The following is a 72,089-nucleotide window of genomic DNA, read 5'->3' on the forward strand; positions in this document are numbered from 1 at the left end:
AGAATAGAAGACCACCTGGTGTTATGTGTCATCCTTCAGATGGAGAAGCTTGGAAACACTTTGATAGGACATATCCAGATTTTGCTAGTGAACCAAGGAACATTCAGTTAGGTCTGTGTGCGGATGGCTTCACGCCTTTTTCTATATCTGCGACACCATATTCATGTTGGCCTGTCTTTCTTACACCTTATAATCTACCATCTGAGTTGTGTAGACTAGTCCATATATATTCTTAAATTGTATTATCCCCGGTCCACGTAATCCGAAAAGGATGATTGATGTATATTTGCAACCTTTGATTGATGAGCTAGAACAATTGTGGTATGATGGTGTTGAAACATATGACATATCAACCAAGCAGAATTTCAATTTGCGTGCTAATTTAATGTGGACTATTAATGATTTTCCTGCGTATGGAATGTTGTCTGGGTGGATGACTGCTGGGAAGCTAGCTTGTCCTTACTGCATGGAAAATAGTAAAGCGTTCACTTTGAAACATGGCCGAAAGCAATCATGGTTTGATTGTCACTGTCAATTCTTACGTGATGATCATGAGTTTAGAAGGATGAAAAATGCATTCAAAAAGAATAAAGTGGAATATGATTCTCCACCTCCGATACTTTCAGGTGAGGAAATTTGGGAGAGGGTCCAGAACTTCAGTAAAGTTACTGAGGCTCCACCTTATAGATTCCCCGGATATGGTGTTAATCATAATTGGACGAAACAGAGTATATTTTGGGAGTTGCCTTATTGGAAGGATAATCTTCTCCGACACAACCTTGATGTCATGCATATTGAGAAGAATTATTTTGATAATTTGTTCAACACAGTGATGGATGTTAAAGGTAAGACAAAAGATAACCCGAAGGCTAGAATGGACTTACAAGAATATTGTAGGCGGCATGAATTATACTTGCAGACAGCAAACAATGGTAAGGTGTTCAAGCCCAAAGCAAGTTACACATTCACTTTGGAGGAAAGATGACAAATTTGTGATTGGGTTACGAAATTGAAGATGCCTGAGGGTTATGCGTTGAATCTTGGAAAAAAAGTAGATATGGAGGTAGGGAAGTTGAGCCATTTGAAAAGTCATGACTGCCATGTTTTCATGGAGACCTTAGTGCCTATTGCATTTTGTGGTTTGCCTGAAAAAATCTGGAAACCCATCACAGAGATTAGTTTGTTTTTCAAAGACTTGTGTTCTACCACATTAAGGGAAGAAAACCTACTTCGGATGGACCAGAACATCCGTGTAATTTCTAGTAAGATGGAAAAAATATTCCCATGTAGTTTTTTTAATGTGATGGAACACCTTTCAATACACCTTGTACACGAGGCACGACTTGGAGGGCCTGTTCAATGCAGATGGATGTATCCCTTTGAGAGGTAATATTATAAGTTTGATGTACTATTCTATTTTATTTGAATGTTATTGGCTAACATGAGATTATGTAGGACAATTGGCAAATGCAAACAATTTGTTAAGCAGAGGAATAAGATTGAAGGATCTATATGCGAAGCCTATCTTGCAAAGGAAACTGCACATTTTTGTTCTTATTATTTTGAGAGTAACGTGCCATGTTCTAGGAATAGGCCCAATAGGCACACAGTCGAATGTGTGAATGATCCATTATATCCACCAATGTCCATATTCAATCAAACAGGCCGATATTCTAAGGATGTTAGAAAGAGAAGTTTGAGTGGTATGGAGTACAAGTCAGCTACACTTCATGTGTTGCTAAATTGTCCCGAAGTTGTACCATTTCTCAAGTAAGTATTGATTTATTAGTTATCAAAATGTAAAATTTATTGTGACTACATATTGATGCAACTACTAAAAATATTTGATATGTCACAGTCACTTCGTGGGTCAATTTGGCTATGATGCTGTATATACGAGATTTGATACGTGGTTCAAACAGTTTGTAAGTATGTGTGTATATATATATATATATATATATATATATATATATATATATATATATGTATGTAGTGAATGTATAAAAATTGATTCATAAGTTGTGCTAACTTATGAATTTTTTTAACACTATGTAGGTAAATAATCCAAATAATGGTGTAAATTAATTTTTGAAAGATATATCTTGGGGACCTGGGCTTCAGGTCATAACAATATCTAAGTACGTATTGAATGGTTATAAGTTTCATACAGAGGATTGCTCTAAAAATAAAAATAGCAACAACAGCGGGGTGTGGGTTCAAGGTGGTAATGGCAACCAAGTTGGAGATATTGATTATTATGGTGTGATCAAAGAAATATTACAACTAGAATATACAGGTTGGCTATATAAGAAATTGATACTCTTTAGATGCAAGTGGTTTGACCCAAATCCAACAAGAGGTACAAGAGTACACAACCAATACAACATAATTGAGGTTAATCATACGAGGGAGTATGATTGCTATGATCCTTTCATAACTGCACATAACGTTAGGCAAGTGTATTATGCTCCTTATCCATTGCGCCGGAATAAGTCCGATTGGTGGATTGTAATAAAAACTAAGCCTGTAGGTAGGGTGGAAGTCGAGAATATGTTAGATGTTGCATATCAAAACGATATCTCCAATGTTCACCAAATAGTGGACGATCAGTTAGAAAATGATTTGGAACATCCTGAACACATATTGGAAGAAGTTAATATAAATGAAGTAACAATTATAGAAAATGAGGACGAAGAATCAACTGATGAAGCTTAAACAAGTGAGGACGAAGAATTCTCGGACGAGGAACAATACGTCGATGAGGATTAAAAAGTTGGTTTTTTAAAGCACTCTCGTTTTATAGCTAGTTTCTTATATGTTTCAATCTAAATGTGTATTATATTACGCAGATGGCAGGCACGGGTCAAGGTAACAATGACCCTACTAGTTCTCGGAGTCAAGAAAAGGGTAGGAAGGGAAAGAGGAGAGTAGAAAATAATACTCCCTCTTGTCCACCCTTTTCAGAGATGCCTATGTCTTATCCTCCACCACACGGCTATATTGAGCTGCCACAGAATCACGAGCCGTACACCTTCATTCAGACACCAAGTCTTCCATCACAGGGCCATATGACTATACGTCCGACATACAGTCCAGCTGCCTCACAGCCATCTGCATCGCAGCCATCTACATCACATTCACATGGATCACATCCCTACATATCACAGCCACATGGATCGCATCCATCCATGTCACAGCCATCGGTATCACATCCACTTGGGTCGCATCCAGCTATGTCGTAGTCACAAGGATCACAACCATCTTCATCATCGACTCCATCTATTGCAGGCCTTCGCCTGCAAGGCAGTAGCTCTAACCCGCCTACACCGTCTTTACATGCCTCTGACACACATGCTTCGGATGGTGATGACGAGGTAGTGCATTATGATCGATATGGCAGGATCATCATAGTCCCTGAGGGTGATGGGTAAGTGTTATTCATTATTTTTGCGTTTATTGATTTGTAACATTTTTACTAAGATATTAATGTATTTTTATTGTTAAATTGCAGGTTCAGGCCGGGTAATAAGACTACGAAGATAATCACCAATGCCATCAGAAAGCTTTATGATGGCCCTTATGCGACTTGGACTGATTGCCCATTCTCACTGAAGGAGCAAATTTTTAATCAATTTAAGGTATAAATGTTCTTTTAAACAGTTTAATAATTTATATTTATGATGTTTCCATCTAATATTTAACTTTTGAAATACAGAGCAAGTGTGTATGGGAAGACCGCTATAGCGCGGAAGTGGCTGCAAATTTTCATCATAAAGCTCGCAAGAGATTGGCGGATGCTAGAAAGAAGAACAAGAGGCCTTGCTAGTTACTTGAGAATTTGTGGAATGATTTGCAAAGGCAATGGCTTACCGCAGAGTTCTTAGAGAGGAGCTAAAAAAGAAAGAAAGCTCGCGCATCCGAGAAGGGAGGCTCCTTGCACACTGGAGGTGCGATCAGCCTAGGGACAATAAAAAGAAGATTGGTACGTAATTACTTAAATTATTTTACTTTTCTAAGTATATATATTTTGTTTATTAACTAAATTAATTTATTTTCAGGAAAAGAAGTATGGGCGTCCAATGAGTCATGATGAGCTATTCAAGGAGACGCATATTGTGAAGAAGAAGAAGAAAGAGGGGGATCAAGATAGGTGGGTCGAGGATCAGGCCTCGACTGCATATGTAAGCTTTCAATTTTCTTTAAGTATTATAATTTACTTTTATAAAAAATTTGAAATACTGATTTAATTTAAAATAATATAGGGTCGCTACCAAAATAACGTGGAGGAATTCATCCGTAGTCATCCAGCTGGTGAATCGGGTGAGCCAACCCAACCTTCGGACGAGGATGCTGAAAGAATATGGTTGGAGTCTGTTGGCGGTCCAAAATGGGGGAAGGTATACGGGCTTCCTACTAAAAACTTCCATCGCTATAAGTGTGGAATGCGAGGAATAGGGACTTCCTCGCAAGGCGAGCAACTTAATAGGGAGAGCCTCTCCGCTATGCGGAAGACAATGACAAAGCTCACATCCGAGCTAGAAGCGGTCAAGGAAAGAGAAAGGCTTAGAGATGCTCAATTCCTTGGCATGCAAGCTCAGATCAGAACTCTCCTATCTAGTGGAGCTTTTCCGTTGCCCCGATCTCGTGAGTCATCTCCAGAGGATCGACCTCCACGTGATCGTTCCTCCCGTCCTGCTCATGATCGTTCCTCCCGTCCTCCCCGTGATCGTACTTCCCGTCCTCCACAAGACCGTTCTCTATATCGTCTTGTAAATGAAAGTTCATTAGACAGTGATGATGATGTTGTAGAAAATACCCCTTGACTTTTATATACTTTGAACTAGACAAATAGAACCAGTTTTGAACTAGTTGTAATTAGTTTTAACTTGGTTTTGGATTTTTATGTTCAATTGAACTTTAATTTGTTAGTTTTAAAGTATATATTGAATGTTTTGGTTGTTGTTGTTGTTGTGTTGTTGTTGTTGTTGTTGTTGTTGTTATTGTTGTTGTTATGTTGTTGTTGTTGTTGTGTTGTTGTTGTTGTTGTTGTTGTTGTTGTTGTTGTTGTTGTTGTTGTTGTTGTTGTTGTGTTGTTGTTGTTATTAGGTGTATTGGTATGCTGGCAGGTGGTGTAGCTGCCAAAACAGGTATTTTATGCCAAAAATTAAACCTAGAAAAACCAACTAAAGTTGGTCGGTTTTTAATTAAAAAAATAAATTATTCCAAAATACCAACCAAAGTTGGTCGGTTAATGAACATTGAATTCCCAGAATTCAACATTACCGACCAATGGTCGGTATTTTGCCTGCACTGTTGAGATTACCGACCATAGTTGGTCGATAATGTTTAATTTTAATTATTTTAAAAAAATATATATTTTCAATTACCGACCAAAGTTGGTCGGTTTTTTTAAATTTTAATAATTAATAAAAAAAATATAATTTAGTTAAACCGACCAATTTTGATCGAATTTTTTGATCGATTTTTAGCGAATTTCTAGTAGTGTGTCCTAGTAGACAAGCTAGGACATATATCAAATAGTATATGCGCTTGATAGCTAAAATGTCCTAAGTGGCATTTCTATGGCATGTAATATGATTACTTCTTAGTGTTAAGTATAACAATCTAGTTTCCCAACAACAACAAAAAGACAGGATTTAGAAGCATTAGGAATCTTTTCTAGAAGTGCTTCAACTCTATCTTGAATGACTATTTTCAATGACATGATTACTTGTATGGGTATATATGTTGGCTTCAACAGTAAATACTTTTCCAATCTAACTATAAGAATCTGGTTGATTATAACTGTATTATTAAAGTTACCACATAAGCGCGAACTACTTTGAGAGAGAAAAGAAACATCTAAGTAGGAAAAAATAACCAGTGATATTCAATATTTTACCACCTTAAACACGTTGTCTGTACATTCAAACCAAGAGTTTTTCAGTAGACAATTTCTCAAGTCTCAATGTACTTTTATAGCGTATCATTGATTTCTCGAGCTTCTTGATGGCATCTAAACTTTCTCATCAAATTTGTAAGATAGATTTGCTATATCCTATAGAAGAAAAAATTGAGAATTCAATTTCACCGCCACAGTTATGAAGTGTACAAAAATTATCAACAATCAAGAAAATTAAAAACATGCCTATTAGTTCCGGCAACTGAAACTCAGAATATGAAATTTAATAACAGAATTTATAAATCTGATAAGTGTTTATAAAGAAAATAATAGATACCTCTAATATTAATTGGCTTATTTTGGCCCAAATTAACATTCACAGTGGAGCGTCTAATATCAATTCTCTTTTGACAATACAATATTTGCTTGATAAAATTATTTGACTGCCTAGTCACCCAATATAGCTAATAGTTAATGTAAGAGTTGTTTTTGTGATAAAAGTATGAATTTAGTCCATCGGTAATTTACCATAATTCTAGTTGGGCACAATTTTAGGAATTTAAAGTTAAAATAAGAAATAATTAATAATTAAAATTTGAGATAATTTTAGAGACCTCCGCTCACGTTTGCCTTCAGCACACTAGCTTTTCTTTTGGTTTACGATATTACGTATACCTTTCACGACCCAAAATTCCAATATGTCACGACCCAAAATCCTAACCCACGGGTTGTAATGTCGCCTAATACTGCTTGCTAGACAAGACAACACATAATAGCAAATACGAAAGAAACGAAACTAACGATTAACAACAAAATGATAATATAGGGTAAAATGATACCACATCATATATAATAAGTCTAAATATCACCACCGACTATCAACCATCCCAAGATGTGGAGTCACGAGACATGTGCTACTAAAGTTTGCTAAATACATTATCTTGAAAGAAATATAATATTGTCTGGAAAATAGAAACAATACATAAGAAATAGAGAGATGTCTCTAAGGCCTGCAAACGGTGTGCATCTCTGCCTCGAGTCATCTATCTGGTATCCGTTAAGCACCTCTTGGGACTCCGCTAGTACCAATGTCCGAATCTGCACAAGAAGCGCGAAAGTATAGTATAAGTAACGCCGACTTAATGTACTCCGTAAGTGTCGGGCCTAACCTCGATGAGGTAGTGACGTGGCTAAGACAAGACAACTACATATAAACTTATACATTAAGTAACAAGAAATAACGAGATGACAAGTAAAATATCAAGTAAAATAACAGAATAACAATACCAACAAACGACACGGCATCACCCTTCGTGCTTTTACTCTCATCCTGACAACATAATATAATAGCTAACACGGAAACACCCTTTGTGCTTATCCTCACTTTCTCTCAAGCACGGTAACACCCTTCGTGCAATGATATTAATATATGAAGAACATATGGAAACACCCTTCGTGCAAAATACAGAAACTCTAGCCATTTTCAAATTTCATAATCAAGTTTTCTTTAAAAATTCATATTTAAGATTTCCGGAAATTAACACGGATCATGCACGCAAGTCATAAGTCATCAAATAACGCTATGAAAGGTCTCAAATCATAAAAAGGGGAGCTAGAACCCAAAACAACCTATCGGGTTGTCATATTCTCCACCTTTAAAAGAAATGTTCGTCCTAGAACAGACATAGAAATATACCTGGACTAGTAAAAAGATGCAGGTATTTAATCCTTATGTCGGACTCGAACTCCCAAGTAGCCTCCTCAGTCGGCTGACCTCTCCAACATACATTCACAGAAGGAATATCTTTAGATCTTAATTTTCGAACCTGCCGGTCTAGAATAGCCACTGGCTCTTCCTCATAGGTCAGATTCTCATCAAGTTGCATTGTGCTGAAGTCCAAGACATGTGACCTTTCCTCATGATACTTTCGAAGCATAGAAATGTAAAATAATGGATGTACCCCTATTAGGCTAGGAGGTAATGCAAGCCTATAAGCAACCTCTCCAACCTTCTCCAAGATCTCAAATTGTCACGACTCGGAATCTCACCCCGGGACCGTGATGGTGCCTAACATTTCACTTGCTAGTCAAGCCAACGTTAGCTAGATTTCTTAATTAATTTTAACAAATCAAAATAAAACATTAATAGAAATAATCCAAGATAGTCTGAAATGGAAAAATAGAGTACTAATAACGATATCTAAACATCTCCCAGAATCTGAAGTCACGAATACATGAACAACTAAAGAACTACACATAAGGTTTGAAGCAAATACAACTATTTGAGACTAGATAAACAGTAGAGTATATAACGAAGGAGAATTCAGGGATGCGGACGCCGTGCAACTATACCTCAAGTATCCGAATGTAGCTGAGTCCGAGCAGAACATCTCTAGACGCCGCTAGGATCAACACCAGTATCTGTACTTGAAGTGCAGAAGTGTAGCATGAGCAAAACCGACCCAATATACTCCGTAAGTGTCGAGCCTAACCTCGATGAGGTAGTGACGAGGTTATGACAAGATACCTACGTAGAATCCTGTACAGATATATACATAAAGCAACAAATGACAAGTAGAACAATTTAAAATATTAATTGGGAGGATGCATGCGAAAATATCATAAGAACGGAAAATATGAAATCACCAAATAATATCTTTCCGAAATGAGCATCATTGTAACCAAGTAAATCACAAATTCGAGAATTAAATATTGAAGGAAATAAAAATGGCACGGCATCACCCTTCGTGCTTTTATTCTCAACCTCACATGATATGATAAATGATGATAAGCAATCAAATGCACGACATCACCCTTCGTGCTTTAATACTCACAACCTCCCAGTAGATGATAATATATGCAAATAAGGCACGACAACACCCTTCGTGCTTTTCACTCTTTTTCACCAAGCAACAATACAAATCCGAATTAACAATGTAAGGCGGGAAGTAGTTTCACTTCAATTTTAATGCCATGATAACAAACTCAACTTTTCAAAATTTCCAACAACTTTAAAATAAACAATAGATACGAGACGGATAATTAAAGAAGTAGTAATCTAATTTAATCATGAAAAATATAGTCAATGAAACAATCTAACACAAAGAAAATATTTTCACCCGCATGCTTTAACCCAATGGTAACGCATATATACTCTTCACCTCACATATACGTTATCCCCCCACATAATACACGTAGCAGATAGACCAACAAGTCCTAATCGCTCAAGTCAAGGTTAACTACGACACTTACCTCACTTCACGAATCAAAGAAATCAATCAAGCACGATTTTGCCTTTTGAACAAGCCTCCAAACCAACTAAATCTAGCAAATTATCGATCAAACGATTCAAAATAAGCTTTAGAAACTACCCATTAATGAAAAAAGTTCAATTTTGATCATTTTTAAACAACAAAAGTCAACCCCAGGCTCATTTGGTCAAAACCCGAGATTCGGACTAAAACCCAATTATCCATTCACCTCCGAGCCTAATTATGTGATTTGTTTCGAAATCTAAACTCAATTTGAGATTTATAAAATGCCCAACCATGAAAATCCTAGATTTGATATTGAAAATACGTGAAAAGTAATGGGTAATTGAAAAGAACTAGATTAAAGTTGCTTACCAATGATTTTGGGAAGAAATATCTCTTGAAATATCGTCTCTAGAGTGTTTAGTGTTGAGAAATGGAATAAAATGAGCTAAGTTCCGTTTTCCCCCATCTTTTACTCAGCTGCAGGTGTTGCATTTGCGAACAAATGTTCGCAAATGCGAGACAAAGGTCGCAAATGCGAACCCTGTCTCAGAATCCTAGATGTCGCAAATACGACATATAGATCGCAAATGTGAAAACCCAACCTTTGCAAATGCGGCCAGATTCTTCGCAAATACGAAGATGCCTTATTTTGTCAGGCGTCGCAAATGCGACCAAAGTGCTCGCAAAAGCAGCCCTAAGCTACTGCAAATGCGAAACATTTCCTTGCAAATGCGAGGTTACCCAATCCTAGACCCTGCTCGTACATGCAAATTCTAGTTCGCAAATGCGAGACAGACCTCACAATTGCGAGATCTGCACCAGACACCAGAAGTAACACTGCATCAGCAGTCCTCAAACTTTCCAAACTTATTTGGAATACGTCCGAAACTCACCCGAGCCCTTCGGGATCCAAACCAAATATGCATTCAAGTGTAATAATATCATACGAACTCGCTTCCGCAATCAAATCACCAAAATAGCATTTAAAACTACAAATTGGACAACAAATTGAGTGAATTTTCAAAGGGAAACGCAAGAACAACTAGATTCATAACTAAGCGTTTGAATCATACCAAACCAACTCCGATTTGCACCAAATTTTGTAAACAAGTTTTAAATAGCTAAACGGACATATACCGAATCCCGAAACTAAAATTCGAACCCAATATCAACAAAGTCAACCTACGGTCATACCTAGGAAATTTTCGAACATTCAAATTGTTAACTTTTGGCAAAATAAGTCAAATCAACCTAGGTACATCCGAATTTGATTTCGGGCATACGTCCAAGTTCAAAATCACGATACGGACACACCAGGGTCGTTAGAATACCGATACGAGGTCATTTACCAAGGATGTTGACCTTGGTAAACTCTAGCCTTATTTTTAGTCAAAATTTCCATTTTTACCAAAATTTCATATAAAAGATTTTCGAAATGCGGCACAGACTATGCACGTAAACCAAGAAACATAAAATGAAGCTACGAGAGTTCTCAGAACGTGAAAATAAGGGCTAGTACTCAAAACGATCTATCGGGTCGTCACATTCTCCACCTCTAAAAGAAATGTTCATCCTCGAACGGACATAGAAAAGCACCTAGACTAGTGGAAAGATACGGGTATCTACTCCGCATATAGGACTCGGACTCCCACGTAGCTACCTCGATCGGCTGACCCCTCCATTGCACTTTTGCTGAAGGAAAACTCTTAGACCTTCTCATATGCTAAATTTTCATCAAGCTGAACCGTTCTGAAGCCCAAAACATGCGAGCGGTCCTCATGATACTTCCGAAGCATAGAAACATGGAATACTGAATACACTCCCGATAGGCTTGGAGGCAATGCAAGATTGTAGGCAACCTCCCCAACTCGCTCAAGGATCTTAAAAGGACCAATATACCTAGTGCTCAACTTGCCCTTCTTCCCAAACCACATCACGCCCTTCATAGGCGAAACTCTGAGCAAAACCCTCTCTTCCACCATATAAGCTACATCCCGAACCTTCCGGTCCGCAAAACTCTTCTACCTAGACTAAGGTTGTCTAACAGGATGGGCCGTCTCGTCCCGTCCCAGTCCCGTCCTGTCCCGACTCACTTAAATCTAAACGGGATGGGCCCATGTTAAACGGTACACGGGATGAGACGTAATGCCAATTTCGTCCCGTTTATCCTGTCCTATTTATCCCGTTTCCGTCCCATCCCGCTTGTCCCGCGTGTTTTTTTTTTAAAAATATAGCCATGGGGAAGCGGCCTCCATTGCAAATTTAGCCGTTCCCAATGGCCATAAAGGCTATACACGGCCATATTTGACCCCTCCCCCCCCCAAAACACCCCTACCCCCAAACTTTTAATATAACCCCTAAGTTTATTAAATTACACTTTTAATATAACCCCTAAGTTTGTTGAAACACCCACTAGTCCCGCAACACAAGCTCTAACTCAGAGTCACTCTCGGTCTGGAGCTTTACCCCCAGTAGAAGTTCTATGGGAAGGTATGGATGATATAACATGTTTTTATTCCTCTATTGATGATGAACTTGATTCTTATCTTAATCAAGGATTTGAAAGTATTATAGACGAAAAAGGCAACGAACAACTTTTGGCATAGTGGAGGGAGCGTGGCAAGGCTTTTCCAACACTTTCAATAATGGCCCGAGATATCTTGGCTATTCAAGCATCACCAGTAGCATCAGAGAGTGCTTTTAACGTGACAAGATTTCAAATCGGAGATCATAGACATTCATTAGTGGAGGATAACCTAAAAATTTCCGTTTTATTCAGAGATTAGATTAATTCAGAAAGAAGAAATCTTGGTTTTGAAAAATTAACCACTAGGGAAGAAGAAGAATACAATGAGATACTTAGCACTGGGAGCGATGACAATATGGAATTCATGGAACATCAATCAACATTGCCAATTCCAGAATAATGTCCGAAAGAAATTATAGATAAGTTACCACGAAGCTATATAGGAGCTTACAAATATTAGTATGATAATTTGTAATTGGCTACTAAGAGGCATAGTTCAAACAGAACTCTTCCTAGAAGATTGTTGCGTAGATTAGGTGCTCTTCAAAAAAATTATATTTGTATGTGAAATTTGAAAGTTCAATTAATAAAATAAAAGACTCTAAGCCTTGAATATTTTTATGAATTGTCTTACACTCTAACTTAGTTACTTAATGGCTTGAAATTATATTAAATAAATTACAACTCTATTATAATTACTAAAATATTTTATTATAAGTCTTTTATTTTAATATTTTATAATTCTTTACTTAGTTTCCTAATTTCCATATAATTTATTAAGTTTTAAGTTTATTAAATAAGTCAAAAAACTAGACGTTGCAAACTTTAAAAACTTAGTCATTGTTAAAAAATTAGCCGTTGCCAAACTTAATGCTTAAATAATTAATTTTTTTTAAAAACGGCCCACTTAAGGCCCGCGAAACCGCCCTGTCCCGTCCCATCCCGTTTATTAGCGGGATGGGATGGGCCTACCATTTCATCCCGTTTAGGCCCACCCCGCCACCATCCCGGCTAAATATCGTCTCGTCCCGTCCCGTCTCATTTATTTGGTACCGTCCGGTCACGTCCCGTCCCGTCCCGTTGGATAGCCTTAGCCTAGACTAAGCTATACGAAGTTGATCCTGAATCAACTTAACCTTCTCCATAGCATCACAGACCAAATATGTGCCCATCAACCTAGCCTCTCCACGAAGTCTGTGGCAAGCCTACCACGAAGTCTATAGTGATGCGCTCCCACTTCCACTCTGGCATCTCCAATCTCTGAGTCAGTCCACCCGATTTCTGATGTTCATACTTCACTTGTTGACAATTCAAGCACCGAGATACATAATCAACGATGTCTTTCTTCATTTTGTGCCACCAATAATGCTGTTTTAAGTCGCGGACTTCGTGACGCCTGGGTGAATAGAATAACGCGAACGGTGCGCCTCTTCGAGGATCAACTCTCTCAATCCCTAATCATTTTGAACATAAATCCAGCCTTGAAGCCGCATAACACCATCATCACAAATCACAACATCCTTGGCACCACCCCGTTACACTGTATACTTTAACACCAGCAATTGAGGATCATCAAACTGGCGAGCTTTAATACACTCCAATAACGAAGACTGTGCCACCACACAAGCTAGAACACGGCCGGGCTCCGAAATATCTAATCTCACAAACTGGTTGGCTAAAGATTGAACACCCATAGCTAGTGGCCTCTCTACTACCAGTAAATATGCCAAACTGCCCATACTCTCCATTTTTCTATTAAATGCATCGGCTACCACGTTGGCCTTCCCCGGATGATATAATATGGTGATATCATAGTCTTTTAACAACTCTAACTATCTCCATTACTGCAAATTAAGATCTTTCTACTTGAACAGATGCTGGAGACTCCGATGGTTGGTATAGACCTCACAATGAATGATGTACAGTTGAGGTCTAAGAGTTATCTATCAGTTCGAGGGCAGTGGAGAGGTCAACTAGTCGAGGCAGCCACTTGGGAGTCCGAGTCGGACATGCGGAGTAGATATCCACACCTTTTCACTAGTTCAGGTACTTTTCTATGTCTGTTCGAGGATGAACGTTTGTTTTAGAGGTGAAGAATATGATGACCCGATAGGTCATCTAGAGCTTTAACCCTTAATTCTGTGTCTTGAAACCTCAAATAGCTACTTTTAGCCTTCCTCGATTTGTGTGTGCAGTCCGTGACTTTTTCCGGAAAGCTTTTATGTGAAAAACTGATTAAAATATGAATTCGTGCCTTAAAAATTCATTTGAGGTGACATCGATCAACGTTTTGAGAAAATGGACCTGAACTTGTGTTTTGACGGTCCCGGTGGGTATGTATCGCGATTTGGGACTTGGGCGTATGCATGTAATCGAATTTGGAGGTCCCTAGCTCGAGTTATCGCAATTTGTTAAAAATTTCATGTTTAAAGGTGTAAAGAATTTATAAATTTGACCGAAGTTTGACTTTATTGCTACCGGGTCCAGATTTTGATTTTGGAGCTTGGTATAGGTTCATTAATATATTTATGACTTGTCTGCAAAATTTGAAACAAAATGGAGTTGATTTGACGTGATTCGGACGTCCGGTTGTTAAAATAGAAGTTCTTTACTTTTATTGGAAATTTAATTCTTTTTGGTGTCCGATACGTAGTTCTATGTGTTATTTTTGAGTTTGATCGCGCGAGCGAGTTCGTATGATATATTTGGACTTGTGTGCATGTTTGGTTTGGAGCCCCGAGGGCTCGGGTGAGTTTCGGATAGACTTCAGAGTGGTATTGACTTAAGAAAATAGCTGGTGAGAATCTGGTTCTGATCTGATCTCTCATTTGCGAGGTCAATGTTTGCATTTGCGAACTGTCAAAATTCGAGGTAGGTTCACATTTGCAAACCACTTCCTCGCATTTGCGAAGAATGGCTGGGTAGCAAGGGATCACATTTTCCATCTATAGGTCGCATTTGCGAAGGCATTTGCAAACAAATCATCGCAAATGCGATGATAGCATAGATGGAGCTTCTTCGTAATTTCGAAGTATGTCTCGCATTTGCGGCGTTCACAATTGCGAACCCCAGGTCGCAATTGCGACATTTACGCCTGATCAAAGGTTGAGTTAGATGGGATTTTGGTTCATTCTTTCAAATTTTCAACCCTAAAAATATTAGAGGCAATTTTCCGAAGAGCTCTTCTCCCTAATTGTTTTTGGTAAGTGACCGTAATCTACTTTCTTTCAATTTCTCACTATATTTCATAAGATTTCAACCTTAAAACTAAGGTTTTCATGGTAGAAACTGGGGATTTGGGTAGAATTAGGAATTTTTTATAAAATTTGAATTTAGACCTTGAATTGGGGTTGAATTTCTAAACAAGTCGCATATCCGGGCTCGGGGGTGAATGAGTAATCAGGTTTTGGTCCGAATTTCATATTTTGACCAAGCAAGCCGGGGGGTTGACTTTTGTTGACGTTTTCAATAAAGAACTAAATTGAATCCCTTTCATTCATGAGTAGTTTCTAAAGCTTATTTTGAATCATTTGGTCAATAATTTATTAGATTTGGTTGGTTTGGAGGATTGTTCGAAAGGAAAGGCCGTGGTTGAACTTTGAATTGGTTGCGGAGTGAGGTAAGTGTCCGATTTAACCTTGATTTGAGGGAATTAGGAACCCTTGAGCTATGTGTTATATGAAATTCATGTGTAGTGGTGTATATGCGAGGTGACGAGTGTAAATACGTCGCCAAAGTACTTGCTTCCTTACTTTTCCGTATTTCATTAATTATTTCCTTCCATGTCTTGTTTGTTACATGCGTTAAATACTTTCCATGTCTTTACTTGCTACTTGCCATTAATTATTCTAGTATTAAAAAAATGTTAGATTCTCCCATACTTCCTTGTTTGACGGCTACCTTCCTTAATTGACTTACTCGCGCCCTTTAATGGTCATTTACTGAACTTGTCTTACCGTTTAATATTAATTATGGTGAATCCTCAACTTGGTACAAAATTTCCTTTTTGGTTCAACTCCATATTCGTAAATTGATTGTACTCATTGATTTATTTATATTGATATGGTGGGATCGAGTTGTGTGCCGCAACAGGTGAAATAAGGGTGGAATGATACGGTGAAATAACGGTAAATTATGATATTGATTCTAATTATATGGTGGGATCGGGGTGCGCGCCGCAACATATATTTATTTACTATTGTCGATATTATTACGGTGGAATAAGGGAGGATTGTATTGTACGGTGGGATTAGGTTGTGTGCCGCAACAGTCTATGTGCTTATGTTTCCTTATCGTGTTATGTTGGCTTCAGTATTTTCATACGAGACTCTAAGGATTGATATTTCTGGCATTTACTGGTTTTCTTTTGGAGATTGAGTTATTTTCATGTATTAACTGCTTTAATTCGTTCCCACATTTTCTTTTCTGCCATTATTTTATACTACGTACAAGTTATAATGTTAGTGACCCGCCTTAGCCTCGTCACTACTTCGTTGAGGTTAGGCTTGGCACTTACAGAGTACACGAGGTCGGTTGTACTCTTACTACATTCTGCACTTCTTGTGCAGATTTTGGAGTCGGTCCCAGCAGCGGTTCATAGATTGCTTGGGTCGGCGATTGGGTGGAGACTTGAGGTACAACTGCTCAGCGTCCGCAACCCCTAAAATCCCCTTATGTTATTTTTATGCTGTGTACTTTCTTCCAGACAACTTTATATTTTTATTCAGATCTTTACGTGTACTATTCTAGAAGCCCGTGCACTTGTGACACCATGCCCAGGGTGGTACTAGATATTTCAGTTGATATAGTTTTTCGCACTTTACCTTAGTTTTATTGCAGTTATTTCAGCTTCCTTATTATCATTTAATTTGAATTGTTAAAAACGGATAAATTATTCTAACGTTGTCTTACCTAGCAAGTAAAATGTTAGGCACCATCACGGTCCCTAGGGTGAGATTTTCGGGTCGTAATATCTATAGCCTCTAGAAGATAAGTACAAACATCTCCATACCAATTCTCTAGACTCTACTAAGCTTAATCATGACTCGTGAGACCTAGGCAACCTAGTGCTTTGATACCAACTTGTCACGACCCAGAATCTCACCAGTGGGACCGAGATGGTGCCTAACATTTCACTCTCTAGGCAAGCCAACGTTAGCTAGATTTCTTAACCACTTTTATCAAATCAAAATAAAACATTAATAGAAATAAGCAGAGATAGTCTGAAATGGAACAATAGAGTAATAATGACGATATCTAAACATATCCCAAAATCCAGAGTCACGAATACTTGAGCAACTAGAGTACTACACATAAGGTCTGAAGCAAATACAACTGTCTGAGACTAGATAAACAGTACAATAGATAAAGAAGGGGACTTCAGGGCTGCGGACGCCATGCAACTATACATCAAGTCTCTGAATGTAGCTGAGTCCGAGCAAAACACCTCTAGATGCCGCTAGGATCAGCACCATTATCTCCACAAGAAGTGCAGAAGTGTAGCATGAGTACAACCAATCAAATATACTCTGTAAGTATCGAGCCTAACCTCGACGAGGTAGTGACGAGGCTATGACAAGACACCTATATAGAATCATGTACAGATATATACATAAAGCAACAAATGACAAGTAGAATAATTTAAAATATTAATTGGGAGGGGGCATACGAAAGGGGAATATCATAAGAATGACAAATATGAAATCACCGAATAATATCTTTCCGTAATGAGCATCATTGTAACCAAGTAAATCACCAATTCAGGAATTAAATAAGGCAAGGAAATAAAAATGGCACGACATCACCCATCGTGCCTTTACTCTCAACCTCACGTGATATGATAAATGATGTTAAGCAATCAAATACACGACATCACCCTTCGTGCTTTAATCCTCACAACCTCTCAATAGATGATAATGTATGCAAATAAGGCACGACAACACCCTTTGTGCTTTTCACTCTTCCTCACAAAGCAACAATACAAATCTGAATTAACAATGATAGGCGAGAAGCAATTTCACTCAGTTATAATGCCATGATAACAAACTCAACTTTCCCAAATTTCCAAAATTTCCAACATCTTTGAAATAAATAATAAATAAGAGATGAATAATTAAAGAAGTTGTAATCTAACCTAAGCATGGAAACTGTAGTCAATGATACGATCTAACACAAAGAAAATATCTTCACCTGCATGCTTTTACCCAATGATAACACATATATACTCGTCACCTCACATATACATTGTCCCCACACATAATACACATTGCAAATAGACCAATAAGTCCTAATTCCTCAAGTCAAGGTTAATCACGACACTTACCTCACTCCGCAACAACAACAACAATATACCCAGTATATTCTCAACAGGTGGGGTCTGGGGAGGGTAGTCTGTATGCAGAACTTACCCCCTACCTAATGAAGGTAGAGAGGCTGTTTCCAATAGACCCTCGGCTCGAAAAGAAGAAGAAGGAGAAGAAGAAGAATAATACAAAAGAAGAAGAAGGAAAACAAGAAAGGAAGAGAGAAGAGAAAAAGGGAAATAAAGGATAAGTAGTGCCAAATAATAACAACAGAGAATACGATACCTGAGGCAAACAAAACCACATAATGCAATTAAGATCTGAGAATATGAAGAGACATGCGTGTTACTAAGACTATCGTGAGTAACTAAGAAACTCCCAACTACCTACTAACCTTCTACTCTAATCCTTGACCTCCACACCCTCCTATCAAGGGTCATGCCCTCAGTGAGCTGAAGCAGCGTCATGCCCTCAGTGAGCTGAAGCAGCGTCATGCCCTGCCTAATCACCTCTCCCCAACACTTCTTAGGCCTACCTAGACCTCTTCTCAAACATGGCCAACCTCTCATACCTCATAATGGGAGCTTCAATTCTTCTCATTTTAATATGTCTGAACCATCTCAGCCTCGATTCCCGCATCTTGTCCTCCTCGGAGGCTACTCTCACTTTGTCTCGGATAGCTTCATTCCTAATCTTATCTCTCCTGATACACCCACACATCCATCTCAACATTCTCATTTCTGCTAGCCAATACTCAATCCCATAGAACATAGTCGGTCGAACCACTACTCTATAAAACTTACCCTTAAGTCTTGGCGGCACATTCTTATCACATAAAATACCATAAGCGAGCCTCCATATCATCCATCATGCTCCGATGCGATGTGTGACATCTTCATCAATCTCCCCATTACCTTGGATAATAGACCCGAGATACTTGAAACTTGTTCTCTTGGGGATAACTTGAGCATCAAGCTTTACATCTACGTCTGTTTCATGGGTTCCGTCACTGAATTTGCATTCCAAGTATTCTATTTTGGTTCTGCTCAACTTGAAACCTTTGGACTCTAAGGTCTGTCTCCAAACCTACAGCCTCACGTTAACTCCACCTCATGTCTCTTCTTTCAACACTATATCATCGGTAAATAGCATGCACCAAGGCACCTCCACTTGGATATATCGCGATAGCACATTCATTGCCAAGGCAAATACAAATGGGCTAAGAGCCGATCCCTGATGCAACTACATCACAACAGGAAAAAGCTCCGAGTCACCTCCCACAGTCCTCACCCGAGTCTTAGCATCATCATACATATCCTTAATCACCCTAGTGTGCTCTACCGGAACGCCGCTAGCCTCCAAATACCTCCACAGAACCTCCCTCGTGACTTTATCGTATGCTTTCTCAAGGTCAATAAATATCATATGCAAGTCCTTCTTCCTTCCCCTATACTTCTCCACTAATCTCCTCACCAGATGAATCACTTCCGTGGTTGAACGCCCCGACATGAATCCGAATTGGTTCTCGGAAATAGACTCGCACCTCCTCATGCTGGCCTCCACCACCCTCTCCCAAACCTTCATAATATGACTCAACAGCCTTATACTCCTATAGTTGTTGCAATTTTGGATATCACCCTTGTTTTTGTACAACGGAACCATCGTACTCCACCTCCATTAATCGGGCATCTTCTTCGGCCTGAAAATAACATTAAATAACCCAGTGAGACACTCCAAGCCTGCTGCCCCGCGCTCTTTCAGAATTCCACTGGGATTTCGTCTGGGCCCGTTGCTCTGCCCCTGCACATCTTACGCATCTCCCCTTCTACCTCATCTACCTTAATACGCCTACAAAATACAAAATTCCGCTGACTCTCGGAGTGCTCCAACTCACCTAGCACAATGTTTCCATCTCCCTCCTCGTTCAACAGTTTATGGAAGTATGTCTGCCATCTTCTTCTAATAAGTGCCTCATCCATAAATACTTTGCCATCCTCGTCCTTGATGCACTTGTCTTGGTCTAAGTCATGCGACTTCCTCTACCTTACCTTGTCCAACCGGTACAACTTCTTATCCCCGCCTTTGCCCCCGAGATCCTCGTACAAATGACCAAATGCGAATTTTTTGTTGCCGTAACTGCTAACTCCTCTTTCTTTGCCTTTTTGTAACACTCCTGATAAGTAATTCTTTCCTCCTCGTCTATACTCTCCACTAGCTTCAAATAAGAAACTTTCTTAGCTTCCACTTTACCTTGGACCTCTCCCTTCCACCACCAGTCCCCTTTATGACCCCCCAAAAAGCCCTTCGTGACCCCTAAGACCTCTCTAGCAGCTTCCCTAATGCAGCTCGCAGTCGTGATCCACATACTAGTCGCGTCCCCCCTACTCCTCCAAGCCCTCATAGCCATCAACTTCTCCCCTAACTCCTGAGCTTTGTCCTTGGTCAAGTTACCCCACTTGATCTTAGGTTTCCTGCACACCACTATTTTCCTCCTACTCCTCTTGATCTCCAGATCCATTACTAGGAGCCTATGCTGGGTCATGAGGTGCTCACTAGGGATGACCTTGCAATCAGAACATATACCTTTATCACATTTCCTGCAGAGAAGGTAATTAATCTGAGTCTTGGGCATTGAATTCCGGAATGTGACCACGTGCTCCTCCCTCTTCGGAAAACTCAAGTTGGCTATAGCCAAATCAAAAGCTCTAGCAAATTCCAACAGTGAAGTACCTCCCTTGTTCCTATCCCCAAAACTGAACCCGCCATGCACATCATCATAACCCCTAGAACTAGCCCCAACATGGCCATTGAAATCTCTGCAAATGAACAACTTCTCGGTGTGCGGGATACTACGCACCACCTCGTCCAAATCTTCCCAGAATTGCTTCTTGACCTCCTGGTCCAAACCTACCTGAGGAGCGTATGCATTAATCATGTTTACAGTAAACCCTCCAACTACAAGCTTAATACTCATCAATTTATCGTTTACCCGCCTAACCTCAACCACGAGCTCCTTGAGGCCCCTGTCAACTAAAGTACCTACCCCATTCTTACCCCCAGCGCTTCCTAAGTACCATAGTTTAAACCCGCCTACATCCCGTTCCCTAGTACCCTTTCATCTAGTCTCATAGACACACGCTATGTTGATCTTCCTCTTATGAAGAATCTTACCTAACTCTATAGACTTCCCCGTCAACGTCCTGATGTTCCAGGACTCAACTCTCAGCCTAGAGGCTCCATTATCCCCCTTCTCACCCCTGGTCCCTACCCCTAGCCCCACCCGAGGACATGACCTTACTCTCACATTATTTACTACAGCCACTATAATCAAGAGGTATTATGTAATCATTACCACTAAAAAACAAATAGCGAGAACAAAGGAATACAAGCTAGGAATCCGAGAGCTAAAAAACTCAAAGGCGCTACTACGAGAATAGTAACGCAATTAAAAGGGATAATGCAGAACCTTAAGCTTAAAAACACTAGTTGCAAAGACAGAAAATCAAGCAAATATAGTCTACCGAAATCAGTCAATCCAACTATGGGTTAACGGCAAGGCAACCAAAACTAACAGATGTATACACAAACCAAATATTATCGGCAAGGCAACAGTAAATACAATTCAAGAAAGATGGAACCTGGATTATAGTCGGAGATGTCCGTGTGTGCTTCCCAATCCGCTGAATGCTGCTGTAGGCCTGGATAAAATTATCTCTCCCTTCTATTGCTAATGGAATTACCGGCGACGGCGAAGATGGGTTTCTTCGTCGTAACCCTTGGGCAAGCAAAGTCTTGAACAATAATTGTGTCTCAAAAAGTAAATAGTCTTCTATATTCCTTTCCCTCTTTGGACAATAATTTCTATTTTTAGTCCAATAACTTTTAAAGAACAAGAAAATAGATGACTCAATTGTTTGGGTCTCGTTCACAGGCTGCGGTGGAAGTGTTGTGCAATCGAAAGGAAAAAAGCTCCGGGAACCTACCGTTGATAATGGATTTATCGGCGACGGCGAAGACAGTCTCTTCGTCGTAACCCTTGGGTAAGCAGTCTTGAATAATAGCAGTGAACAGAGAAATATCACTAGCAGTCTTGAATAATAGCAAGCCGTCGACGGAATTAACAGAACATTGAAAAAGAAATCTTACTAGCAAGCCATCGACGGAATTAACGGATGTCTTCGCCGGTGACAAAGAAAAGGCGATAACTTTTCTTGGAACGAAAAATCCAACTTTTTAATTTGAGTGAGGTATTAGTTAGAGCTCAAAAAATAGATACACCCACTCCTACTTACCTCACTCCGTAAATCAAAGAAATCAATCAAAAACGGCTCTGCCTTTTGAACAAGCCTCCAAACCAAACCAAATCTAACAAATTATCAATCAAACGGTTCAAAATAAGCTTTAGAAACTATCCATTAATGAAAAACGTTCAATTTTGATCATTTTTGAAAAAATCAACAAAAGTCAACGTTGGGCTCGCTTAGTCAAAACACGAGATTCAGCCAAAACCCAATTACCCATTCATCCCTGAGCCCGGTTATATGATTTGTTTCGAAATCCGACCTCAATTTGAGGTCTAAATCTCAATTTTATAAAATAACCAATTTCTACCATGAAAATCCTAGATTTGATGTTCAAAACACATGAAAAGTAATGGGTAATTGAAAATAAATAGATTAAAGTTGCTTACCAATGATTTTGGGAAGAACAATCTCTTGAAAAATCGCATCTAGAGTGTTTAGGGTTGAGAAATGATGTAAAATGAGCTAAGTCCCATTTTTTCCATCTTTTACCCAGCTGCAGGTGTCGCATTTGCGAACAAATGTTCGCAAATGCAATGCCTAAAATTACGAGACAAGGTCGCAAATGCGAACCTAGTATCAGAAGCCCAGATGTCGCAAATGCGACATATAAATAGCAAATGAGAAAACCTAATCTTCGCAAATGCGGCCAGATTCTTCGCAAATGCGAAGATGCCCCATTTTGTCAGGCATCGCAAATGTGACCAAAGTGCTAGCAAAAGTGGCCCTAGCCTGTTTGCAAATGCGAACCATTTCCTCGCAAATGCGAGGTTATCCAATTTGAGGCCTTGCTCACAAATGCGGATTCTTGTTCGCAACCTGATTTAACACTACATTAGAAGTTCTCAAACTTTCCAAACTTATCCGAAATGCGTTTGAAACTACCCGAGCCCCTCAGGCTCCAAAATAAACATGCATACAAGTGTAATAACATCATAGGAACTTACTCGCGCAATCAAATCACCAGAATAACTTCTAAAACTACAAATAGGACATCAAATTGAATGACTTTTCAAAGGGAAATGCAAGAACAACTAGAATCACAACTAAGCATCCGAATCATATCAAACCAACTCCGATTTGCACCAAATTTTACAGATAAGTTTCAAATAGCAAAACAGACATATACCAAATTTCGGAACCAAAATCCGAACTCGATAGCCACAAAGTCAACCTACGGTCAAACCTAGGAAATTTTCAAATATTCAAATTGTTAACTTTCGGCAAAATAAGTCAAATCAACCTAGGGACCTCCAAATTCAATTTCAGATATACGCCTAAATTCAAAATTACGATATGGATCCACCGGGGTCATTAGAATACTGATCCGGGGTTGTTTACTAAGGATGTTGACCGTAGTCAACTCTAGCCATGTTTTTAGTCAAAATTTCCATTTTTATAAAATTTAATATAAAAGCTTTTCGAAAAGTGACACGAACCATGCACACAAACCAAGAAACATCAAACAAAGCTACGGGAGGTCTTGGAACGCAAAAAGGACTAGTACTCAAAACGACCTATCGGGGCGTCACACAAATGGGCCAATAAACCTCGTGGTAACTTACCTTTCTTCCTAGATCGCATCACGCCATTCATAGGCAAAACTCAGAGAAGAACCTTCTCATCCTCCATGTAAGCCACATTGCAAATCTTTCAATTAGCATAACTCTTTTTCTTAGACTGTATTGTACGAAGTCGCTCCTGAATCAATTTCACCTTATCCAAAAGCATCATGAATTTAATATATGCCCAACAATCTAGCCTCACCGGGCTCAAACCAACCAACGAGAAAATGACATCGTCTCCCACATAAGGCCTTATACGGAGCCATCTAGATACTCAACTGATAGTTGTTGTAGGCGAACTCCGCTAGAGGTAGAAGTTGGTCCCACTGAACCTCCAAAATTAGCAGTGCCTGCCCTCAACATATCCTCCAAGATCTGAATGGTCCGCTCAAGCTGCCCGTCTATCTGAGAATGAAACGTAGTACTTAACTCAACCTGCATGCCCAACTCATGCTGCACAACTCTCCAAAAGTGTGAAATAAACTACGTGACACAATCTGAAATGATAGAAATAGGCACACCGTGCAGGTGAATAATCTCCGTGATGTAAATCTGAGCCAACTGCTCTGCAGAGTAGGAAGTCATCACTGGAATGAAATGTGCAGACTTGGTCAACTGGTTCATAATTACCCAAACACAATCATACTTCCTCAAGGTCCGTGGTAAGCCTACCATAAAGTACATTGTGATGCGCTCTCACTTCCACTCCGGTATCACCAACTTCTAAGTCAAACCACCGGGTTTCTAATGTTCATACTTCACCTGTTGACAATTCAAACACTGAGAGACACGTCCAATAATATCTTTCTTCATCTTTTTCCGCCAATAATGCTACTTCAAGTCATGATACATCTTCGTGACACCTGGGTGAATAGAATACCGTGATCCATGAGCCTCCTTAAGGATCATCTCTCTCAACCCATCAACATTCGGAACATAAATTTGGTCCTGAAGTCACATAACACCATCATCCCCAATCACAACCTTCTTAGCACCACCTCGCAGCACCGTATCCTTCAATACCAACAAGTGAGGCTCATCTAACTGGCGAGGCTTGATGCACTCCAACAAAGATGAGTGTGGCACAACACAAGCAAGAACCCTACTAGGCTCCTAAATATCCAACCTCACGAACCTGTGGGTAACAAAAATGATGGGGTTGTAGTCAAGGCAGTCTTGAGCTTCTGAAAGCTCTCATCACACTCGTCAGACCATCTGAAATGAGCGTTCTTCTGAGTCAACCTGGTCAATGGGGCTGAGATAGATGAAAATCCCTCCACGAACTGTCGATTATTGCCCACCAAACCCAAGAAGCTCTGCATTTGTGTAGCTGAAGTAGGTCTAGGCCAATTCGGAACTGCCTCTATCTTCTTGGGATCCACCTTGATACCATCAGAAAATACAACATGACCCATGAAGGCAACTGAGTCCAACCAGAACTCATACTTCAAAAATTTGGAATATAACCGACAATCCGTCAAAGTCTGAAGTACAATCCGTAGGTTCTGCTCATGCTCTTATCTACTACGGGAGTAAACCAGAATACCATCAATAAAGACAATCACAAAGTAATCCAAATAAGGCTTGAACACTCGGTTCATCAAATCCATGAAGGCTGCTGGAGCATTAGTCAAGCCAAATGGCATCACAAAGAACTTGTAATGACCATAACGAGTCCTACAAGCTGTCTTAGGGACATTCAGCGCTCTAATATTCTCCTGATGGTAGCCAATTCTCAAATAAATCTTGACAAATACCTTGGCACCCTAAAGTTAGTCAAATAAATCATCAATCCTAGGCAACAAATACTTGTTCAACTACCAATAGTCAATGCACATCCTCATCGATCCGTCTTTTTTCTTCTAAACAAACAACACCGATGCTTCCCAAGGTGAAACACTCGCTCTTATAAATCCCTTGTGGAGCAAATACTACAACTGATCCTTCAATAAATTCAACTCAGCTGGATCTACGGTACGGTGGAATAAAAATAAGTTGAGTGCCTGGAACCAGATCAATACAAAAGTCAATATCCCTGTCGGGAGGTATACACGTCAAATCTGTAGGGAATACCTCTAGATACTCCCTCACAACCTGTAGTGAATCCATATGAGGAACCTCCACACTAGAATCCGGATACAAGCCAAATACGCTAGACACCCCTTCTAAGTCATATGTTGAGCCTTCAAATACGAAACCACCCTACTAGTAGAATGATCGAGGGTCCATTTCCACTCTAATCTAGGCAACCCCGGCATAGCCAATGTCACAGTGTTGGCATAACAATCCACAATAGCATGATATGGGGACAAACAATCCATACCAAGTATGACATCAAAATCCAACATATTCAACAACAAAAGATCAACAATAGTATCAAAACCATTAATAGTAACAAGTCAATACCAACACACCCGATCAACTACTACAAAATCTCCAACCAGTGTAGACACTGAAATAGGAACATCAAAAGAATTACGAGGCATACTCAAGTATGAAGAAAAAATTAAAGACACATAAGAATATGTAGAACTTAGATCAAACAACACGGAAGCATCTCTATGACATACTGAGATAGTACCTGTAATAACTGTATTGGACGACTCCACTTCGAGCCTACCCAAAAATGCATAACAACGAGGTCGAGACCCACCAACTTGTACTCCACCTCTAGGACAACTTCTCACTGACTGGCCTCCACCTCTATCTAAATAGCCTCCACCTCGGGCTACCTGACCCCCGCCTCTAGCTGGCTGAGCAGGTGGTGGAGAAACCAATGCTGGAATCATGGCACAAGTACCCTGATGTGGCATACTGCTATACGACATAGGGCAAAACCTCGCAACGTGCCTAAGATCCCTGTATACATAGCAAGCACCTCTGCTGACGTGACTGTTGATCCTGGAGCTATCCATGTCCACCCGAATAACCATCTTGGTGACTCTGTATTGAAGGTGCACTAAGGGGAGCTGGAGGTGCACTGTATGACAGCTGCTCGGAATGAGGTCCATTAGAACTGTGGCTGCCTGAAGCACCATGTGTGACCTACATGGCTGACTGTATCGTCCTGTTAGGATGGCCTCTACCAAAGGAACCATTTCCTCAAGATAAGGCACTACTGAATCCTTCAAAATGATGGGGCCTCTTATCAGAGGTCGTCTCTCTCTCCTGTCCTCTGATGAGCTTAATCCTCCTGGCGATCTCCACTACCAGAGTAAAAGAAATCTCAGTCTCAGACTATCTGGCCATCTGAAGTCTGATGCCATATGTAAGACCCTCTATGAACCTCTGCACCTTCTCCTTCTCAGTATGGATCAAGATAGCTACATGGTAAGACAAATCAACAAATCTAGTCATATACTGAGTAACGGTCATGTTATCTTACTTAAGATACTCAAACTGGCTGCGCAACTCCTCTCTCTGAGTAAAGGGAATAAACTTCTCCAAAATAGTTGCATAAATTGAGCCCATGTGAGAGGAGGTGATCCTGCTGGCCTGCCTAGATCGTAAACCTGCCACCACCTCTTGGCGGAACCTTGCATATGAAAGACGGTAAAATCTATGCCATTGGACTCTACTAGTCCCAAGTAACGCAAGCTCTCATGGAAACAATCAAAGAAGTCTTGGGCATCCTCTGACGGTGCACCGTTAAAGTGAGGGGGAAATAACTTGGTGAACCTATCCAACCTCTTCAACTCATCAGCAAACATTGCGAGCCCATCCTCGGGATGCGTAGCAATAATAGGTTGAACCACCCCAACTGGTAGAACTCCTAGGGTCTGATAACCATGGGCCATATGCTCTAGGGTATGAATAACATGACTCTGAACTCCTCCCCCGACTTGATAAATGGCTGGTGCCACAAGAAACACACCGGCCTGAGTCATACTCTCCATGAAGCCAACCATGCAGACTAAGGCGCCCTGAAGCACTGGGTAGCAATAAACCCCTCGAGAACCTGAGTTGGTCCTACTGGTTCGGTCTGATTGGGATCTTATTATCCTATGCTATCTGAGGCTCGACTACAGATGCTGCTACGCGTAGTATAGGATGAGCTCTGACTCTACCTCTACCTCTGCCCTGGCCCCGTCCCCTACCCCTGGTAGTGGCTGCAATCAAGGGCTCTGGCTTCTTAGCAACGACAGATGACGTATGTGTCCTTATCATATGTGAGAGAATAAGAGAAGTGATTCAAAATTATGGTAGAACAAAGTCACATGATAGTGAAAGAAAGAAAATGAAGTTTTCTAAAGCCTTATAGCCTCTAGAAGATAAGCACAAATATCTCCGCACCAATCCTCAAGACTCTACTAAGCTTGCTAATGACTTGTAAGACCTATGAAACCTAGGGCTTTGATACCAACTTGTCACGACTCAAAATTCCAAGCTTTAAGTTGTGATGGTGCCTAACACCGCTTGCTAAGCAAGCCAATACTAAACAATAAATGTGACATAAATGAAACTAACGGTCAACAATAAAATGATAATATAGGGTAAAATGACACCACATCATATATAATAAGTCTAAAGATCAAAACCAAATCAACCATCCCAAGATGTAGAGTCATGAGTACATGAGCTACTAGAGTTTGCTAAATACATTATCTTGAAAGAAATAAAATACTATCTGAAAAATAGAAACAATACATAAGAAATAGATAGATGACTCTAAGGCCTACAAACAGTATGCAACTCTACCTCGAGTCATCTATCTGATATTCGTTAAGAACCTCTTGGGACTCCACTGGTACCAATGTTTGAATCTGCATAAGAAGTGCAGAAATATAGTATGAGTATAACCGACCCAATATACTCCGTAATTGTCGAGCCTAACCTCGAGGAAGTAGTGACGACGCTAAGACAAGACACCTATGTATAAACATGTACAGTTAAGTAACGAGAAATAACGAGATGAAAAGTAAAATATCAAGTAAAATAACAGAATAAGAATATGTGAGAGATTAAATAAGTGCATAACTAAAGAGATATAGAATTAGAAAATAAAGGAAAGTGCTACCAAGTATACCACCACTCATACTTCTACAACAACTACGAACAAGCCTTTCAAAGATGATTTACGAAGCAACATTCCGAGTCCTCAATCTGAAAAATAAAATAAAGAACAACAATACCAACAAATGACACAGCATCACCCTTCGTGATTTTTCTCTCATCCTCACAACATAATATAATAGCTAGCATGGAAACACCATTCGTGCGTATCTTCACTTTCTCTAAAGCATGGCAACACCCTTCGTGCAATGATATTAATATATGAAGAAAATATGGAAACACCCTTCGTGCACAATCACTCACTCTCTCTCTCTCTCTCTCTCTCTCTCTCTCTCTCTCTCTCTCTCTCACACACACACACACACACACACACACACACACACACACACACACACGCGCACACACACACACACACACACACAAGCATGGAAACACTCTTAGTGCAATTTACTCTTCCTCACCGAGCATCATATATAACAAGGTACCAAGCAACGCGAGAAGCATAAGCAACATCAAGGATAACATTTGAACATAACTCACCATATGAGAATTTACCAACACTTTTGCACCAACAACCAAAACAATATTCAACAATCTCAATGCCTAATATCTCAATAAGCTCAACATAAGAAATAACATGAATACAAGTAATCAAAGAGTTTCATTATCTATCTATACCATGGTAGACATAATACACAAAGTAACATGGCACAAATATGGCTAGTTCTATCCACATGCTTATCCCATGGCCAACACATATACAAACGTTACCTTATATATACGCGTCCCTAACACATAGATTACGTAGAAAATAGACATAATTACACCCTAATTCCCTTAATCAAGGTTAACCAAGACACTTACCTCCTTTAGGAACAAGATCAACAATCCACCACGGCTTTTCCTTTAGAACAAGCCTCCAAACTGCCCAAATCTAGTCAAATATTACTCAAATAAGTCAAAACAATCTTTAAAAACTACACGTGTATCAAAAAGGTTCGATCTTTAACATAATTGGAAAAGTAAAGAAAAAGTCAACCCAAGCCTACGTGGTCGAAATTAAAATTAAGACCAAATATCGATTACCCATTCACCCCCGAGTCCAAATGTGTGACTTGGTTCGAGATCCGGCCTAAATTTGAGGTCTAAATCTCAATTTTACAAAATTTCTAATTTCTACTCTACAAGTTCTTAGATTTGATAGCGAAAATTCATGAAAATGTAATGAAAATTGAACAAAAATAAGTTAAAGTTGCTAATCTATGAAGTTAGGAAGAATTTCCTATTCAAAATCGCCTCTATGTAGAGTCTAGGTCTCAAAAATTGAGAAAAATGAGCTAAGTTCTGAAATCCCAATCTTTTACCCAACTGCAGATATCGCAATCCGAACCACTGATCGCAAATATGAACAGTGTCTGAGACTCTCAGTTGTCGCAAATGCGACTAAGCCTTCGCATTTGTGAAGGACCAGCCCCTCGCAAAAGGGAACAAATCTTCACAAAAGCAAAGTTGTTCCTCAGCTCTCTAGTGTCGCAATTGCGACACAACCCTCGCAATTGTGAAGCCCGGCCACTCACAAAAGCGACCAAAACTTTGCAAAAGCGAAGTTGCCCAGTCCCTTCCCAACTTCGTAAATGCGAGGCTTGCATTTGCGGATATACACTCAGATATGTGAGGTCTGCATCACCAGAACTACTCAGCTATGCCAAAATAGTCTAAAACTCATCTGAAGTTCAACCGAGCCGCTCGGGCTCAAATTCGAACATCCATACAAGTGTAATAACATCATATGAACTCACTCCTAAACTCAAATAATCAAAATAACATCTAAATTCAAGAATTGAACACCAAAACTCAAGAAATTTCAAAATTCAAATTTTCATGTTAAGCATCGAAATGTCCTCGGGTCATCTGAGACCCCAACCAAACATGTGTATACGTCCAAAATCATCATACAAACCTACTAGAATCGTCAAAATACCGATCCGAGGTCATTTACCAAAAATATTGACCGTGGTCAACTCTAGGACTTTTCAAGTTTCAAAATCAAGCTTTCTTTTAAAATTCACATTTAAGCTTTTCGAAAATTAATACAGGCTATGCACGCAAGTCATAAATCATAAAATAGAGCTACAATAGGTCTCAAATCATAAAAAAGGGGAGCTAAAATTGAAACGACCTATCGGATCGTCACACAACCATGGGGCTATGATGATGCCTAACAGTGCTTGCTAGGCAAGCCAACACATAACAATAAATAAGGAGCTAGTCTAACAGGTGACAATATATTTAAGTAGAAAAATTTAAACTTAATTACATATGATTACAAGTCTAAACCATATGCCTCTTACATAACATCCCAAGATTTGGTGTCACAGAGTATATGAGCTACTAGAATACTACAAATAAAATCTGAATATAAATGCAGTACTGTCTGATAGAAAAAAACAACAATAACTATAAGAAGGGAACTCTGGGGTCTACAAATGCCAAGCAGTACTACCTCAAGTATCCTAGAAAATAGTTTGAGCAATCACCTCTGAACGCCGTTGGGACAACATTGAGATCTACACGTGAAGTACCAAAGTGTGGTATGAGTACAACCGACCCTATGTACTCAGTAAGTATCGAGACTAACCTCGACGAGGTAGTGACGAGGCTATTATAAGACACTCACTATAAATATGTACGAGTAATAAGTAGAAAAGCAATAACAATATAGTGAAACGAGTAAAATATAATGAACAAGATAAGGAAATAGAAGAAAGAGGGCCCCAAAATATCATCACTTCACAGCCTCATAACACAACATGGTAGCAGAGCGTAATAACCAAGAATAACTATAAGACTTCCTTTTAGTAAAGACGCACAACCCGATTCCAATATCAATACCAACAAGTGTCCATATCGTTGTTGCGTGCAACTCGATCCCAATATCAATAACAATAGTAATGCGACGCACAACCCGATCCCATTATTAATAACAATATCGTTGCGGCGTGGAATCCGATTCCAATATCAATAAATATATTTTTGTTGCGTGCAACCCGATCCCATTATATTAGTTCATTTGATAATGCTCGATAGCAGTCAATATGGCAAGTATCACAACGTGATAATAAAGGGATCTAGAACTCATAAATTCATAAAGGATGTATGAGCATAAGGAAGGAAGGCCAAACAACGCCAAATCCAAGAAAATAGTCTCACTACATACACCAAGAAGAGTTAAACAAGTTGTAGCACGAGAACAATCTAAGGTCATACAATCTAAAATAATACAATAGAATAACACAAGGAACCTGTAAGACAATAAGCACATAAGGACATGAAGCAAGTGAAAATATCTATCTAGTAACAGGAAAGATCATGTAACAAGTGAACACATACATCGAATCATAGCATAGAGTAAATGGAAGCAAGTAACTAATAGTGACAGTTAACAAGTGAAAGCATATACGTGTCAAGTACAACATGTATAAGGTTAGGGAACTTAATAAGGTAAAATACGAAATTAAAAAAGATATAGTATAATTCAAGGCATAAAGTAATCTAGAACACCCCGCATGCTTATAACCATGACAACGCATATGCACCCGTCACCTTGCATATATGTCGTCCCCATACGTAAACCGTGTAGCAAATAGATCGGTCATATCCTAAATCCCTTAGATCAAGGTTAACCACGATACTTATCTCTTTTCGGAACAAGATCAACAATCCAAGATGACTTTACCTTTAGAATAAGTCTCTAAAGCACCAAAATCTAATTAATGATTATTCAAATAAGTCAAAACTAAGCTTTAGAAAGTACCCTAGTATCAAAAAGGTTCGATCTTTAACATAATTGGAAAAGTCAACAAATAGTCAACTCGGACCCAAATCCCAATTACCCATTCACCCCTGAGTCCAAATATGTGATTTGTTTTGAGATTCGACCCTAATTCGAGGTCTAAATCTCAAAATTACAAAATCCAAAATTTCAACCTAAAACCCCAATTTCTACTCTATGAAACCTTAGATTTAATAGTGAAAATTCATGGAAAAGTAATGAAATTTGTACAAAATCAAGTTACTGTTACTAATCTATAAAGTTAGGAAGAAATTGCTGTCTATAATCGCTTCTATGTGGAGTCTAGGTCTAAAAAATAGAGTAAAATGAGCTAAGTCCCGAAATTCCAACCTTTTATCCAGCAGCAGATATCGCAATTGTGAACTGTTATTTGAAATTGTGATGTTCGCAAAAGCGAACCACTGATCGCAAATGCAAATAGTGTCTGAGACTATTTGATTTCGCAAATGCAATAAACCTTCAGATTTGCGAAGGACTAGCCCCTCACAAAAACAAACAAAGCTTCACAAATGAAAAGTTGTCTCCCTACTCTCTATATTGCAATTGCGACATGAGCATCGAAATTGTGAAGTTCACCAGCTCGCAAAAGCAACTAAACCTTCACAAAAGTGACCAAAGCTTCGCAAATACGAAGTTGCCCTGCCCCTACCCAACATCACAAATGTGAGTTCGCACTCGCATATGCGAGGCTCTCATTTGATAACATACCCTCGCAAATGCGAGGTTTGCAGCACCAGGAAATCCCAACTTTGCCAAAATAGTTTGAAACATATCTGAAACTCACCGGAGCACCTCGATCTCCAATCTGAACATCCGCACAAGTATAATAACACCATATGAACTTGCTCGTAATATCAAATCATTAAAATAACATCTAAATTAAAGAATCAAAGATCAAAACTCAAAGAACTTCCAATTTCATTTCCATTTTTCATATCAAGTGCCGAAACAACCTTGGGTCACCCGGAACCTGAACCAAATATGTGTACAAGTCCAAACTCATTATATGCACCTACCAGAATTGTTAAAATACCGATCTAAGGTTGTTTATCAAAAATATTAACTGTGGTCAACTTTAGCCATTTTCAAGTTCAAAAATCAAGTTTCTTTAAAAATTCTCATTTAGACTTTTTGGAAATTAACACGGATCACACTCGCAAGTCATAAATCATCAAATAACACTATAAAATATCTCAATTCATAAATAGGGGAATGTAATGACCCGATCGGTCATTTCAAACATTTACATTTTGTTCAATGGTTTGAGATCTTGAGTAGCTTCAGATGATGCATTATGACTTGCGTGTTTGGTCGGTTTTGGTTTTTGAGTGGTTTGGGATTTAATTTGGAAGAATAATTTTTAATTTGGAAGCTTTAAGTTAGAAGGGTTGACCAAGTTTGACCTTTATGTATTTGACTCCAGATCGGAGTTTTGATGATTTCGTTAGGTCAGAATGGTGATTTTGGACTTGAGAGTATGCCCAAATTCGTATTTGGATATTTCTAGAATGTTTTGGCTCTATTTGGCAAAAGTTGAAATTTGAAGGTTTGGAAGTTCATTGGTTTGACCGGGCGATGTTATCGGGCTCGTGTTGTGGTTCCAGGAATTGAAATAGGTTCATATGTCATTTGGAACTTGTGGGCAAAATTTGATGTGATCCCGAGTTATTTGTGTAAGTTTGGAATTTAGAAATTTGAAATGGTTCATTAATCTTGAATTGAGGTGCGATTCATGGTTTTGATATTATTATGTGTGATTTTAGGCGTCGAGTAGGTCTGTTTTATGTTTTGGAACTTGTTGGTATGTTTGGACGGGATCCCGAGGGGCTCGGGTGAGTTTCGAGGTAGTTTCAGACCATTTTCTTTCATATTTGCACTACTGGTTTCTCTAATTTTCTGGTGCTGAGGGTGTTCTTCATGAACGCGTACCGCGATCGCGGATTGTTCTGGGAGCTGGCTGGAGGTTCTCCTTCATGCTTTCGAGTGTGAAGTCCTGTTTGCAGTTGTTTAGGCTTTAAGCCTTCGCGTTCGCATTAAGGACGACGCGTTTGCGTATTGTGGAGTTAGGCGGGGAATGTCAGGTTGGTTGACCTTCGTGTTCGCATGCAGGTGCCACGTTTGCATAGGTCTGTGAAGTCCTGAACCACGATCGTGAGCCTGGGGATGCGTTCACGTATATTTCTTGGAGGCGGTCGAAGTGTTGTTCTTAGTGATCGCGAAGTTGGTCCCACTATCGCAAAGGGTTTACCTGGAGCAGTGGTATAAGTTATTATAATCGAGGGTTTTACTCATTTTATCATATTTTGAGATTGGTAGCTCCGATTGGGGCGATATTTAGGCAATTTTTACCAATTAGATTGGGGGTAAGTGTTCTTGACTCAGTTTTGATTTTTGTTCATGATTTTATCTTTGATTTTGGTATTTGATTGATGAATCTTAAAGAGAAATTTGGGGTTTTTGGAAAAACTTTTCTTAAGTGAATAATTGAGTTTTGAACATCGATTCGGAGTCTAATTTGGATGAAACTTGTATGGTTGGACTCGTACTCGAATGTGTTGTCAAAATTTATGAGTTTTGTTGGGTTCGGGGGTGTGGACTCGGGTTTAATGTTTGGTTGACTTTGAGTATTTGATTAAAGATGCGACCTTTATTGTTTGGGTTTGATTCCTATGGTCTTATTTGATGTTTTTGAGTTGTATTTGGCTAGATTCGAGCCGTTCAGAGGTCGATCTGTGCGGGAAGGCATTTATATAGTATGGTTTTGGCTTGTTTGAGGTAAGTATGTTATCTAAACTTGGTTGAGATACTAGTTTCTGGAGTTATTTGTGATGGCTACGTGCTACGGGTGGCACACATATGTGGGGTTGAGCCCATGTGCGTGTACCGGGGTACTTATTCATGCTCGGGCTAGTGCTTAGGCTTTGATATGCCTTGAATTGATTGCTAAGCTTCATTTGGGAGCTATTTGAATCATGCTTGAGGTTACATATTGGTTAATATCCTGATTAAACATGATATTTGCTACTTTCGTGATGTATTTGTCGGATTTGAGCTATGGTATCATACGTCGCACATGCATACACATTATCATGTCACTTATACTATTCCATAAACATGAAATTTGATATTCATGTACATGTAATCTTATATATTTTCTTTCTACGTGATACGGATTGGACGGGTAGCACGCGAGTTGTCCGTGTGGTTGTGATTATTGACAAATGAGTTGTCTGTGCGGTTGTGATTATTGGCACATGAGTTATACGTGTAGTTTAGATGATAGAACATGAGTTGTCCGTGTGGCTGAGATATGATAGTATATGAGTTGTCCATGTGGTTGAGTTATGATTCCGTGCAGCGTGTGGATAAAAATCCATCTCCCTAGGGTCACCCTCTCATGTTTCTCTCTTGATGGTGTACACGCGGTATGAGGAAACCTGGCAGTGTTTGATTTGATTAATGCATTTCTTCTCTACTTGCAATTTCCTTGGATATATACATGATTTTTCTGCATCTCTTCTTTATTTGCTAGCTCCGGAGTGTATACATGCCTTTATGCATATCTTCTCCATATGCCACCTTACTTGATGAGATGAGACACGGTACATATATTCTCTACATGTGAACCCGTGTGACTTGACTTGTTTAATTATACCTATCTTCTTTATATGCAATTGTTTAAGGATTAACTGATGTTTCATGCATATCTTCTTTATATGTAACTGATGAAAGATTATCTGGTATTTCATGCATATCTTCTCTATATGCCAGTTTGATGATTTAATGATATTAGACGTATATCTTCTCTATATGTTAGATTGTTAACTGAAACAGAGCATGTTATGTTATCTTTGGGCACCGAGGTGGCTTTATCTGTGATTTATGACTTGATAACATTGTTATTGTGTACTTATGAGTTATACGAATTGAACAGGTTATTAGCAAGTATCATTATTAATTCTTGCCACTACTACCTCGCCGAGGTTAGTTATGATACTTGCTGAGTACATGGGATCGGTTGTACTCATACTACACTTCTGCATCTTGCGTGCACATCTTGGAGCTGAGATACTGTGGATGACCGAAGCTGGCATTAAAGATATACCTGCTTTCCGATTATAGCTACCACTTGTCCTTGGTAGTTTTTGATGCTTACTTTGTTTATGAATATTCCAAACATATGTTGTATTTATTTTTGTACCAGTTTTGTAAGTCTAGATCTTAGTGGCTCATGACTTGTACTGCCAATCCTTGGGTTATTGTATGAAAAGTCTGCTATTTCATTATTGCTTACTTATGATCTTCATTAGAATTGTGTAACTACTGTTTGGATACCTAGCGGGTTGGGTTAGGTGCCATCATGACTAGGTGGATTTTGGGTCGTGACAAGTTGGTATCAGAGCTCTAGTTCATAGGTTCTACGAGTCATGAGAAAGTGTCTAGTAGAGTCTTACAGATCTATATGATGACATCCATACCTATCTTCTAGAGGCTACAGGGTATATAGGAAAAACTTTCCTTCTTTCTTTCTTTATCGTCCGACATTGATTCGGCTTGAGGCGTATCTCTTTAATTTCCTTCCATCCACTCGTATGCGATGTTGAGCACTTAGTATCAGCTGTGCATCGACCGCTGGTGATGTCATGGAAGAGGTGTGAGATGTGTTTTTGGTGTTGTGTAGATAGGCCAGTCTGGAGGACTTGAGGCCGGGTTCAGACCGCAGATTGGACTCGGTGGTTTCAGTTGTGTGAGTATGTGCTTTTGGACTTACATGTACGGTGGTGTCCCTAGGATAGGGATTAATGGATCAGTGAGTAGTTGGATAGATATATAATGAGTATTATGAGGCTAAGGACTATGCTTAGATGGTTTGGGTGAGACGAGAAGGATTTGCTTGGGATGCAAAAGGATTATGGATGCTTGATTTCTGTCTTGATGTGTTGTACAGTCTCGAGTTATGAGTGTGTTAAGTGATCTTTTAGTTGTTCATTCATGGAATGAAGTAGATTCTTATGTCTTGTTGACGAGTTCAGACTTGGAAGGATTATTAGATCTCAACTTTCCAACCTGCTAGTCTAGAATAGCCACCGGCTCTTCCTCATACATCAAATTCTCATCGAGCTGCACCATGCTGAAGTCCAAAATATGTGACCTATCTTCCCGGTACTTCTGAATCATGAAAACAAAAAATACAGGATATACACATGCTAGGCTAGGAGGCAATGCAAGCCTATAAGCAACCTCTCCAACTCTCTTCAAGATCTCAAATGGACCAATGAACCTCGGGCTCAACTTGCCTTCTTCCCAAATCGCATCATGCCCTTAATAGGCGAAACTCAGAGAAGAACCTTCTCACCCTCCATGTAAGCCACATCACTAACCTTCCTATCAGCATAACTCTTTTGCTTGGACTGTGTTGTACGAAGCCACTCCTGAATCAATTTCACCCTCTCCAAAGCATCATGAACTAAATTCGTGCCCAACAAACTAACCTCACCGGGCTCAAACCAACTAACCGGAGAATTAAATTGCCTCCCGTATAAGTTTTCATACAGAGTCATTTGGATACTTGACTAATAGTTGTTGTTCTAGCCAAACTCTGTTAGAGGTAGAAACTGGTCACACTGACCTTCGAAATCAATAGTGCATGCCCTCAAATTATCCTCCAAAATCTGAATGGTTCGCTCGAACTGCCCATCTGTCTGATGGTGAAACACAGTACTCAACTCAATCTGCGTGACTAACTCATGCTGCAAAGCTCTCCAAAAGTGTGAAGTGAAATACATGCCACTATCTGAAATGATAGAAATAGGCACACCGTGCAGATGAGTAATCTTATTGATGTAAATCTGAGCCAACCGCTCTACAGTGTAGGAAGTCATTACCGGAATGAAATGCATGTAGTTGGTCAACTGGTCCACAATGACCCAAACACCATAATACTTCCTCAAAGTCTGTGGTAAGCCTACCACAATGTCCATAGTGATGCACTCCCACTTCTACTCCGGTATCACCAACTTTTGAGTCAAACCACCGGATTTCTGATGTTCATACTTCACCCGTTGGCAATTCAAACACTGAGAGACATGCCCAACAATGTCTTTCTTCATCTTCGACCACCAATAATGCTTATTCAAGTCACGATACATCTTTGTGACACCTTGGTGAATAGAATACCGTGAGCTATGAGCCTACTCAAGGATCAACTCTCTCAAATCATCAACATTTGAAACATAATTGCGGCTTTGAAACCGCATAACACCAACATCCCCAGTCACAACCTTCTTAGCACCAGCTCGTTGCACCGTGTCTTTCAATACCAACAAGTGATGATCATCAAACTAGAGAGTCTTGATATGCTCCAATAAAGATGATTGCGCCATAATATAAGCAAGAACCCTACTAGGTACCGAAATATCCAACCTCACAAACTTGTTGGCCAAGGCCTGAACATCCATGGACAATGGCCTCTCCACTGCCAGTATAAATCGGAAACTACACATGCTCTATGCTTTCCTACTCAAGGCATCGGCCACTATATTAGACTTCCCCGGATGATACAATATGGTGATATCATAGTCTTTCAATAACTCCAACCATCTTTTCTACCTCAGATTAAGATCCTTTTGCTTGAATAGATGTTGGAGACTCGGATGATTAGTCTAGACCTCATATGGCAAGCCGTATAAGTAATGCCTCCAAATCACGAGCACGTGAACAATGACTGCAAACTCCAAATCATGCACGGGTTAGTTCTTCTCATGGATCTTCACTTGACGAGATGTGTAGGCAATCACTCTACTATCCTGCATCAATACTGCATCAATTCTAATACTCGATACATTACAATACACAATATAAGACCCCGAACCTGTGGGCAACACCAATACCAGGACTGCATTCAAGGCAATTTTGAGCTTCTGAAAGCTCTCCTCACACTTGTCAGATCATTTGAAAAGAGCACTCTTCCAAGTCAACTTGGTCAATGGGGCTGAGATAGATGAAAATCCCTTTACAAATGGCAATAGTAGCCCGCCAAACCCAAGAAGCTCCGTATCTCTATAGCTAAAGTCGGTCTAGGCCAATTCTGAACTGCCTCAATCTTCTTAGGATTCACCTTGTTACCATAAGAGTACACAACATGGCCCAAGAAGGCAACTGAGTCCAACCAGAACTCACACTTCAAAAACTTGGTATATAGTTGACTATCCTACAAAGTTTGAAGTACAAACCACAGGTGCTACTCATGCCCCTCTCTACTACGAGAGTAAACCAAAATATCATCAATGGAGACAATCACAGAGGAATCCAAATAAATCTTGAACACTCGGTTCATCAAATCCATGAAGGTTTCTGGAGCATTAGTCGAACCAAATGACATCACTAAGAACTCGTAGTGACCATAGTGAGCCTAAAAGTTGTCTTATGGACATCCGATGCCTTAATCTTCACCTGATGGTAGCCAAATCTCAAATCAATCTTGAAGACTACCTTTGCACCTTGAAGTTGGTCAAATAGATCATCAATCCTAAGCAACATATATTTATTCTTGATGGTAACATTGTTCAACTGCCGATAGTCAATGCATATCCATATCGATTCGTCCATCTTCTTAACAAACAACACCGGTACACCCCAAGGTGAAACACTCGGTCTAATTAATGGTAGGCTAGGAACTCACATTTTTAACTACATTTTGCACTCTAATTACTATACTTTGATAGTATTTAAGCCTAATTACTAGTACTTTGTACTTATTACGTGTATTATGCTCTGCAGGAGTAGATTCACGTAAGGAGTGATTTTGGAGCTAAGTTGGATGATTTGGAGCTTTAAAGTATGAGAAGAAGCCTAAGGAATTAAGTCGGGATCGTGTTCAGGGGTTGAGAACTAAGTCTGGATGTCAAAACATTGAGAAAAATTCTTACTCTAAAAAAATGCACTACCGCGTTGCGGGGCGCAAGCGCTAGTGCAAAATTCCTGTAGAGTGAAAAAATCAACTCTCTAAAAAAATCCATGTGTGCGGTGCATGGGGCGGCGCATGGTGAGACGCGCTTGTGTATTTTTGATAGCTTTTCCACTTCGTCTTAGAAAGGGTATTCCATCCGGGCTCGTTCCTACATAGTATAAATACACCAAAAATATGATTTTAAGAGGACTTTTGAACTAGAGAGATTTTGGAGAGCATTGGAGGCTTGAAGACACAAGATTTCATCAGCTTTCCACCAATTCAATACGGGAGTTTGGATTGTAATGTTGGAGTGATGTTTTCTTATTCCCTAACCTTATTTGTGATGACTTTCCCCATGATTATGGAGTAGCTTACTTTAGGGATGGACGAATACGTGTTTTGATTGATATTTGTGGATTTTAACTCTAGTTATTTTGCATGAATTCGTTTAAAGAGCTTTGAATTGATTGCAATTTTGTTTACCAAATTATTTAATCGAAAGAGGAATATTTTGGGTGATTATCTTTGCATTATTTTATTTGGTTTATCAGTGATTCTTTAAAGTAATCGAAAGAGCTTGTTTAACTGTTGATTAAATCAAGTTACGAGAATATTCGAGAGACGTTTTCCTAAAAGACTAGTCCATTAACGTGCTCTTGCATACCTTCACAGTGCTTTTATATTAGTTCACCTCGCAGGGTTCATATTTAATCGAGAGAGAAGTCTTGGCTATACGATTGAACTAGTCATCGAATGAATTCGTGAGAATCATTAGAATATTAGAGTGAATTGAACTAGAGTTTGATCCCGAATAGCTACCTTGCATCTATCCTGTCATTATCCTTATTTCTTCCATTGATTATTTATGTGTTTCTCAACTCTTGTCTTTTCGTGATCAATTATTAATCGCTTTAGTTTTAATAGTTAATTTTAGTCATAATCATTCCAATCAAAGTGTTAATCATCATGAATAGTGTTTAAGCCGGACATTACTTGAACATTGTTTAAATCCAATCCATGTGGAGACGATAATTAAACTATATTATCTTTGACTAGTGAGTATTAATTTCGTGTTGTGCTTTGCACTTCCCTTGTCAAGAAAAATCCCACAGCTAATCCTTCAATTCCTTCAACTCGGCTGGAGCCATACGGTGCGGTGTAATAGAAATAGGCTGAGTTCCCAAAACAAAATACATGCAAAAGTCAAAGTCCCTATAGGGTGGCATGTCCAGTAAGTCTGCCGAAACCACCTCTAAAAACTCCGTTACAACCGGTACTGAATCCACCGAAGGAACCTCTGCACTAAAATTTGGATGTAGGCCAAATACGCTAAACACCCCTTTCTCAACCATATGTCGAGCCTTAAAATATGAAACTACCCTCCTAGTGGAATGACCAAGGATTCCTTTCCACTATAATCTAGGCAACCCAGCCATAGCTAGTGTCACAGTCTTGGCAGATAATCCAAGATAGCGTGACATGGGGACAACCAATACATACTAAGAATGACCTAAAAATCTACCATATTCAACAACAAAAGATCAACTATAGTATCAAAACCATTAATAGTAATAACACAAGAACAGTACACCCGATCAACTACTATAGAATCTCCAACCGGTGTAGACAGCAAAACAATATATCAAGAGAATCACGAGGCAGACTCAAAGCGAAAAAAAAATACGAAGACACATAAGAATATGTAGAAGTCGAATCAAATAACATGCAAGCATTTGTATAAGAGACTGAGATAATATCTATTATAACTGCACTAGACGACTCGGCCTCGGGCCTACCCGAAAATGCATAACAACGAGGCTGAACCCCATTAACCTGTCCTTCACCTCTGGAGGACCTCTCACTTGCTAGCCTCCACCTCTAACTAACTAGCTTCCACCTCGGGCTACCTGACACCACCTCCAGTTGGCTGAGCGGGTGGATTAGAAACCAATATCGGAATCATGGCATGAGTACCCTACTGTGGCATGCTTCCCTGCAATCTGGGATAATACCTCCTAATATGACCAGCATCTCCACACTCAAAGCAGCTCCTCGGCTAGTGTAGCTGCTGAATCTGAGATTGTCCCTGATGACCCGAATAACTATTGTAATAGCTTTGAATCGGTAGTGCACTAATAGGAGCGGGAGGAGCACTGAATGCTAGCTGCTCAAAACTAGGTCCATAAGCACTACAGATGCCTGATGTACTTTGTGTAACCTGTAGTGCTGACTATACCAGCCTTATATAATGGCTTGTACCAAAGGAACCCCTACCTCCAGATGAGGCACCACTGAATCCTCCAAAATGACGGGGCCTCTTATCAGAGGTAGTCTCTCTCGCCTGGCCTCTAATGTGCTCTATCCTCCTGGCAATCTCAACTACCTGAGTAAAACAAATCTTTGTCTCAACCTCTCTTTCCATCTGAAATCTGACGCCATACCGCACCTTCTCCTCCTCAGTAGGGATCAGGATAGCTGCATGGCGAGACAAATCAACAAATCTAGTCTCACACTAAGTAACGATCTTGCTACCCTGCTGAAGGTGCTCGAACTGGCTGTGCAACTCCTCTCTCTGAGTGAAGGGAATAAACTTCTTCAGAAACAACTGTGAACATTGAGCCCATGTGAGAGGAGGTAACCCCGCTGGCCTACCCAGTTCATGAACTTGCCACCTCTTGCGAAATCATGCATCTGAAAGACGGTAAAATCAACTCCATTGGACTCTACTAGTCCCATGTTGCGCAAAATCTTACGAAAACGACCCAAGAAGTCCTGGGGATCCCTTGAAGGTGCACCGCTAATGTGAGGGGGAAACAACTTGGTGAACCTATCTAACATGCTCAGCTCATCAGCTGACATCTCGAGCTCATCCCTAGGCTATGTAGCAACAACGGGCCAGACCGCCCCAACTAGTAGAACTCCTGGGGTCTGATAACCACGGGCCATATGCTCTGGGGTATGAGTAGTGGAATTCTGAACTCCTCCTTTGGCCTGAGAAACGGCTGGTGCCACAGGAAATACACCGGCCTGAGCCATACTCTCCAAAATGCCAACCATGTGGACTAAGGCATCCTGAAGCACTGGGTGTCAATGAACCCCTCTGGGACCTGTCCTACTGGCTCGGTCTGAAATGGAATTTCATCACCCTATGCTATTTGAGGCTCGACTATGGGTGTTGTTGTGCGTGCTCTAGGCTGAGCTCTACCTCTACCTTTGCCTCTGCCCTGGCCTCAGTTGCTACCCATGGTAATGGCTGCAAGCCGGGGGTCCGAATCCTGATCAGCTTTATTGCTTCTAGAAGATAAGCACAAACGTCTTCGTATCGATCCTCAAGACTCTACTAAGCTTGCTCATGACTCGTGAGACATATGCAACCTAGGGCCATTATACCTACTTGTCACGACCCAAAATCCCAACCATGGGGCGTGATGACGCCTAACACTGCTTGCTAGGCAAGACAACACTTACCAATAAATAAGAAGCTAGTCTAACAAGTAACATCATATTGAGGTAGCATAAAAATAAATTAAGTTACATATGATAACAAGTCTAAACCATGCTCCTCTTGCATAACATCCCAAGATTTAGTGTCATAGAGTATGTGAGCCACTAGAATACTACATATAAGGTGTGAACAGAAATGTAATACTATCTAATACAAGAAAACACCAATAACGATAGGAAAGGGACTCCAGGATATGCGAACACAAGCAGAACTACCTCAAGTCTCCTGGAAAAGGGTCCGAGCAATCACCTCTGAACGTTGTTGGGACCAACACCGAGATCTGCATTGGAAGTACAGAAGAGTATTATGAGTATAATCGACCCTATGTATTCAATAAGTATTGAGCCTAACCTCGACGAGGTAGTGACGAGGATATAACAAGAAACTCATTATAAGCCTGTACGAGTAATAAGTAGAAAAGCAGTAACAATATAGAGAAATGAGTAAAACATAATGAACGAGATAAGGAAATAGAAGACAGAGCGCCCTAAAATATCACCACTTCGCAGCTTCATAACATAACACAGTAGTGGAGCATAACAACCATGAATAACTACAAGACTTCCTTTCCATTGTGGCACGCAACCTGATCTATATATCAATACCAACAAGAGTCTATACTATTGCGACGCGCAACCCGATCCCATTATATTAGTTCATTTGATAATGCTCGATAGCAGTCAATACGACAAGTCTCAAAACATGATAATAAAGGGAGCGAGAACTCAAAAATTCACCAAGGATGTATGAGCACGAGAAAGGAAGGCCAAACAGTGCCATATCCAAGAAACTAGTCTCACAACATAAACTAAGATGACTTAAACACGTTGTAGCACGAGAACAATCTAAGGTCATACAATACAACATAAACACAATAGAATAATACAAGGAACATATAAGACAATAAGACACATAAGGACATAAAGCAGGTGAAAACATCTATGTAGCAACATGAAAGAGCATGTAACAGTGATGCATACATCGAATCATAGCATGTTAATAAGTGAAAGCATATATGTGTCAAGTAAAACATGTATCAGGTAAGGACACATAATAAGAAAAAATATGAAATAAGAAAAGACAGAGTATAATTCAAGGCAAGTAAGCTAGAACACCCCGCATGCTTATACCCATGACGACGCATATGCACCTGTCACCTTGCATATACACCGTCCCCACACGTAACAAATAGATCAATCATATCCTAATTCACTCAAATTAAGGTTAATCACGACTCTTACCTTTTTTCGGAACAAGATCAACAATCCAACGCGGCTTTTCCTTTAGAACAAGCTTCCAAACCACCCAAATCTAGTCAAATATTACTCAAATAAGTCACAACAAGCTTTAGAAACTACCCTAGAATAAAAAAAATTCGATCTTTGGCATAATTGAAAACGTCAACCGGACCCACGTGATCGAAATCCAAAAATAAGACCAAATTCCGATTACTCATTCACCCCCGAGTCCAAGTATGTGATTTATTTCGAGATCCAACCTAAATTCGAGGTCTAAATTTTAAAATTATAAATTCCTAAATTTCTTCCCAAAATTCCTAATTTTTACTCTATGAAATCTTAGATTTAATAGAGAAAAATGAAAAAGCAATGAAAATTAAACAAAAACAAGTTAAAGTTACTAACCTATGAAGTTGAAAAGAAATTGCTCTCCAAAATCGCCTCTATGTGGAGTCTAGGTCTCAAAAATAGAGTAAAATGAGCTAAGTCCCGCAACCTTTTACCTAGCTGCAGATATCGCAATTGCAAAATCTTGTTTGCAATTGCTACGTTCACAAAAGCGAACCATTGATCGCAAATACGAACAGTGTCTGAGCCTCTCTGATGTCGAAAATGCGACTAAATCTTTGCATATACAAAGGACCAGCCCCATGCAAAAGCGAATAAAGCTTCGCAAATGCGAAGTTGTCCCCCTACTCTCTAGTGTCGCAATTGCGATATGAGCATTGCCATTGCGAAGTCCACCAACTCGCAAAAGCAACCAAAGCTTCGCAAATACGAAGCTGCCCTGCCATTGACCAGCATCGCAAATGCGAGCTAGCACACACCAAATGCGATGCTCGCATTTGCGAACAGAACCTTGCAAATGCGAGGTTTGCAGTACCAGCAAATCCCAGCTTTGCTAAAACAATCCAAAACTCATTCAAAACTCACCCGAGCCCAATCCGAACATCCACACAAGTATAATCACATCATACGAACTCGCTCGTAAGCTCATCATCAAAATTACTTCAAAACTCAAAGAACTTCAAAGTTCATACTTCAAAATTTCAATTTTCACATCAAGCGCAGAAATGGCCTCGGATTACCCGGAACCGCAACCAAACATGCGTACAAGTCCAAAATCATAATACAAACCTACCGGAATCGTCAAAACACCAATTCGAGATCATTTACTAAAAATGTTGACCGTGGTCAACTCTAGCCATTTTGAAGTTCAAAAATCAAGTTTTTTTGTATATTCACATTTAGATTTCCCCGAAATTAACACGGACCACACAATAATCAAATAGTCTATGAAAGTTCTCAATTCATAAATAGGGAGCCAGTACATAAAATAACCTATCGGATCGTTACAATATGTTTCTTATTTTAATTTCTTTGTAACAATTCTTTTAAACTAATTATTATTAATAAAAAAATTATGTATGGACTAATTTTCCCATCAAACCAACCTAAAAACCTTCGTTCTTGACCCCTTAAAAACCTTCGCCGACACACATCGTCATCCAAGATTACCTTAATTTCCACCCCATATTGCATATTGAATTTAAACCCTCGTCTCTTTCTCGTTGACTTTATGTTAAGGACTTATAAATGGATTAGATATATTGAACAAGTTGAATTCCTACTTCCTACTGGCCTAGGTCAGAAAGCAACTATGTCAATTCCATAGGCGATGGCATTAACTCCTCGCAAAGGAGGAAGCAAATGGCTGATGAACAGAATTAAAGGAAAATCCGAAAATGCAAAAACTATTGCAAGAATTGCTAAAGGAGTATGACATATTGAGTTTAATGCAGAAACCAAGAAGCTTACATGTTCATATTCCCTCTATATGTTAGTTGGTTAGAGGATTCATCTGTATTATGCTTTTCTATAAAGTTACCGTGTAGCTGGAGGAAGAAGGAAAAGAAAAGATAGTTTGAAGGGTCAAGAATAGAGGTGTTTAGATGGGAAAGTTAGTTCAAACATAACTTTTACATTAATGATAATAAATTGAGAAGAACTACTATAAACAAATCAAAATAAGGGAGATATTAGTGTGATGAAGGCAAATTTGAGGAGGGAGATTCTACGAAATTGTCACATTAAATTTTACTCCGTACTTGATTTTAAAGTTCTAAATCTTAGAAAAATATTTAAATTATAATTTATTTTAAAGTCCTAATCTTAGAAAGATAATTAAATTATATTTTTTTTGAAAGTTCTAAATATAAGAAAAATAATCAAATTAAAATTTTGTCTAATACCCCCTCTGTTTCAATTTATGTGAACCCATTTGACTGAGCATAGAGTTTAAGAAAAGAGAAAAGACTTTTGAACTTGTGGTGTAAAATGAAGCACGTATATTTTGTGTGGTTATAAATTATTGCATAAAGTTAAACTATTTCGAAATAGGAAAATGAATCATTCTTTTTCGCACGGACTAAAAAGGAAATAAGTTCACATAAATTGAAACGATGGAGTATGAAGTTTGTTTTCAAGGGTAAAAAAAGAAAAATATTTGTGCATTTATAATAATATTGATAATTTCAATTCATGCTTAATTTCAAGCTCTAGGCGTACCCATTTGTCCATAATTTGTTTTTTTAACTTTTTTTTATAACTTGTTTGGTTATATATTGGACTGAAATTTTCAAATTTGGAAGATGAGTCTCTAAGTTTTAAAAAGTGGGTTTAATTTTTTTTTAATGTATAATTTTATATTTTTCTCATAAAAGATAATATATATTTCAAGTAAAAATATATGTCCAAAACTCTAAATACAATTTAAAATTTCAAAGATCTATTTTCAACAGAAGTAGCTCAATTTACCAAAACTTGGATTGCGGGGCGTTATAGTCCTTTCATTTCATATAATCCAACAGAAGTAGCTCAATTTACCAAAACAAAAATCACGGCAAATAAATTACGAAATAGCAAAAAGTATTGGCGGTAAGCAACTTCATTGACATCCTGCCTTTTTTTTGGGCTTAAAAAGCATGACACGAAACTCGTTTTCTTTTCTTTTCTTTTTAAATTTTAATGGAAATAAGAAAGACTTCCTGGTAACTTAACTCCATAGAATAGTATAGTCTTTTTTTATTATCATTTATTAATTCATTTATTTATGTTCTTGGAGCTACAGATGGCATGTTTCGACGTGTGAAGTCATGATTTCTTAAACTATGATTTTTTCTTCCTAAATTTAAAATTTAAAATAGATGACTCAACATATCAAACTGCTTTTTCTGTTCACATTATATTATATTGGATGTGTTAACCAATTTGACTGGACACGGAGTTAAAAAAAAGAGAGAGAAATTTTTGAACTTGTGGTATAAAATGAGTCACATATATTTTATGTGGATATAAATTATTGTATAAAAGTAAATTATTTTCAAATATGGAAAGAATTCACTCTTTTTGTCACGGATTAAAAAGAAAATAAATACACATAAATTGAAACGGAGGGAGTAAGTTTTTTGTCTTTCAACTGATTTATGTTCTCTTGGATTGAAGATTCATCTTACTTTGGTAAACGTTTGTGTTTCCTCTCTCTAGTCATCAGGTTTTTATCATTGTTTTTACAATACTTGAGAATTGATTCTTGTGTGTTTATGCATGCATCTTGTTTGTTTTATTGAAATTAACTCTGTTTTATCTTTGTTTATACATTCAATTATGGTTTTATCTGAACCAAACATGCTGTTAGTGTTGGTCCTGCATTTAGTTAATTAACATTGTTTAGTCAGACTTGCTGGATGCCAAATGCTTAAACTTGTAATTTTCTTGTCGAGAATTGTTGGTCTCAACTCTCAACTAGCCCAAAGATACTCTTAACGTCGTGTGAGATTGTCCGCTTTGAACCAAGCCCGTACGGTTTTCTTCAAAAGGCCTCAACCATAAGGGGTTGTTTGGTACATGGGATAAAGATACTAATCTCGTGATAGAATTTGGGATTGTATTTATTCCATGTTTGGTTAAAGACATTAGCTAATCCGGGGATAAATTTTACAATAAAATGGTGGGATCAGCTATCCCATAGAGAAGGTGGAATAGCTAATCCTACGGAATACCCTATTTATCTCACTATTGTACCAAACGACCCCTAAGAATATCATACACCTTATATGTAATTTTTCAATCTTTTCAGCTACCAATGTAAGACTTTATTCAACACCTAACAATCTCCATTTGAACTAAGTCCATCACCACGATCCACGTGTCTCCCCCCTCGAATTAAGCTTCACATGGCCCATTACCATGATCTATGGGTCACTTTTCGAGATTTACTGTGTGCCAACCACATAGTCAGAGTTGCGTCTCTAAGCTCGTAAGGGGAGGTAAACCGAGCCACACACTATCTCTCTGCCATCGCCATACTTGTCCCGCCGAACCATAAGCTCTTATACTAGTTGTTTGGCTCAACCAGCCCAAAGATAATCTTAACATAGTGTGATATTATCCTCTTTAGGTCAAACCGACATGGTGTTTCCCAAAAGGCCTCAACTGTTAAGAGTATCTGAATGTTGAACTTTGTTCGTACACCTAACATGACTAATGTGAGTAATGCGTGATATGAAGATGATAAGTTCTTATTAGTCCTATTCAACGATTGAGAAGAAGGCAGATTAATGTTGTTTGTTCAAGTAATTTACATTTTTTCACTAGATTGGGTAATCAGCAGCTTGAATCGTTACTGGATTAGATTTAATGTGTTGCTACTATGGTGTAGGTTGACAATATAACTTGTTTGTTCGGTCCTACGTCATTACGAAGCAGAAATACATTTATGTCTTCTTGCAAAATGGAAACAGATGGAAATGGGACCTCTTCTAGTTGTGACCTTGATGCCTGCTTCTGGCTACCACCTGAACCAGAACATTGTTATGATGATATGGAATTTCATGCGGCTAATTATGAAGATGACGATGGAAGCCACAATTTTAAAGAGGAAAAACAAAAGTTATTAGGGGATATGATGGACCAGAGGCTTAAGCCCCTTGTTGATGACCTGCTTAATTCTTCTGGTGTCGTCTCTTCAGGGAAAGAGGGTGACAATTGGATTGACATAGTAATTTCCTTGTCCTTGGAGGCTGCTTCATTTTTTATGCCTACTGCAGCTGAAGGAAATGCTATGGATCCTAATCGATATTTGAAGATAAAATGTATTGCAACCGGTTCTCGCAGCAAAAGGTATTAAACAGCAACCGATTTTTCTTATCTTTATTTGTGTTCGTCGTTCCTCATTCGCTTAATGTTTAGACAGTTAAAATTTGATTTCATTTGTCATGCTTACTCCCATCTAATAAGACTGTATTCTTTTTCTTTGTGAACTTCCAAAAGGTGTCTTCCCTTTTGAATGGGAACTTTTTTCCTTCTCTGTATTAATTTTGAATGTTATACGACTTTAAGTTGGGCTTGAATAGAGCAGAATGGATACAAAACATATATAGATGATATCAACTAGTTTGAGATTGGAGGCATATTGATTGACTGATACTTCTTTAAAAGTTACAGGATATCCTCTTTTACTTTTATAAAACCTCAACCTCACCAAAAGGTTTCACTTCTCTTTTAAATACTACTCCTACCTAATTTCAGTATCTACCTTTATCGCTTTGTTTGTGTCTGTTCACACCATGACTACAAATTTTTAACGGAGGGAGCCCCTAGTTCTCTGGGCTAAATCATAGGTTTTTTCTGTTTTGTAGTCAATTTATCCGAGGTTTGGTCTTCAATAAACATGCTGCTCACAAACACATGCCTACACAGTATAATAAGCCTAGATTGCTGCTGATCCAGGGTGCACTTGGTCTCTCTTCAAATGAATTATCAGTATTTGAGTCATTTCGACAGGTAAACTAGAAATACCGTTGTATGTATCAAATAAAAAAGATGAGCATATTCATGTGTTTGTGATTACTGTTTTAACATATTAACAGGAGAATGATAGAGTGAAGTCCATCATTGACATGATAGAAAGCTACGAACCAAATGTTGTGTTAGTGGAGAAGTCTGTTTCTCGTGACTTACAAGAGTATGCTCTTAATAAAGGATTGACATTGATCGTTGATATCAAGCAACATCGAATGGAGAGAGTTGCTCTATGCACAGGTTCATCAATCATATCTTCTGAAACATTGGTAGACCTCAGGCAGTGCGATTCCTTTCATTTTGAGAAATTCCTAGAAGAACATGACTCTTCTGGTGATAGCGTGAAAAGGTCTAGCAAAACACTTATGTTTATCAGGGGCTGTTCTACTCATCGTGGAAGTACAGTGAGTATATTTGCAGCTTGTCTGTTTTATTTTTGCTGATACAGAATTCATAACTGCTTTTTTGCACTTGTAAATGCAAATCAATTCTCTTTGGCAGATTTTGTTAATGGGAACTAACAGCAATGAATTGAAGAAAGTTAAATATGTCATCTGTCGTGCTGTAACCATGGCATATAATTTAATCCTTGAGACGTCTTTCCTTCTAGATCAAAAAGCAATGATAATAAGGCATAACTTAGAGGAAGAAGGTGAACATCTGTTGTTTAAGCCAAAAAATCCAGAAGATCACGGTCAAAATGATGTTCAAGTTTCTGACAAAGAGAAGACACCTGAAAAGGAACAACTACATTGTCCATTACAGAGTGCAGAAGAGTCTTTGGAAAATCCTGAAGACAAAGAACATAATAACGATGTCATGACATCATCGTTCGATTGGGAGAGTACTTTGGTAATGATGTCAAGTTGGAATGCTAAAAGAGGCACTAATTGTGTGACCAATCATTTTTCTAGAATCAGATTTTATCAAGATTATGATATTCCTCTTGGGAAGTTTTTGCGAGATAATCTGCTAAATCAGGTGCGTAGAAATCAATTGTCTCCATTACAAACTCTTTCTTTGTGTCGCTGTGTTTCCACTCTGACAATGTTTCCTAGAATGCTGGTTGCTCATTTAGCAGAATGTGATATTTGAAGTTGCTTCTATAATCTATTTACTATGTAGGAACTTCCGTTCCCTGGATCTATTTACATGCGATATTTGAAGTTATTTCTGTGTGACCTATAGGTCACGGGTTAGAGTCGTGGAATCAGCCAATAATGCTTGCATCAGGCTAGGCTGCCTACATCACACCTCATTAGGGAGCGACCCTTTCCCGGACCCTACATAAACGCGGGATACTTCGTGCACCGGACTGCCTTTAGGAACTTCCGTTCATTGTTTTCTGTACATAGTGTTATTTATTTTAGGTTGTTGACATGTAAGCCCTGTTGTTGCAGAGGAACCAATGTGGGACGTGTGGTGTATCCCCGAAAGTTCACATTTTCCGTTATGCACATCATGAGAAGCTACTCACTATTAAAGTTCATTCTCTTCCATTAAACAAGGCCCTCTCTGGTGAAACGGAAGGAAAAATTTGGATGTGGAGTTGTTGTAATGGAGGCTCAAAAAATACAAAAAGAGTTTTAATGTCCATTGGCTCCCTTGGATTTTCATTTGGAAGATTTTTGCAGCTCGGTTTCTGTGATTCCTCTTTGTTTAGTAGACTGCCTGACCGCAGTCAATCCTTCAATAGCGATTTCCTCTACTTCTTCGGGTATGATCAAAGTTGTGGTATCCATCTTATAAATTTATTATTTTACGTATTTAGGTTCAACACTAGAAATTAAAGTAAGATTAGGTGGTTGAAACTCTATTTTTTCTCCTAAAATGCCTTGAAATGTAATTTTTAATGTATTCGGACGAAATGAGCCTAAAATAGGGCATAATTGTTCAAGTTGTTTTCATACTATTTTTCCACTCCCGTTTTCTAGTATCTTGCCATTGGTTATGATTATTGCTATTGCTTTTCCCATCTATTTTTCTGGTTCTTAGGTTACTGGTACTATCTTTCTGGTTGTTGTTACTGTTCTATTGTTTCTTTTCATCTTCTTGAACTGAGAGTCTATCGGAAACAACCTATCTGCCTCCTAGAGTAAGGGTAAAATCTGCGTATACACTATCATCCCCAAACCTCATTTGTGGGATTATATTGAGCTGCTGTTGTTGTATTACATCTCTGACGGTTATAGTAATTTGTTTTGCAGCTTTTCTTTTTTCAACTTCGGCAATCATTTGAATAGATGCATTGCGGTTCAGTGTTGAGCCTTGATCATATTTCATCTTTTTTTTAAAAAAGAAATTCATGTCATTCTCTTAATGTGCAGATTAGGGTCAATGGTTGCAGTGTTCAAGTACCCAACTTTTATTATTTATTCTGTGTCTCTTCCTCCTCCGATTTTGGAGTTTAGCAGTTCGACTAAAGGAGAGTTTTGTAGCAAGGATTTTGAGGATGTATGTGCTTTTATGAAGCTGTATACTCTTTTTACATACTAATGCTTTTAAGTTTTTGGTTTACTGCGGAAATTACATGATATATTGCAAGTCTATGATGACCGAGATTTTCTTTTCATAAGTAGGTTTACACGAAAGGGATTATGAAGTTTCTCGATGTAGAGAAAGCTTTAAAGGCAATAGAGTCCCGTTTTAATGGAACAACTATAAATATTCAAGGGTCAAATTTGGAATTTTCTGAAGTTGAGAAAATGCTGAAGGAAGAGAGATCTCAATTTGAGGTTAGTTCCTTTCTGGGCTCTCATGCTAGGATTACTTGTTCTTCTAGCACTTAATCTAAATATCTAATCAATCTTGTGGTGATTCGTGCATCGTTTTTCCATCTCGTTTCCTCATTTTTTGTATTCCATGTATGTTATTCCACAACCACAAGGTGCTCAGGCGATGTTCCCTAGCATAATGTTTACATGTCAAATGTATACAGATGCATGAACCAAGATTAGTTAAGTTGTTGATTTACTGGTGAAGATGAGAATATATCAAATATATTGATGTGTATGCGCCATCTAAATATAATCTTTTGCCTTTTCTAATTTTCAGATTGATATTAAAAACACAGAGAAGCAGGAGGCTGTGTATAAGGCTCTGAGCTTGAACAGAATACAGCTGGAGCTTCTGCTTGAGTTGTCTGTGTGGGATCGACGTCTTCATTCCCTGATGTCATCTGACTATTATCCCAAAACCATTTACCAGAATCAAGACGCACTGGCCGCTATACTAGATGCTAATGCTACAGGTGCCAGTTATTTTAATCCTCAAAGGAGTAGATCCCTCTTAGCAATATTATCCAACATAGAGCATAACAAAGGGTGGTGGACTCCTTTCCCTGAAATTCGACGTGAATACATGAAGAATCTTCAGAGAGGTTACTTAACAAGATTAGGTTCTGTCGCAACCTATGGTGCAGAAACTATAGCTTGTGGACTTACTAGTACAGATGAAGTTGGAAAGCTCTATATTCCCCTTGGAAGTGATAAGTATATCGTGTCTGATTATGAAGATGAATTTTCTAGCATAATTGCTTGTGCTTTGGCCTTGCTGATGGATTTGCCTGTCGTGAGTCATGATCTTGAAGATGAATCATGCTCATCGAGTTTGCCTAGAACGCACAAATACTCAGTGATCTGTCCCTATGCTCGCCCATTTCTTCATTTGCGAGATCGTTGTTGCCCATCTGAAGTTGATTTTATTGCTTCCTTAAGTAGGTGTAGGAGCTGGTATCCAAAAGGTCGGAAAACTAATTCTTTTTTTGCCAAAACTCTTGATGATCGCTTCATCGTAAAGGAAATTAAGAGGAATGAATTTGAGTCATTCTTGAAGTTTGCTCCTTGTTATTTTGATTACATGGATCAGTGCATAGAGCAAGGAAGTCAAACCTGCCTTGCAAAAATTCTTGGCATTTATCAGGTCAAGTAATCAACTTAATATTCTGGTTATAACACAGCACAGGCTTGCCAGCAAAGTGCATTTGCTTATTGAACTTTTCTCTATATATTTATGTTTTGCAGGTCATAATAAGATCAAGTGGGAAAGAGAAAACGCATGATCTCGTGGTGATGGAGAACCTTTCTTTTGGAAAAGATATTACTCGGCGATATGAACTGAAAGGTACGTTGCATGCTCGACTTAGTTCAGCAAACGACGGTGCAGGAGGAATTTTTCAGGACCAAAACTTTGTGAATGACATGAATATTTATCCCATATATGTTGATAAGAGCTCAAACAGGAATCTGCAAAGAGCTGTATGGAATGACACTGTTTTCCTCAGTGTAAGTTTGCACATATAATCACTCAATCCAAGAATTTTATATATGGCTCAGGTTCTAAACTGGTATAATTTGCTGAATTGCAGACAATCAATGTGATGGACTATTCTCTGTTTGTGGGAATGAATACTGAGGGCAATGAACTTGTTTGTGGAATCGTTGACTATCTAAGACAGTATACATGGGACGTACAACTCTTCAATTGGTTCAATTCCTCACTTCCGAGCCCCCAGGAGTATAAAAAGAGATTTAGGAAGTTTATCAATAAACATTTTCCCTTGTGAGAATTGATTTCAGAGGTTCCTTTTCTTTTTCTCCTTTTTTTCTGAAAAGAGTATGTGCATGTTTGAGTTTTGGAAGAATATTTGAATGTTGTTAGAATCAAATGAAATTCAGGTTTGAAGACAAAACAAAGTACAAAACTTACAACTTTGATAAAGATTGAACTTTACTTATAAATTGAATTACTTAAATTAACTTTTCAAATATTACAAAGAATTTTACATGTGTGTAGATATGGTCCAGTCCAGTTGGAATTAGTTACAGCTTGAACGTAACGCCATATATAGCAGATTTCATTCCTCAAAATCGCAATGAAGTTGTATCAATTACACCAACACGTAGAATTGTGATACGAAAATATGTGGTTTTCGAAAAAATATTAACGTATTAAATTTTGTTCTATTTTAAAACTTAAAAGTAGAACTAGTAATAATCTCACTAAGGTGGAAAATTTTAAAATATATGTGGAAAATTTTGTCACCTGTGTTAAATTTGAAATCATTTAAGGAAACAAGTAATAATCTCACTAAGGTTACTTCTTTTTCAACGTCTCTCTAAAGTTACATGTGTGTGTTTCATATTTTGGCCAAAAATGATCACAAGTTAAGTTTCAATAATGCTAATTTCCGCATTAAAATAAATATCGGCGAAGACTATTTGGAACAAAACATACATTTCATATTGGGTTTAGAGCAATTAAATAAAAGTGAGAAAGGAGAGAACAAACGGTACCTTGGGGCGCATTTGGTATGACAGAAAATCATCTTTCAGAAAAATATTTTTCACATGAAAGTTGTTTTCTGCTATTTGGTTATCAATGATTTTTTTTAATCAAAATGGGGATTTTGCCTTCCCTCACATACGAGCGGACTTTATTTTCGTAGAATTGTCTTTTACTTTTGACTTTATATCAATGATTCCATCTAACACTTAGATATTATTATTAATCTCAGCATTTTAAAAGACGAAGGCGTGACACAAGACATTTTACTAAGCATGGGGCGAGGCGTAAGCTCCGGAAAGTGTGGGGCATAAGCCTCATAGAACTATATGCTTTGGTTATTTATAGATTTTTATAATAGATAAAAATACAAAAATATGAAAGTGCATAAAATTTTTATAACTTGCAACCGTCAATATTTTCTGATAGTCATCAATAATAAATTAGTTCACTCAAGATTCGTAAAGACCAGTAAAAAAACTAAACACTAAAATTACGAAACTTACATTGAGAAAATTGTTAAAGAAAAATTAAAATAAATAAAGTAGAGAAATTAAAAGAATATTTTGAGTAAGTAGAATAAGATAAAATTCATTGATGATACACGGGTTCAACTGAACCGCTACGTCAAAAAATTATACGGTATATATTGATAATTATATTTAAAAACAGTGAAACACTCGTATAAATTAATTATTTGAATCCGCTTGTTTGCTGGTGCGGTCATGTGGGTTCAAATTGTGCATAACGTCTTGAGTTCAACCCCAGCAAGTGACTTTGAATTTCTTTACTTCTTATTTTTTCAACATGTTTCTTTACTTGAATTCAATGAAAATCATTCTAAAGTTATTCTATTTCGAAAAAATAAGTCTTTCAACAAAGTTAGATTTGGTTATCAGTTTGTTATAAATCATTAAAACATGCAAGTATTTGTTGAAAGTACTTGTTAGTTTAATTTAATTTAGTTTTATGTTGAAATCATTTATCTATTTTATATTATTATTTTTGGTTTAGTGTTTAGCTCTCTTTCTTTATTTATTTATAATTTTGTATATCCCTTTTTATGTCGTCTGCTTGCCAATAACTACTTTTTATTTGTAAAATACAAAAAGTTCTATATTTTGTTAGATATATTAGAGCTAATAAGTTTATAAAGTGGATAAATTGATTTTTTTTTTGTTCAAGTTTGAAAACTTGTTAAATGTGTTAAGTTAAATTAATAAAACATTAAAAATAGAAATGAATATGCTTTTATATTTTGTTCATACATGCCGAAAATTTTTAAAACTGTTGAACACTAACTTTAAAATGACTTTATTTCGAGATCACTTTATGAATAAAAAGAACCCCAAAAAGAAAATATACCAAATCCTGTTTATTATACTCGACACCATTTACTTGTTAGTTTAATTTAATTTAGTTTTATGTTGAAATCATTTATCTATTTTATATTATTATTTTTGGTTTAGTGTTTAGCTCTCTTTCTTTATTTATTTGTAATTTTGTATATCCCTTTTTATGTCGTCTGCTTGCCAATAACTACTTCTTATTTATAAAATACAAAAAGTTCTATATTTTGTTAGATATATTAGAGATAATAAGTTTATAAAGTGGATAAATTGATTTTTTTTTTTGTTCAAGTTTGAAAACTTGTTAAATGTGTTAAGTTAAATTAATAAAACGTTAAAAATAGAAATGAATAGGCTTTTATATTTTGTTCATACATGCCGAAAACTTTTAAAACTGTTGAGCACAAACTTTAAAATGACTTTATTTCGAGATCACTTTATGAAAAAAAAGAACCCCAAAAAGAAAATATACCAAATCCTGCTTATCATACTCGACACCATTTATACTACTTGTTGTTATCGTCTTTGACTGAACCCGCTTGTTTAAAATTCTGGGTCCGTCACTGCACGTGATATGCTGAGATGAGCACCATACGATATTGGGGTGAATGACATAGTTACCCACAAAAACAAAACTATTTATCCTTACCTACCCATTTATTTTTCTACCCATCAAACTAATTACATTTCCTATCCATAGTAGATTTTATGGGAAATTTTCTCTTTTTTCTCCAATTCTTTTTTATTTCTATGCTTCTTTTCTTTTTTCCTTTTTTTCTTTCTTTTCTCCTTTTCTTTTTTCTCGTTTTCTTCTTCTTCTTTTTTTTTTTTTTAATCTTTTTTCTCTTTTTCTATTTATTTATTTTTGCCTAAATCGTATTATTGTTATTTTTACCATAACTTATTTCACATTCAATTTTGACTCCTTCTTTATTTTTATTTATTTATTTATTTTATTTCTTGTTCCTTTTCTAATTCCATTTAACTTCTTTTTTCTTTTATTTTCTTTATTTCTTGTTCCTTTTATAATTTCATTTAACTTTTTTTTATATTCTTTTTCTCTTCATAATCTAATTTCATTTACCGTTTTCACTATTTTTATTATTCTTATTTTTATACAATAAGAAAAAATAACTGATATAGTAAATATTTGTTCATCTTTTTAAAAAAATATAACTAGTATAATTTACCTTTTTCTCATTTTTTTTAATTTAATTATTAAACTAAAATAATATCAGTTGTCACTTGATCTTATTCACTGAATATCACACTGACTGCTACTGAGCACCATAAATTACATAATCAGATTCTAAGAATCAACACGTGATTGCCATGCAAACCTTGATCTCCTTCCCTACAAATATCAGTACACACTCTACCATTAGTAGTAACACAACCAGTTATGGAGCAAGAAAACATAATCTACATCCACCAAATCTCTATATATACTAGTTAGAAAAGAAATGATAATAAAATATTGGAAAATGCAATAAAAGTATAAGCAGTAAAAAAGACTTTTCGTACCATATGATACCAATATGGTATACAAGTATACCAACAGAGTATATGATTGCTCTAGAATATTGCTACAACTATCTGTGACTATACTACTGTACCAAAACATTAAAGGGTGCAATAAAAGTATAAGAAAATTACATGCCCGCATTGCAAGCTAAATATTCACAAAGCAACTTGCTCATTCCGTATACTAACAAGGTATATAGTTGTATGGGATCATTCCAACAATTGTCTATAACTATAAAAACTATTACATAATACACATAATCTATGTCCATCGGCACAAAAGAATTCTAGCACTGCAAATCATGTTCATATAAATAATGTCAGAATAGAATTCACTTAAAAATGCAGCTAAAACAACCCAAAAAATGTTCAAACTATCATATGATGCCAATATGACATATAACTATACCAACATGGTATACAATTTTACTTGTTAATTCCCTGCAACTATATGACTATACTACTATTACATAACACACATGCATAAAGAGAAAAATTAAAAAATAGTGCACCACATATATTAATATAATAAAGTATTTCAAGATATTGTACTATATTACTATTATTAAGAAAAAATCAAATAGTGTATCAATTAAATGCAGCTAATACAATCAAAAAATGATTCAACTAGCATATGATACCAATATAGTATATAGCTATACTAATATGGTATATAGTTGTACGGGGTCGTTCCAACAGCTGCATATAACTATTAAAACTTATATAATACACAAAATCTATGTCAATAGGTACAAAAAAATCCAACACAACAAAACATGATCATATAAATCATTTCAGAATAGAATTCACTTAAAAATGCAGCTAAAACAACAATAAAATATTCCAACTACCATATGATATCAATATGATATATAATTATACCAATAGGGTATACAGTTCTACTAAGTAATTCCAGGCAACTATATATGACTATACTACTATTACCTAATACACATGCATAAAGAGAAAAATCAAAAATAATAGTGTATCACATATTAATATAATAATGTATTTCAAGATATTGTACTATAATACTCTTATATAAAACAAACGCATAAAGAAAAAATTAAAATGGTTACATAATACACATGCATAAAGAAAAATTAAAAAAATTCAAGATATTATACTATTCTACAATTACTAAAGAAAAATCAAATAGTGTACCAATTAAATGTAGCTAATACAACTAAAAAATATTCCAACTAACATATGATACTAGTATAGTATATAGCTATACCAACATGGTATACAATTGTACGCAAGAGTTTAAAAAGATTTTTTTAATTCAATATAAATTAAAATAATATCAGTAAATTATATACTGTTAAATTATATATTATATACTAAAGTACTATACAATATATTAAAATAATATCTTGTGTTCTTCATTCAATATTATACTATTATATTATACTATATACTGTAATATTATATTGTTGTAATTAATTATATACAGTATAAATTCGTCTTTTTCGCTAGTTCAACCCAAAATTTTAAAATCTACTCCAAAATCTCCACCAAATTGATTCAAAATATAACCACAACCTCCAATTAATATTCCAGTACACTCCAATCACAATTGGATCGAAATAACTACAAATTCAAAAAACCCAATTAATGAGTTTCAAGCTTCAAGATCCTTCAATGATGGATTTAATTTTCTCATAATAAAATCTTCGAACATTAACATCATAATTTTCTCATTAAATTTTCAAGATCCTTCAATGATGCATTAACATCATAATCTACACATCAAAGAATAATACCCAATAAATTCCAACAGCAAACACTTCAAACACACATGAAAATTCAAATCTTAGTTAGATAGTACATATTATTTTGTGTTTTACTTTTTAGAGATAAAATAAATTATGGAGCACAAATAAAAAAAATGGGTGTTGATAGCAAGAAAAAGGTACAAGACAAACAACATACAAATGGGTAGCGGCAGCGAGAATTGATGAGGAGATAAAAAAGGAAAGCTAATTATGTATTATGCTGGGCGGGTAATTAGTTGTAATAGAATAGGTATTTGATGTAATTACTTTTAAAATGGGTAATACGGGTAATTACTTTTGATTAGGTAGGTATATAGGGTAGTTTTCCCATGATGATATTTTAGCCTTTAGGGCTTTGAATGAGTCTTTATTTTGCTGTAAGCCCAGTCCAAACGGAAGAAAAGAAAAGAGGGAAAGGGGGTTTTGGCATGGCATGATAGCTAGATCCAACAATTGGCATAAAAAGCCAATATTTTAGGATTTGGCATATGGTAGCCTAAAGTTATTCTCTCTCTTCTAATGGTTCAACCATTATCCTAAAAATAAGTCCCATCAAAAATATTTTCCTTAAAAATAGTAAAAAATATTTAAAACCCTCTCTCTTCACTCATAGCAACCATCATCCTATAAATTAGGTTCCATTTTCTTCAGTAGTATCCGAAAAACTCTCAAATATTTTTTAATTATATTTTTAGTTTTTTTATCTGTATATCCAAATATATATAACACAATAATAACTATATTATTTATATAGCACAGTGTATAACATAATAATAATGTGTATATCAAAAAGTATATTAAAATTTTATTTTCCTTCTTTGTATAACACATTTTTGATTGAAAACTCAAGTTCAAGACGACTCCACATGCGTATCCCCTATTGTATCCCATGTATATCTCTATGTACATCAGTGATATCTCATGTATATCATGTGTATCTGTGAATATCCATGAAAATTTGTATTATATATATATGATATACAATATAATATACACGGACGTGCATAAAATAATTGTGTTGTATATACAATATACAAAGTGATATACATAGACGTCCTTAAAAATCTGTGTGTGATATACACTGATGTACACGATATACAACGTGATATACACATGTCGCAGTTGGATTTTTAGGTATGATTCTTTACCTGAAACCAGTCTAAATCACTTCTAACCTTGCTAAAATTTTGTATATAGCCTCGTTTAGGTATTTTAAACCAATTCCAATCTCACCCACTCGTTCAATCCAACAAAAAAAAATAGAGAAGAAAGACAAAGTTGAAATGTATTTTTTCTCTCTTTTTTTTGCTTTTGATTTTCTCTGATGTGAGATCAACCTTATCTTTTTATCCCACTGATTATTTTTGCATAATTTGCAAGAAGTTTTGCTAAACTATGAGAGCGAACGAGAAGAGATAGAAGAAGAATACAAGGAGAGAAAGGGGAAAAGCAAGAAGAGAAGTGAGCGGCCGGGGGAGGGGGAAGGGGGAGGGGAGCAGACGGTTTGAGACCAATTGTTTGAGAGAGAATATATAAGAGAGTAGTTTTTTTAGGATTTGGTTATATAATGCCAATTATTTGGGGCTATCTTTGCCAAACCTAATATAAGGCTAAAAAATTATAATTTCCTATTATGTGTTGTCACATGATGCCATTTTCTCGAGGAAAGGGTGAGATTCGTGAGAACTATCTATTTTTGGTAATTAAAGAACATAAACTATATTTTTTTGTTTTGGATTAACATCAGGTCTTTCTCTTTCTTTCCTTATATGTATTTACATGTTTGTAACGAGGAATGAATCTTAATTCTACTACGGAAAATGGTCAAAACTGTCCCTAACCTATTCATTTTGATTTAAAAATACCCCTCGTCCATCTATTTTGATAAAACTGCCCCTATCGTTATGCAGCATATGCATACCCTTATTTCTAACGGACTTTCTGGCAATAAAAAAAATATTTTATTAAATATGACGTGGCCATTTCGGGTTGGTCATTAATTAAAAATCACCCCAACTCAGATTTTATCCCCACCCATGACCCATCTTTACCGACCTGACCCATCAAAAACCCTTTTAGCCCCTAAAAAAATCCAATTCCGATTTATTCTTTACCTACTGCCTCTTCCATCTTCAATTAGGGTTCTGCAAATTCTCTGCTCTCATCTCTCATCTTCCATCTAATAATGCAAAATCTTCCTCTTCCATCTTCAAATAGGAGCTCGGCATATAAACATCTTTGTTGCGAAGAAGATAATAGAGATTATTCCTATATTTACTTAAAAAATTGCCATGCTCAAGAAGATTATTTGGACTTGCTATGTTAACCTAATCTGCTCCATTTAAATTCTTGAAAATGATAAACTTATATAATACCAACTATACATCCCAATAGCTACTGGGATCTTGATCGAACACAAAAATATAACATTCTATCAAGCGGTGCTTTCTTGTATGTTGATGATGTATTTGGTTAGAATTTAAATCTAAAACATTAATCTTCAATAAAACCATGTGGGGCATACAGTGGATTCCTATGATCTATGTGTAGTGAGGCTATATTCTCTTTCAAGCGTCTTGAGTGTTCTCCAATGATATTGAAGTGCTATATTTTTATGATGTGTTATTAATGTGCGATGTATACTATCTTTAATTTTTACTGTTCTGCTTGAAGAAAATACTTTTCCTAGACTGAATATCTTCATGTCTTTCACCAAGACAATGATCCAACAATATCTTAAGAATCTAGGATCTCGTGCCTTAAAGTTCCTTTACATCTGTAAAAAATAGCTTTGTAATTTGAATTTGATTGGGGAATAGTGGGATGGAGTGCATTAAGACGATAATGTTAAATGGACAAAATGAGAAATTTGGAAAAAATAGCTGCAGGATATATTTGATATTTAGGACTAAAGGATTTGGATTGAGTTTGGATTTAGAATGAACGGTAATTGAGTGTTTTGAGGGGCTAAAAGGGTTTTTGATGGGTCGGGGTCGGTAAAAATGGGTCATGGGTGGGGATGAAATCTGAGTTGGGGTGGGTTTTAATTAATGACCAATCAGAAATGGCCATGTCATATTTAATAAAATATTTCTTTTGCCGGAATTAGGTCGGAATTAGGTCGGAGAACATCCATCCGATGACGCGTCTCCATCTTCTTACTCATGTTTATGCCGATGTCTCAGCCTCATATGATGTTTTCAATGAAGAAGCAGAAGAAAATAGAAGCAGCATCAGCAAATTGGTGACACAAATTTTGGACCATTACCAAGAATACTATCAAGAAAAATTCAAGGCAACACATGCAGATACATTTCTTCTTAATTCTCCACCTTGGTATACTTCTTTAGACCCACAGGCAATGCTAAAGAGAACAATAATTTCATATTATCTAGGTTATAATATTGACTCTTTAAGACTATTTGCTTACCATGCACAGAGGAAACAAATTTCAAATAGGTATGACATTGAAACACTTCCATCAGGCTTTAATAGAACCTTACTGGTTTAAGCTCAGCAAGGCATATTCACAAATATAGAGAGACCTAGAATATCTTTATTGTCCTCTACATTACATATCTAAAACCCCAGTGCAAGAAAGCCTTTTTTTTCAGCCTTGAACGAAACTCAGGGCTTTACCAACTTTCATCAATCATTTCCTTTACTTTTAGACCAATAAAATTCCAAGGGCCCTATATCTCTGATAAACACATTTCATTCCTTCTATGCCAATAAACTTGACCTTCTTTCCCTTTTCAGACCATCAGAAAAAAAGTAACCACTTCCGTCTAACAATTCAAATAATCATAAGTTAGTTAGTACTACCTAATACTATTTCATAATTAACTGGGTATTGTACCAACTTATTATTTCTTTCATACTATGATCTTAACAGTTTTTTTCTTTTAAACGGGTTGGTTTTAAACCTTATATGCTCTTTCCTATAATTAATTACTCAATAGGCCAAGAATTAGCACCAGAGCAAGGGAAAAAATTGAAGAAGCTAAAATCAGAGATGAAAAGAGGTGGATTTCTTGTTGATGGGGAAGCTTCAGAATTTGGAAACTATAATTGATGGGTTGAAACAATCGATGATGGCGGTGATTGAATTGGCGGAGTCGGCGGTGAGGTCTGTCTTTGCAGCCATGGCGTGGTCGCCTCTCTTTCCGCATCTGTCTTTGTAGATCGGAGCCTCTTAGTTACGTACTTTTGTGCTAGCCAGTAGAATTATTTTTAGGCTATAAAATGTATATTGTAATTTTTGGGCTATCGGGTGATATATGTTTGGGCCAATGGGCTATAAATGAATTTTGCTCTTTAAAATACTTATTTAATCTTTAGCAGTAAAGATACAACATTATGCATACAATTTTATCTACATTTATTTGGGAGATTAGTAGTATGACGAGGAGTTTAAGTACTCTTTTCGTTGCAATTTGTAATTTGACTCAACATAGAATTTATTTTTAAAATTTTTTTGAAACTTGTGGTCTTAAAAGTTTAAGATATCGTTTGGTACATGAAATAAGGATAATAATCTCGTAATAGAATTTGAAATTAACTTTACACCATGTTTGATTTGGGGTATGTATACGTATGAAATCGAGCTGATGGTGCATCCTAGCCTCCGACAAAATAAGCCAGGCTCGAGACATGACAATAAGGGACCGAAATCGAGCCAAAGTCACACCGAGCCAGAACCCGGGAGCATGATGCCTGCATATCAAGGCCATGGTCCCGGAATCGGTCCTAGCCTCGAACGACTTCAAAGAACATTGTCAGACAATCCAGCATAGCCAACAGAAGGCCTAAATATCCGTGACCGGCCGAATATTACGGCGAAAATCTCGGCACGTATCGATAAGGAATCGGCCATCAGTGAATCAGAAGATTTTTTTACCTTTTATAGAGTTGTACCTAAAATATGACTCCCCTACTATATAAAGGGGGTCTGATAGTTCATGAAACATATTGTAACATGCATTCAAAAGCATATATTATTATTTTCTCTATCTTTAGCTCTTGTTCTTTTTCAACAGTTTACCGGTCGTGGCAAGCCCGGCTAGAGAGTGGCTATTTCACTAAGGCTGAAACTATTCAACTTGTGTGGTTTGAATTTATTTTATCTTTATTTATTCTATAATAACTTAATTTATCGCTTTGTATTAAGTTAATTCGCGTATCCTTAAAATCACTTACAAATTTAATTGTTATCCGATTTTGAGGGTAAACAGTTTGGCACCCACCGTGGGGCTAAGAATAATAGCGGCAATTTGATACAAATTTCCGTAACACACCCTATTTTACACTTATTCTTTGAAGTGTCTTTGATTCCAGGTTAAAAATTGAAATGTCAAACCCCCAGTTTGCCCCTCTAAACATGGACGCCAGCCCAACCACCATGACGAGAACAATAATGTAGCTCCTGGTAACGAGGTGCCCCCAGTCGATCTCAGTGGAGTTTCGATCGTGGACCCTATCGACACCAATACACATGTGCCCATCAACACAAATTTGCCTACCAATCCTGAGAATAGCATGCGTGGGGAAGTCTGGTCGATTGCCCAGATTACACACAACGGTGAAAATGATGGAATTAATTTGTGGGTAATCTTCAAAATGTTACAGGCTTAACAGGAAGCGATAGCCCAGTTGTAGAACCAAAGCTGAGCGTCGAGCAGGGTTGAGCCCAAGCCATCTCGAGAAGGCACCCGCAGAAATGAACCGATCACGGAGAGGCCGAATGAAAATGAATCAGGGACCAACCCCGAGATCATAAAGATGCTCGAGGAATTGACAAAACAGATAGAATCGAGGGAGAAGAAAATTGAAGCCAATGACAAAAAGGTGGAAACCTATAACTCCGGGGTCGACCAAATACCAGGAGCACCTCCGATACTGAAGGTCCTGGATTCCAAAAAGTTTGTTCAAAAATCTTTTCCTCCGAGCGCAGCCCCGAAGCCGATCCCAAAGAAGTTCCGCATGCCCGAGATTTGTAAGTACAACGGAACTACTGACCCAAATATGCATGCGACTTCCTACACATGCGCCATCAAAGGGAACGACTTGGAGGATGATGAGATCGAGTATGTCCTGTTGAAAAAGTTCGGGGAAACTCTGTCCAAAGGAGCTATGATATGGTATCACAACCTACCTCCCAATTCTATTGACTCGTTTTCTATGCTTGCAGATTCCTTCGTAAAAGCACACGCTGGGGCTATCATTCTCAAGACTAGGAAGTCAAACCTTTTCAAAGTGAAGCAGAGGGATAATGCGATGCTCAGGGAATTCGTGTTTCGATTTCAAATAGAACGAATGGACTTGCCTCCGGTCACTGACTATTTGGTCGTTCAAGCCTTCACCCAAGGACTCAATACTCGAAGCTCGTTGGCTTCACAGCAATTGAAACAAAATTTGGTGGAGTACCCGGCTGTCACTTGGGCCGACATGCATAATCGGTATCAATCAAAAATTAAGGTCGAAGACGATCAAATTGGGGCCCCTTTCGGGTCCGTTTACCCCGTCAGAGCCGTCGACAGAGTCAGGAGAGATGTTGATTATGAGCCAAGGTCAAACATAGATCAATACCAGCCATATAATAGAGACCGAAGAGGTAGCAGATCTGGGCAAAACCCCATGAAAAGTGAAAGAAGGAGTGATCGAGGTCAAAGAAATTGGGGACTCATGAGCAAAAATAATTTTGACAGGCCCATCGGGCATAAGGAGGCGAAAGGCTATCGGAGTATAACTTTAACGTCAATACGGCAACCATTGTATCCGCTATTAGACACGTCAAAGACACCAAATAGCCTCGACCTCTACAGTCCGATCCAGCCCAAAGGGATCCTAACCTGATGAGCAAATATCATGGCACTCACGGCCACAGAACAGAAGATTACCAACAATTAAGAGAGCAGGTAGCCCGGCTATTCAACAACGGACACATCCAAGAGTTCCTGAGCGATTGAGCCAAGAACCACTTCAAGAACAGAGATTCTAGTAAATTGATCGAGCATGAGGAACCTCATCACATCATTAATATGATCATCGGTGGGGTCGATGGTCCCCAGGGGCCGATGCTGAAGCGCACCAAAGTATCCATCACAAGGGAAAAACGGACTCGGGATTATGTGTCGGAGGGAACCTTGTCCTTTAACGAAGAAGACGGTGAGGGTATCGTGCAACCCCACAATGATGCACTGGTAATATCAGTACTTATAAATAAATCTCGAGTTAAGAGTGTGTTAATTGATCCAGGTAGCTCGGCCAACATCATCAGATCGAGGGTCATGGAACAGCTCGGCTTACAAGATCAGATCGTGCCTGCGGTCCGAGTCCTAAATGGGTTCAACATGTCATGTGAGACCACTAAAGGGGAGATAACATTACCGGTGAACACTGGCGGGATCATTTAGGAAAAAATGTTGTATGTGATCGAAGGGGACATGAGGTGCACTGCTTTGTTCGAGAGACCATGGATTAACGATGGTACCCTCTACTCTGCATCAAGTGTTGAAGTTCCCGAAGCCAGAAGGAATAAAAACAGTTAACGGAGAATAACCGGCCGCAAAAGAGATGTTCGCGGTCGATGAGGTGGTCCCGATATCCACACTTTCGACACCGAAGGAGCTGGGTCCGGTCATCAAAGGAGAAACCAAATAGCAACTACTGATACCGACTCTATGCCAACTGGAGAAGTAGGAGATGGGCAAGGATGATGACTACGGGGTTCCTAGGTCTATCAAAGCTCCCGACGATTCTGACGCTACCAAATCAATGGTCGAGGAACTAGAGTGAGTCGTACTGATCGAACACTTGCCCGATTGAAAGGTATACCTGGGCACGGGGTTGAATCCAGAGCTTAGGAAAAAACTCGTTCAATTTCTTATAGCTAACGAAGATTGTTTTGCTTGGTCCCACCTTGATATGACAGGGATCCCGTCGGAAATAACCACTCACAGGCTAAGCTTGGACCCGAAGTTCCACCCGGTCAAGAAGAAGAGGAGGCCCCAGTCTAAAGTCAAACATGCTTTCATCAAGTATGAGGTATCTAAACTTCTTAAAATAGGGTCCATCCGGGAGATTAAATACCCAGACTGGTTAGCAAACGTAGTAGTAGTCCCCAAAAAAGGGAACAAATTAAGAATGTGTGTGGACTATAAAGACTTGAATAAAGCATGTCCCAAGGACACTTTCCCTTTGCCTAACATCGATTGCATGATCGATGCAACGGCCGACCATGAGATCCTCAGTTTTCTCGATGCTTACTCTGGGTACAACCAAATTTGGATGGACACATATGATTAGGAAAAAACTTCCTTCATCACCAAGTACGACACCTACTGCTATAACATGATGCCGTTCGAACTAAAAAACATCGGCGCCACTTACCAACGCCTAGTAAATCGGATGTTCGAAGAACAAGTAGGAAAATCAATGGAGGTTTACATTGACGATATGTTGGTTAAGTCCCTGCGAGCAAAGGACCATTAGAAACATTTGCAGGAAACCTTCAGCATATTGAAGAAATATATTATGAAGCTGAACCCGAAGAAATGTGCATTCGGAGTCGGGTCCGGTAAATTCCTCGGATTCACAGTATCCAACCGGGGAATCAAGATCAACCCCGATAAGATCAAGGCGATCGAAGATATCACTATTGTGGACATTGTGAAGGCTGTACGAAGGTTAACCGGATGCATAGCCGCCTTGGGACGATTTATTTCGAGGTCCTTAGACAAAAGCCACTGGTTCTTCTCACTGTTGAAGAAAAAAAGTAACTTCTCATGGACTCTGAATTGCCAACAAGCCTTGGAGGAGCTCAAGCGATATCTATCGAGCCCACCGCTGTTTCACACACCGAAGACATACGAACAACTATACATGTACTTGGAAATATCGGAGATAGCGATAAGTGGAGTCCTAGTCCAGGAAGAGAAAGGTATGCAATTTTCAATTTACTATGTTAGCAGGACTTTAGGTGAGGCTGAAACTAGATGCCCTCACCTAGAAAAATTGGCGCTCTCTTTGCTAAGCGCCTCTAGGAAGCTGAAACCGTACTTTCAATGTCACCCCATATGTTTCGTAACCACTTACCCATTAAGGAATGTAATGCATAAACCCGAATTCTTGGGACGGTTGGCCAAATGAGCCGTAAAGATCAACGGGTACGATATCGAATATCGGCCTCGGACTGCCATTAAATCTCAAATTTTGGCAGACTTTATAAACGACTTTACACTGGACCTAATACCCGAGGTCGAGAAAGTGTTGTTGTTAAACTCGGAGACTTTTTCGGGAATCTGGACCCTCTTTACGGACGGTGCCTCGAACGCAAAGGGGTCCGGACTTGGAATTTTATTGAAGCCACCTGCAGATAATGTAGTTAGACAATCTATTAGGACTGTAAAATTAACTAACAATGAGGCCGAGTATGAGGCCATGATTGCACGTCTCGAATTGGTCAAAAGCATGGGGGCAGAGGTGATCGAAGCTAAGTACGACTCCCTCCTTGTGATGAACCACGTTAATGGGACGTTCGAAGTCAGAGAGGAACGAATGCAAAGATACCTAGATAAACTACAGGTAGCGTTACATCGGTTCAAGGAGTGGACTCTGTCACACCCCTTTTCTACCCCTCAAAAGATATATGTATTTTATTTTATGGATTGTGGGTTAAAGAGTTTCTCCAATTGAAGTGACAAATTTGAATAGGGATTATTTTATTTACAGAGTCGCCACTTGGAATTGATTTTTTGGTGTTCCAAGTCAACTTTTATTTGAATCCCTAATCAAAGGAAGGTTTGACTCTATTATTAATTGGTATGCGAAAACAAAGTCCGAGTAAGGAATTCTGTTGACCGGGGAGAAGGTGTAAGGCATTCCCTGAGTCCTGTAGTTCTAGCACGGTCGCTTTATTGACTTAAACTTGGCTTGAATTTATTTTGGATAAACTGTGTTTTATTTGGATTTTCATGTTTTACCTATCCACTTTTAATTATTAAAATTATTAAAGAAAAGATTTGAATAAAATTGTCCTAACCGCACCATGCAAACGAATGTGTGACCGAGATAAATTTTATTAATTTTTTCATAACCGCGCTACGCAAGCAAATCCGCAGTCATGACGAGGATTATTAGTACGTTGTTACTTTTGGAGAAAATTACTACATTCGAAGAAAATAATTTTGAAATTTATTAAAAGTTAACTATCGCGCTACGCAAACGAATCAGCGATTTTAGCAATGGATTTATTAAATTAAAAATTAACTAAAACTAACGAGTATGGTATGACATTATTGAATTAAATTATTGAATGTTAAACATCACGTCACGCAAGCGATTCCATGAAGTTAAAGCACGCCTACTAATTGCCTAGCGTTTAAATTAAGTAAAAAGCGCTTCTTTTTTATTTATTACTTGTTCGACTGAAAAAAATAATATTATTATTAAAAATAATTTCTCACTAATGCAAGACATTAAACCCGGGTAAGCTTATGTTAAACTTTTATGGTATTGGGCCACTTATTTTATTTAACAAAAGACAATTTATTGGTTTTAAAGAAAATGCCCATCTTACTTTCTATTGTCATTGGGCATACAAATTTTAGCTTATTTGGCTCATGTTGCTTAAGAGCCTCGATGACCAAGACAACACAAAATAACAAGTATTCTTCTAAGCCCAAATTGCTTCTTACATTGATGTCCAAACTAAAAATTATTTTTCATAAAAAAAACTTACATGCTAATTATTATCTTTTATCTTCTTAACCAACTATTTCTTAAGGACTAACATAATATTTTTACTCATCTACACCAACATGGCTAATCAAACTACACTCATTAACAACATAAAAACCACGACTAAATATAAAAACTA

General features: G+C 37.9%; 2 protein-coding genes across 4 annotated transcripts; one reads left to right on the forward strand and one right to left on the reverse strand.

Annotated features, from left to right (window-relative positions):
• Positions 1-37,790: 37,790 nt before the first annotated feature.
• LOC138899095 (uncharacterized) lies at positions 37,791-38,281 on the reverse strand. The gene is made up of 2 exons (XM_070185212.1): positions 38,069-38,281; positions 37,791-37,889 (listed from the first exon to the last, which is right to left on the reverse strand). Exons 1-2 carry the CDS (start codon positions 38,279-38,281, stop codon positions 37,791-37,793), a joined length of 312 nt encoding a protein of 103 aa, XP_070041313.1.
• A 10,471-nt stretch (positions 38,282-48,752) lies between these two features.
• Positions 48,753-55,873, forward strand: LOC104121497 (putative 1-phosphatidylinositol-3-phosphate 5-kinase FAB1D). Of its 3 annotated transcripts, none has more exons than XM_070185688.1 (11): positions 48,753-48,967; positions 50,135-50,595; positions 51,114-51,258; positions 51,345-51,680; positions 51,778-52,257; positions 52,677-52,993; positions 53,604-53,730; positions 53,856-54,011; positions 54,331-55,197; positions 55,299-55,559; positions 55,643-55,873. In XM_070185688.1, exons 2-11 carry the CDS (start codon positions 50,192-50,194, stop codon positions 55,838-55,840), a joined length of 3,291 nt encoding a protein of 1,096 aa, XP_070041789.1. In that variant the 5' UTR covers positions 48,753-48,967; positions 50,135-50,191; the 3' UTR covers positions 55,841-55,873. The 3 variants fall into 3 exon arrangements, with proteins under 3 accessions (XP_070041789.1, XP_018622194.1, XP_070041788.1); XM_018766678.3 differs by having other exon boundaries at positions 48,753-48,933; XM_070185687.1 differs by having other exon boundaries at positions 48,754-50,595.
• The last annotated feature ends 16,216 nt before the right edge of the window (positions 55,874-72,089 follow it).

The sequence above is a fragment of the Nicotiana tomentosiformis genome, chromosome 9, assembly GCF_000390325.3.
Source record: "Nicotiana tomentosiformis chromosome 9, ASM39032v3, whole genome shotgun sequence".
Classification (NCBI taxonomy): domain Eukaryota; kingdom Viridiplantae; phylum Streptophyta; class Magnoliopsida; order Solanales; family Solanaceae; genus Nicotiana; species Nicotiana tomentosiformis.

What these genes read in the sequence shown, in the direction of transcription:
- LOC138899095 (XM_070185212.1), bottom strand. Translation starts at nt 38,281, where the DNA reads ATGACTCTGTATGAAAACTTATACGGGAGGCAATTTAATTCTCCGGTT. An exon ending in CTTACATGGAGGGTGAGAAG is followed by an intron (nt 37,890 to 38,068) that starts GTTCTTCTCTGA and finishes TTCATGATTCAG; the next exon opens with AAGTACCGGGAAGATAGGTC.
- LOC104121497 (XM_070185688.1), top strand. Translation starts at nt 50,192, where the DNA reads ATGTCTTCTTGCAAAATGGAAACAGATGGAAATGGGACCTCTTCTAGT. An exon ending in GATTTCCTCTACTTCTTCGG is followed by an intron (nt 52,994 to 53,603) that starts GTATGATCAAAG and finishes CTTAATGTGCAG; the next exon opens with ATTAGGGTCAATGGTTGCAG. An exon ending in ATGACACTGTTTTCCTCAGT is followed by an intron (nt 55,560 to 55,642) that starts GTAAGTTTGCAC and finishes GCTGAATTGCAG; the next exon opens with ACAATCAATGTGATGGACTA.